Source organism: Colossoma macropomum, unplaced genomic scaffold (assembly GCF_904425465.1).
Source record: "Colossoma macropomum unplaced genomic scaffold, Colossoma_macropomum, whole genome shotgun sequence".
Taxonomy (NCBI): Eukaryota; Metazoa; Chordata; class Actinopteri; order Characiformes; family Serrasalmidae; genus Colossoma; species Colossoma macropomum.
In genome coordinates this window covers 30,537,667-30,600,927 of record NW_023494792.1, presented here as the reverse complement: position 1 = coordinate 30,600,927, position 63,261 = coordinate 30,537,667, and the positions used below count along the sequence as shown (strand labels likewise).

At 40.3% G+C, this 63,261-nt stretch overlaps 1 protein-coding gene across 1 annotated transcript; it reads right to left on the bottom strand.

The window, feature by feature from the left end:
- Positions 1-2,515: 2,515 nt before the first annotated feature.
- si:dkey-206d17.12 (uncharacterized protein LOC563108 homolog) lies at positions 2,516-24,668 on the bottom strand. Its single transcript, XM_036576852.1, has 6 exons — positions 24,486-24,668; positions 18,910-19,456; positions 15,912-16,051; positions 7,514-7,748; positions 6,338-6,438; positions 2,516-5,501 (listed from the first exon to the last, which is right to left on the bottom strand). Exons 2-6 carry the CDS (start codon positions 19,422-19,424, stop codon positions 4,549-4,551), a joined length of 1,944 nt encoding a protein of 647 aa, XP_036432745.1. The 5' UTR covers positions 19,425-19,456; positions 24,486-24,668; the 3' UTR covers positions 2,516-4,548.
- Between the last annotated feature and the right edge of the window lie 38,593 nt (positions 24,669-63,261).

Here is a 63,261-nt window from a genome sequence, read left to right as displayed (position 1 = left end):
ACACACTCACTCAACAAGGGGTAGGGGTTAAAAATAAAGACCTTCCACAGGGGGGAGCAACTGGCACTCTAGTTACTAGAAAGGCAGAAATACATGGTCATTATCCTGCTGCAGTTTAATGTAAAGAGAATGGAGACGATATACATATCTAGACATGTTAGCGATCCACAATGAATGGCTAACTTAATGGCAAACTCTACTTTATTGCTGTAAGTAAATGGATCTAATCAAACTTTATGCAAGTTCACAAACCCAGGGAACATTCAATGCTGCTGCTGAGTACTAAAAACTATTTACTTACCTAATTCTAGGAGCGTTAAACAAATTTCAGCTGTCGTGCAACAGCTGAAATGACCATTGTGGACATGAGAAGTGCATGCTTTCTATGACTTTATAGCAGGGACGGACTGACCGTCAGGAGGGCCAGAAGAATTCCCGTGTGGGGAACTGAGAGAGCGAGAAAATGTGTCTACTCACTGTAACTATGATAGCAGGCTTAGTACCTGGTGGGGTGGGTGTTGTAGTGCTAGTGGGGAGGTCACTGTGGTTGTAGAGGGCAGGTCTAGACAAAGGTCAACTTAGTTCCCAGTACAGACGTCCTTCCTAGATTATATCAAGGCGATTTATAGAACTGCAGTTGAATAAGGATAAAACAGATTATTTTATATGGGAATAGTAATGTTTGGCACAGACTAGCTGCCTATCTGGATTTAAGAACCCTAAAATCTAAAGAACTAGTATGTAACCTTGGTGTACTAATGGACTCTGATCTTAGTTTTAGCAGTCATGTCAAAGCAGTTACTTAAACAGCTTTTTATCATGTTAAGAGCATCAACAAGATCAGAGCTTTTCTGACTAAAGCAGACCTGGAGAAACTCATCCACGCCTTTATTTCTTGCAGGATTGATTACTGTAATGGTCTCCTTACTGGACTCCAAATGCAGCTGCAATAGTTCTCACTGAGTTAGAACTATTACCTGCAAATATGAACATACATCATCTAGAAGATGAAGAATATTTAAATCCTTCATTTTGTCAAGCATGTAGTCAGTTTCAGTGTCGCCCCAAGAATGTTTTGCTGCGTCTTGCGACAACGCTGCTCGCTTATTTCCGGTACCGCCATGTGTTTTCGCGTTATTGTTTTAATTGTTTAAATCATGTTTTTATTTTCTATTCTCCTTCAATTTACATTTTTCTATTCTCTTTTACTTTTTAAATGACTTTGTATTTTCTCATTTGTAAAGCAAATTTATGTATGATGGTGCTATATGAATAAACTTGCCTTGCCTTTCTCAAGAACAAACTTGAAAAAAAACTTAGGAATATACTGGTGAATGAGGCCCATTGTCCATTTTATCAGCTCCACTTACTATATAGGTGCACTTTGTAGTTCCACAATTACAGACTGTAGTCCATCTGTTTCTCTGCATACTTATCTCTCTTTCATCCTGTTTTTTAATGCTTAGGACCCCAAAAGAACCACCACAGAGCATATTATTTGGGTGGTGGGTCATTCTCAGTAATGTCGTAGTAGTGGCACATTAGTGTGTGTTGCGGTGGTTCACGTGGATCAGATACAGCAGTGTTGCTGGTGCCAAATTTTTTCTCTGAACATGACGCTGTCTGTATGACTTTTTCAGCTCATCTACTCAAACGAAAGCCACAGCCACAAAGAAAGGACAAAATGGTATTGTCTCCGACAGTAAAGTACAGAATGTTAAAATCCTACTTTTATTATTGAAAAAATTTATAAATATATTTATTTTTTAAAATACTAATGGGTTACCGCATGCTGGTGCTTTACATTAGTGACACGTTGTGTCCTTATTTTACATTGTTGGCCTAAAATATATCTTTTAAATCAGTTTACGGTGGAGGCGTACAGACAGGGTGTTGTAAGGCAAAATAGTCAAGACAAGGTGTATGGAGTCCAACCTGCACACTCTCAGAAAAAAGGTAGTAAACGGTCAACAGAACATAATTGTATCATAACGATATTTCCTAAGTTGTATTGACTCCACACACCCCGTCTCGTCTCCAGGCTTTTTATGTTATTGTTCTGTTTTAAAACATTAGGATATGAAAACAGTACAAATATGTACTTTTCACCTGGGAAAAAAAAACATTTAAGGTGCAAAATTGGACCTTAAAACCACTGTTGTACCTTTAAGAGAACATTTACATTGTTTGTACCTTAGTGAATAAAAAAACGTACCTGTACAGTACCTTCGTTTTTAACAGTACAACTGGAATATGGTACAATTGTGTTCACTAACTAAAGGAGCTGAAGACATTGAAGGTACCACCCCAATGACATGAGGGGTACCAACGCAGCGACAGTTCAGTACCTTTTTTTCTGAGAGTGAAGGTTACAGGCGAATGAGACGGAGCGATACTTAAAGAGATTCGGTTGGCGAGATACAGGCGTTCACTGAATGTCTCTCTGTCAATCACACAGCGAGGTCAGAACTAACTGTGGTATAACCGTCAAAAACAGAGCAGTCAGAGACAATAATCAAATAACTGGAACATTTTTGTTTTTATTGCATGACATTTTACAAACAGCAGGTAACGCTACACTTAGCTTGAGTTACTGACATCTGATAATCCCCAAACACAACCCCCGCACGCTGTAACACCTCAATGACTTTCTGTACACTCAAACAAATGCTTCATCAACGTTCAAGTCAATCTGGTATTATTTTCTTGACCTTTATTAAAAGGCATACTAAGCAGGGAAGTAATATATGCAGCTTCTTTTTTCCATTGGCTGTTGTTCATGACAACCCTGCTTTGCATAGATGTGTGCTTTGGTTACTTATTAAATTCAGAGTGCCTACTGGGATTTCTGCCAGTGTCATATTAATTACACCTCAAAGTGATTATATGAATATTTATAGTTTTTCAGCAATGGGAAAATACCCAGAACCCACAGGGTGTACACTGACCTACCTCTCTTAGGTAGTTTTGCATGGAGACTGCTGTTTAAGGCACACGGTGCCAACAGACCACATTCGAATAACATCACCATATTAGACACTTAAAAGATATTACTTATTATTACGAATCAATTACCTATATAAATGTACCTAAACATTAAGGGCAAAAAGGATGACAAGTTATTAATAATTACAGTGAAATTCTAAACCTGAAATAAATGCTATGACTACTGCCACCTTAATGTGTCAAAAAATAAAGAAAATAAAAGATACTCTTAATCAATAAATAAAGAATAAAGCATCATTATACCATAGTAATGTATGATGTTCTATGCCGAAGTGCTGACAAAACAATGCAGCAGGAACCGAGAACCAAATCCAGATAAAACACTACAAGTCGTTGGTCAATGCAAACAATATTACATTTACCAATAATACAATGTGTTAAGCCTATAACAACCAAACAGTCAAATGGTGAATGTTGGCAGCTGGCAGCAGAAAACCTGAAAAACTGGCGAGGTGAATGATCTACATTTATAATACGGAATGCTTGGATTTCGTACTAGATTTGGCCAAATGTGCCACAAAATGTGATAATTAGACAAAAGACAGAACAGTGGATCTTCAAAACATCTGAGAAGAAGTGAACTACTGTTCCAATGTGCAGAACGAAAACATCTATCCCTATTTGGACAGGACTAGTGTTCCATGGGGAATTGGGGTAATGCCAGTTTACCTCAGGACGTCTGTAATGTTTATGAGCGATTCACACGAAATAAGAAATCTTGGTGTAAATGACAGAGATGGGAGTGTCTACTCAATTTACTCCAGAAAATAGTAGAAAAGATGTCACAACATTTAATTTAGCCATTATTCCGTTTACCCTAACCATTTACCTTGCGGTCTTAAGTGAACACAGTGCGTCATTAGCATCGCCATTAGCTTGAATTCAGAGCAGATAGTCCACTTCACCTCACAAAATCTTTACCTTTTTCAGAAAAGTTAAAAAATACGTTTTTCTCCTGTAATTTTTACATGTTCTGAGTTGTGCACATAAGACAGGACAGTAACATTACGTATTTGGCTTGATTTCAGCCTCTGAGGACAACAAGGCTGAAGTTGGCCTCTTATTTGTCAGCTTCTTATTTGAATTTTTCCGTTGCACCTTAAATGGTGCAGCAGTTACATTCTGGCACCTCAGGCATTGTAATAATGCACTAATTAAGGTGGGACGGGAATTAAAAATGAAGCTGACTACTTCGTCAGAAGACACAAGTGAACTTCTTTGAGTGTCTCCATACTTAAGAAACGCCTTTTCCACAATATAGCATTTTCACTGACATGCTGATTCATGGATTAATATAATCTGGGATTGTTTTCATGGCTTTATAGAAGGTAAAGCAGTTGGTAAAAATTACTGACATAGCACTTTCAGACGGGACTAAAATCACTGAGAAACCCCAGTAATAATTACTTTACCCCACCTCCTCATGTAAAACCAATCCAGTCCAACTAGGGCTAAGCTCACACACCTCTAGTGTGGAAACCCGTTCCCCCACAGCCCCTTGGTCCTGGACCTGAAATAAAACCAAAAGGCAGTCAGTGAAACTCACAAAATCCCTTCGTATGACTGTAGATTGAGTATCTCCTGAGCCAGTGTCTGAGAGTCCAATAGGTTCGGGAACATGTCCATGGCTCTGTCGACAAGACGGGCATTAAAAATGGCACGCAGTTTCTTTCGCAACTGCTCCCTTTCTGGCATTGGCTGACTAGCTTTTGGAGGTGCCATGCCCCAGGGAGCAATCTCACCCTGCATAGGGCTGGGGGGAGATCGGTTGTAGCTGCCATATGGCTCAGACCAGTAGCTATGTTGATGGGGAGGCAGCCTGTTGTGGTGGTAGTCATGGGGGAGGCTGTACTGGGGCATGTTCATTGGCAGGTAAGAGGGGCCTCCTCCATAGGAGTTATATCGAGGCTGACAGTAGGGCATGGCTCCTGGGTTTTGTGAGGCAGCCATGTCCATGCTGTGGTGCTGGTATCCAGTACTGGAGCTCATGGACTGTAGGGAGCAGCAGCTGCACGGTTGGCTGACAGACGGCAGGGGCCGGTGCTTACTGCCAGGCTGAGGCTTTGCATTCCTGTACTCTCCCCTATGCATGTGGTCACAGTGGCTGCCGTTAAGCTCAGTGTACTCGTATGAGCCCAGGCCCGAATCCAGGAGCTCCTGAGAGGAAATGTGGAAAGAGTCCAGACTTGTTGGAGAGTAGTGACCAGGCCGCTCACGTTTTGATGGGAACTTTCTCTGACTGGACTGTGGCCCACTCTTTAATACTGGCACATTCTCACTTGTATGGGCTTTCTTGAGAGGCCCCTTCAGATCCAGGGTGAGTTTCTGCTCCATTACCTCCTCCAGAGAAGCACCGTGGCCTGCTGACGTCGGTCTTTGTGGTGAGGTCGACATCTTGGCTTTCTCTCGCAACTCATCCGCCAGGGAACGCTGGGACTGCTTGGCTCGTTCTGGGTGGCTGAACTTACACTTGATCCCATAGGTGCATTTTTTACCTGACACCAAAAGCAAGAAAAATAGATTATTATTCGTTTCTGAGCCTGAAAGAGACGTCTCATGTGACGGCTTGTTTACAGTCACAGTTATATGACCTTATTTACAGTTAGTGTAACAGTTAGTGTAATTCTGAACAGATCAACAAAAACAGTGATTCTCAAACAGGTCCCCCTAGATTTTTGCTTCAACGCAACTCACAACACATAGGAATAGAGCAAAGATGTGGACTGTCTGGAGGGGCCTTAAGACCAGTTTGAGAACCGCTGCATAAAATATAATAATCTGCCTTTTATTTAGGCTCTGCATTTCCCATAGAATAAATCCTCACCCACCCAGAGACATTATGCCCCAACTGGACTGTGGGAAGAAAAAAGGACCTCACTACTGAAAATGCAGGATTTCATTAAATCAGATAAAGGTAAAAGCATATGCAGATGCATCAGAATGGATCAAGAATCGCTGTATAAATGCATCTTGGCAACCTGAATCAAAATCAAATTGAATCATAAGGTGTCTAGAAGAAGTACCCCCCCCCCTAGATAAAAGCATATGGCTTTGAAATGCCTGCTGTGTTTGTGTATGTTTTTGGAAGAGTAGTTCTCAGTAACTGATGGACGTTAGGTGCAATGCAAACAAAAATCGTGTAATTTATGATCCACAAGAAACAAACATATCAGATTACATCTCCAAACTCCTTATGGCAATAAACCAACATTACACAGACATCATAAAGGATTATACTCTTACTTGGACTTGTAGGCACATGTTAGGTAGCTATACAATATTTGCATATTCTTGTTATTCTTAGAAGCTAGAGAAGACTTCCCAGAATTACCGTAAGGGCAGGGTAGTCTCTTAGGAGCTCGTGGAGTCTTGCGGAGAAAGTTATCAAGAGTAGGGCCATGTCTCCCAAGGGGATCGTCTGGAGGCATGAACCTTGGAGAGGACAAAGAGCAAGGGGTGAGAAGGAAAATTACCAGCGTCAAATGTGGAGTGCAAGTACTTTTAATAAGACTCACTTCAATAATAATGCCTATTCATGTCATGGACAGGTTCAAAGAGAATTTTACTAGATGTTTTATGATCGCGTTCTGTTTTAGCAGGTGACTTTATAAGGAATTTCAGAATTAATGCATAACGTGCTTCAACTCGTCTGTTCTAACACACTGGGTTCAGCTCACTAGTTAACGTCTATGTAAATTTAAGCTCTTCTTGAGATTAGCCAGGACAATTTAGCGTCCATTTTTGCCTTTTAACCTGCTCTTCTCCACTTACTTCACCTTCTTACATTTATTTTGACATAAAGAACATTTAATAAAGCTGAAATTCATAGGTTTTTATTTTGTGTCACAGACGACACTTTAAAAAATTATGGTTTTCAATGGTCCTTTAGTAAAGATCATGGTTCTATATTTTTACAATGTGAAGCTTGTACCAGTAGAAGAACACTTTTTGGTGCTATATAGAACCCTTTTCAAAAAGGTCTGCATCCAGAGCGAACCCTTTCACAATGGAGAGAACCCTTTAATCCCACAGAGGGTCCTTTGAGTGTTCATGGTTTTATACAGAACCATTTTCTTGACTAAACGATCCTTGAAAAACCTTCTTTTTAGGAATGTAGGGGGTTCGTATTCTTTTTTCAGCCTACACCGTGCACACACTTAGAAATTGAGGTTCTTCAAGGGCTCTTTAGTAAAGAAAAAGGTTCCATGAACACTCAAAGAACCCTTTGCATGAACCCTTGAAGAACCATCTTTTTCAAGTGTGTACTATTTTAAACAAGAACATGTTTGTACACCTTCTCAGTGCCTCCAACAGTAAAGGCAGTATGGAGTTTACATATTATACAGAAAACGCAGGAGCACACAGAAAGCTCCAGTTTCACATGCTGATGATGGGACATTATGTAAGACAGAGTAAAGAAGTCAGCTTTGAACCCTCATACTACCTTCATGCTAACCTGTGGGTTTTCAAGGTAAGCAAATACGCCAGCATGTGGTGCGTGACCTACTTGTCATTGACGAAGGAGTACATGAGGAGCCTCTCCTCAATGAAGCGTTTCCACTCAGGCTTTTCCCCCTGTAGGTCGCGGTAGGTGTCGTTGGACACGATGATACCATCTGACTCATATGCTAGCTTGACGATGAAACGGTCATCATAGCAGACCACGCGCTTTCCTGCCACACGTCTAGATGGCGTAAAAACAAGAATCTTTCTCTTCTCCAGCTCCCGAAGAATATGCTGATCTGTGGCAAATAAACCAACAACACATTTGGTTTTGTCCATATACTTTTTGTCCAGCAATTCATAGCTGTCGAAGCCACTAAAAACAGCATAGGAGCGTCCCTAAACGTTAACACAATGTTAAGATTTATGAACATATGCAATTATACAAATTGAAAACGCCCCACGGCATCGAATTTCCCCACCCCTTCCTCAGTTCACCAGCCAATACGTGTTAAACCATAAACTGAACAAGTGCTAAATGTTGAAATGTGCTAAGGAGTGTACAGTAGAGACTCCACAAACACTTGGTATTACAGCTCATAATAATAAAGGTAAACCAACAATGTGTGAAATGTTGTTTTGATGTTAAATTAACTGAGCTTATCAAGTTCATTTGCATTCAAATCATTTGTTTGTCCAAAAATTGTGCCTTTTTGATGAAGTCACAGTGAGAGGGGATTTTTAATATGGCTCAATCAGCCCTAACAAACTGTGGAAAAGAGGGCAGGATTACTAGAACTTCATATCTTTTTGTCTTATGATCTGACGGGGAAAAAAAAAGTTTTTTCACAAATTTGTATTACTGAAGAAATTTTATCTTTATTTTATGTCATCTTACAGCATCTTATCAACAATCAACCGTCATATCTGTTACCTAGCAACCAAACACACACACACACACACACATAGCTGAAACGTAAACACGTAACCAAAATAATCAAGCTAGTTCAGAGAAGTTGTAGTGAGGAGAATTACCACTCTGTAGTTCTGTAAAGGTTTCTCAAACGCTAGAGGACACTGAATGGGTTAAGACAGAGCATTTGAGCTAAATCATAGTTTATAAATGCTTAAACATTTTTTATATAAAAGAATACATTCACTTCCTGAACTCAGAACAGCATAAAACATTTTAATACTGCCGTTATATTTTTAAGAGCTTTTGAACTCCATTTATAGAAGTTTAAAACGGCGCCTCATGTGAGTTCATGACGTCAGTGCGCACAAGTAGCCAATGAGCTGCTCCGCTCGCCAACCAATCAGCACTCAGTAGCAGTAATGCTAGCATCCTGCTGCCCAAAACCCGTTTGCTGTAGAAAAGAGGAAAGTTTTTTTTTTCTTTGCTTTTTTAATGAAATAGTTATAATAGTAAATAGTTGTTTTTAGCTGTTTGGCTCCATTCACCCTCATTCACTGAGGACTTGCATGCAGACGCCTATGTTTCTGATATAATGGGGGAAACAGGAAGAGTCCAGGCTCCCCTTAAACCGGCTCTGGTTAGTTAGCCAGACAGTCACTGTTACTGATGAAAAAAAGGTCAAAGAACTAAAGCTCGATAAACTTGAAGTCAGGAATATTGTGAGAGCGTCGCCACTCCCCAGTTTCACTTTCAGATTCTCAAATGCTTTAGCCGAGCGCGTCGTTATTCCTCCTAATAGACAGCCACACGTTCAGCTCCGTCTCCTCATTATTCAGCACTGCAATATTCTACCTGACGAGTTTTCATCAACATCAACACACGAAGGTAATAAGAGGGGGCGGTGGAGATCGAGTCTGCAGCGTCTGGGGGGTTTTAAAACGCGGTCAGAAAACAATCCTCATAAGTCAAAGCACCGTTTTCAGTGTGGATAGATGTAATGTCTTTATGCTACACTCTTAGCAAAAAGGGTTCTATATAGCACTAAAAAGGGTTCTTTGGATTGTAACAACAGTGAAACCCCTTATGGTGCTATACAGAACCCTTTTCAAAAAGGTTCTATACAGAACCATCCACAGCACCTTCTCCATCAATCTGAAGAACACTTTCACAATGGAAAGAACCCTTTAATAATGCAAAAGAACCCTTGAAAAACCATCTTTTCTGTGCAGTTATAGTGAACTGTGCTGCCCATCACTGCATAAACGACAAATAGACGGTTAAAACAGAAGTTACGACACCTTTGGGGTGGTCAAAGTTAAGTGATGTTTCTGTAATACTGTTTTCTTATCAGGATAAGATTACGAACTTAAGAACTGGTGTTCTGTAATAGCTTCTGTTATGGTAACTAAACAGATACGTTTTCGGAGTTAAGAAGTTTCTGTAACACAGCTCCAGGACTGTTCACAACCGAGCAGCTATTGGTAACTATAAAACATGCCTGTGGAGTCTGTTTGGCCTGTTCAGAACTTGGCGCCTGATTGAATCCTGTGGGGAACAGCTGCTGCAACGTGTCTTTTCTCCTCACTTTGGTAAAAGACATTTAGTTGACGCCTAAACAAGAGTCTGCACCGTTGAAGTATCAGCACCAGTATCTGTGCAGTGTCCGCACATTGTCACTCTTCAGTCTACCACTCTTACTGCACTCAAATGGGAAACAAAAGTGTTCCCAGAGCAGGAGATGTGAGTTCACGTCATTTGTTTCAGCTCCAGCTTGCTTACTACGCTTACCATTTCAAACAGCTTTGCTAATCAACAATCCAAGGTTGACATTAAAAGTTTCTATGGGCCTGTTTCACACATGCTACCTCAGCGCAGCACGAGTGACGTGGAATGTCTTGCTTTTCATTTCAGCATTTATGTGAACACGTCAGCACTTTCATACAGGCTGTACATGCCGAGCGCCACAGTCGCAGCACTAAAGCAGTGCGATATGTAGAAAATAAACAAGGAACCATAAAATACACTGTAATAAGACATGGACATGAAAGAGAATGAAGCAGAAAAGTGAGTAAAAACTAAAAAACACATTCTTTAGTTCCTGAACGTTATCAAGCGAAATAACATCCAGTGACAGATTTCCCGGTAGGTCTACCAAGCTTGAAACCGTGGTCCAATCACAAATCAGAATGTTATACTGGGTAAACAAGTGTGCCATGGTCTTTTACGAATAATATTTTTATCCAAAGCGACTGACTTGACTATTTATTCACTGAAAACAGGATGCATACAGAACTTTCGTGCTGCACTACTACTACTGTAACAGTCACGCTGCTGCTATGCTCACCCCACGCAGAGGTAAAGTGTTTAAAACAGGCCTCAGGAGCCAGAATGTAATTGCTGCATCATCTAAGGTAGAATGGAAATTTTAAAGCTGGCAAATAATATCAGGGTATCAAGGTAGGCTAACCAATCCCCTTTTTTTCCAGTTCTGGGAGGAGATGAGCAGCATTCAAGAATAAAATTGTTAGGAATATAATGGATTGTGTTAAACCAAACTATAGAAACCATTTCAGATATCATATATTTCATAACGTGACGTCCAAATGTATTAGATTCACAACGCCTATTGTCTTGTAACCCCTGTAGCAAAAAAAAATAATAATAAAGATAATTAACATGCGTATCCTGACGCTCCAATACACACCAGACAAGAATACAGTCTAAGTCTGTGTGACAGACTAAAGAATTACACAAAGTCCTATCTAGTCAAGCAAAGAGTATAATGACAGCACTGTTTCTCCTCGGGTTGCAGGAAGTACTAAAGCACTAAAAAAGCCCCTGGGTAAGTCATGTCAACAGCTCCATTGATGAGAAACATTCAGGCTGGCTTGGAAGGGAAATAAACAGAGTGGGGTTTTTCCTGGCAATTTATGCAATAACATTTCCTAGACTAAAGAGTTGTGTAAGAAAATCTTTTACAGCTGACCTATGTAGTCAATCAGTACTCTGCCACTACAGCTCCACAGCACACTTCACACAATGAGAGACTGAGTCTGTTAATATACAATTACAACCACAGTCCAAAAGTCTGAACTTTAACCCTCTATAAGCCTCTCAAACAAGGAAGTTCACAAAACAACGTTGCAGTGTAAGCCATGTGTCTGTGGGCCCTCAAGAATCACTCACATGGCACTTTCTAGTTCCTCGAATTTCATTTAACAGCATGGTGACTAAAACGCATCACTTTGCTCGAATCCTGCTTCATAACATTGACATAACCGTGCTATAAACATGTCATAGAAGTTGTCATGTGCTGTTATAAGTTGTCATGACTGATTCTGTTTGGCAATACAGGCCACCATTACTGGTAATTGTCACAACAGCTGACATAACGTCTGTTATGACAGCCTATGTCACATGTTAATTTTTGCTCAATAAGCAGACACAACATGAAAAGTTATGCTATGACAATTACCGGTAATAGTAACATGACACTGATATATTACTGGACATAATCTGTCATGGCAACTCATGACAGCTAGGCCTGTCACAATTATTACAAAACCGTCCAACCTCAATTATCTGATATTAGCGCAGTTATTTAGGACTACAATAATTTTCCACATTCGTTAGGTTTTACAAGCTTGTGTTGGGTTGAGGCAAATAAACGTAAATAAATAACTGAGAAATCAAGGGGCTTATGAAGCAAAAAAAAGTTCTACCTTCTAACTGGGTGTTCTGACACGATTAGAGGGCAATGCTAAGTAATGCTGGTGTATTTGCCAGCTAATTCTAATGTTTTTTTTTTTTGTTCTAGTGTTTGTTTTTATTATTTCTTCACTCTTATGTAGCTTTTCTTAACTCTACACATGATTCTTTGTAGCTGTAGATGGTGTAGCGTATTATTTAGATAGTACAAGTATTAGCTACTAGTATGAGCTAGGAAGCAAAATGGCTAATCAGCCATTTTGACCACTTTAGGCTTACATTTTTTAGTAGCTGCATTCAATGAACAATGACACATTGTTAATCGCAATTATTATGTGACAATTCAGCATCAGCTACAATTTCATGATCATGACTAGTGATAGCACAGGACATCTGTCACGGCATGTTTCTAGCATGATTATGTCAACGTTAAAGTAAAGTGATTCCTGTTCAGTTTGCACATTTTCTATGCTCTCTGCTATCAAACACGGAGCTAATCCCAAATACTCTTTTGATCAGGGGTGCAGATTTAATCTAATGTATGGTGGGGACCAATATTGAAAGGTTATAGCCTACATTTTAGTACTAGCACCATATAAAAGTTGCAGATTTAATACATAAAAACAGGTAAGGAAAGTATGCCAAGTTACCATATTCACATGATGTCTAGTACTTTATATGTTAACATAAAAAAAACAAACAATAATATTAAACAGGAAATCCACATGCAGACGCTTTGAAGTATAAGCATAATGATCAATTAACGTTGACACAAATAAAAGGTGGTAAAGTTAGCTGTTAGCTAACTGCTTCCCTAAGAGCTGCTGCACACTGACTGAAGCTCTTTTTGGCACGTTTCAGGGTGCATGCAGTGTCCTTCCACTTGCGCAACAACCCTCTGTTTTATCTTGTAATGACAACGCAATGAGATTGAAGTTGGAGATTTAAAGGGGAATTTTTTTCAAAATTCTCAGCATAATTCAATCTTTAGATGTGAACACAGTTATTCAGATTGGTTTGTCGTGAAATGCTCGGTTCTACAGAAACTTACTGACCCAGTGGTGGTCATAGGAACCAGGGGTCACAACATCCGCAACACAAATACAGCCATTTTATTTATTGTCCAAAACCACCAGTGAACCTACACATGCTTTTATATGTAATATTGATGATGGTAAAATGGTGGTAAATCTGAAAAAAAAAACGTTTTTAATTTAGGAACTGTTTCGCATTAAAGGCCCAGCATGTACCTCTCCACCACAGATGGATTTTTAAAAAATATGTTTTAGGCCAAAATCAGATCTCAAAGCAAACAGAAAGTAATATCTCAGGCATTAGGCAAAGTAGCTAGAATTTTCTGTGAGGCAGCTTTAAGAACTCTTTAAGAGGTCTGCTTCCCATCACCACCACTGTGAACTATTTGGACAGTTTTGGGGTCAGTAAGTTTCTTTAGAACCAAGCATTTTCATATTAAATCACTCTGAATGACTGTTTACATCTTAGCGATTAAATTTTACAGACATTAAAAGGGTGGAATACAACAAACATTTTTTTGGCAACCATCCTGCTACCCTACAAAAATGATCTCACATAATTTCAAAAAGGGGGCATGGAGGAGGCATGTCCCCTCCACCCACTCCTGAACCTGCACCAATGGTTTTGATCGTTCCTGACAACAGATTTCACTGCAATTCAGTTAATCTGTCACACCTAATTTCCAAATGGTACATTCTGAGAGTAGCACTGCACTGGGCGAGTTTTTGCATATCATCATATCATGCCACATAGGCAACTGTAACATCAGCCAACGTGTGTATTTTCCTTAGAAACCCACAAACAAATTTTTTTGATTCAACAGAAGGAAATCACTTTTTTGAGAGAGAATAAATTCATTAATCTTTCTTATGGGTTAACAGCCAGCAATTACTAACTAAAAAAACACAGCATGTGAGATATGAGTGGCAGCTGCAATAATGTTTTTGCAGCTACAGCCATGTATTACGCAATTTTGATATAGATATGTACACAGTGGTGAAATGTTACTCATCCTTTACGCTCAAGAACATTAACCAAGTGGGTTGTTTGTCTTGCAATTAATTTGTAATCTGTGCTACTCTATGTGGTTAACTGAAATTGTTCAGCTTCAAACAACTTTATCAAACAATTTTATTTCCTGGTCATGCACAAGGCAAACAGTATGTGGACATTTAATAAAAACTCTATTTATTTAATCATGCTTAGGAATATGTCCGCTATATTTGACAAATGGGTCAAACTTTCCTTCTCCTACAGCGTCAGCAGGGTCACTAGCTCCCACGCTGACTTACAAAAGCACGAACACACCATCCTTAGTTCTGCAAGTTTCAATGCACAGTTTAGTGTTTCTTGCTCTAAAGCACTGAATTAGAGAAGACTATGAGGGAAGTGAGAATGAGCTGCTAGTTGGAAATATCGTATATTAGAAGTGATTCACTGATCTGATACACTTGATCTGCATCGACACCAGTTCCTCATTAAATGGTTCAGGTATTGACCACACATGACTGACTGACACTGTTTCTTAGACACACTACGGTACTGTAAACTCGACGAGTGGCATTCCAAATTAATTGAGATGACTGCAATTATATAAGTTGACTAGAACTGTTTTCCACAGTCATTAGATTTCAAAATCATGTTACGCTGCAACAAGCAGAATGTGAACTGGGTGCGCTGGGTTGAAAAAAGACGTAAATAAAAGAAAGAGGTAAATGCATTCAGTAGGACACATTGTGGAAGGTGTGAATCATTAACATTTCTAACATGGTAACAGTGGTTTTACTGATGTTTTGAAATAGTTTTAAAAAGTATGGGAAATTTCACGTCATACTACTAAATATGGCACCAAACCTTCATAGTTCATTTCTAAATTCTATTATCAGGGATTGATAAGTTTTGCTTTGCATGATTTAACTAGATCAACTGCACTGTGTAAGATTTTTTGTTGTGATTAAGAGATGCTGCACTACCAAGTCAGGAGAATAAAAACATGCTAAAATATGGGCATATTGTAAAGCCCTGAAAAAATAATTTAAAAGTCTGAGGCGCTTTGTCAGATTTCTGTGGGAATTTTTTAAGACCGCCTCATACGTCTTTATGTATTAACGTCACACTTATGGCTCAAGAAGATGGTCCAGCTCAATGTTTTGGTCTCAAATGCAAAATCAACATCATATATTGATGAAGATATGTTGACAACAGCTGATAATCCACTTCCATCCTCAGAACACACATCCTTCACCAAGTTTTGACTGAGTTCTCTTTGAATACTCTTTTAATGCTCACAACCGATTCATCCACTCAGGGAAGGGGTCCGAAACACAACCCGTGTTATAAAATGTTCTTCCGCACATTGCATTTCCACTAGCGAAGTCTCCCAGTCCCTAAATCCTCTAAATCTTATAATGCAGCTTTAAATGGAGTGACATAACTGAAGTTTGAGGAAAGACCACACCTAAAACTCCTCCTTCTCAATTCTAACTTACTACTATAAATACCAGTCCTTCACTCCTCTTTCTCGCGACAAAATTTCGCACCTCACCTCCTTCCCCTTCTCCTACACCTTGTCCACGCCTGCACACGATCTTTAATACATAGTGGGGGGGTCGGCCTTCTAGTGACCCACAGAAGCCGTACTGAACTCTGGAGTTCCCCTCTTCTCATTATCTCATTTATCTGCATTATAAATTAACTGACTTTGCTTTCAAGGAGGAAATGAAGATTACTGACATACATTAGTAATGTAACCCTGCCAGGTCGAACGGGAAGTCAAGTGTGGTGCAGGTTCCCTCCATCTCACCTGTGATTGGTACATCCGGCCTGGGCTGCTCCCGTCTCCACGAGGGCACAAACACAGTAACGTCCTCATGACCTCGGTCCAGGAAGTACTTCACAGCCAGCTGAATTCCAAGGCAGGAGAAAACTTCCTTGTTGCCGTGGCTGAAAGGGAAGCAAAACATTTTACAGCCAGTCACAGAGGTAAAAAGCATCTCTGTATTGCAACATAATATTAATCAAGGCAAGATTTGATTATGTTGAGGTGAATATGCCCTGTTAGACAAGGAAAAACATGAAACTGTGCATCAGAACCAGTGAAGGGGTTCTGTTAACGTTTCACCAACACAGTCTTCCACCAGACTACGGTTCTGCTGAACAGGAACAGGCCCATGGTTTCTCAAAGCAGTGCAAGTCAGAGAGGAGAGGGTTACTATGCAGTCAGGCCAGTTCTGGCTTCGTCTCTTACGTGTCTGACAGCCCGTCTCTTCAGGGAAGGGCGCAGGCCTCGATTTGCATAGTAGTGGATTTGCATACAGAGGTTTATTAGACATAGTGGAGTGTGCTAGGACAAGTGGGTCATGCGCCTGTGGGCTTCTGGGAATGGCTCTGAGGTCATCGTCTGAACTTAAACTTCAGTCTAAAAAGCAGTCTAAAAATCACACAGCCAACACCCAGACTTCGGCACCTCAATAACAACCGCGTTTCCAAAAAAAGTCGGGACACTACGTAAAACGTAAATTAAAAACATACTGCAGTTATGTGCAAACAATCATTTAAACACTGTATTTAAACGAAATAGTACAAAAACAACATATCAAATGTTGAAACAGAGAAATTTTATTGTATTCTGAAAAATATATGTCCATTCTGAACTTGATGCCAGGGTTGTAACGGGCCTGTAGTGTTTTTTTTATGCTATGGTCACTGTACGATCACAAAAAAAGTGTCAAAAAAAAAAAGAAGAAAAAGACAGAACATGCTGAAATCACTATCAGGAAGTTTCACGCACTGCTTCTTTACCAGTGATTGAACGTGTGACCGAAGAAGAACCCAGATATCTAACAGATCATAAAAACAGTTTCTAGTTTGCCGTTGAAGAGGTTAAGAGGAACTATGTCAAAAATGCATGACTGTAAGACAACCACGGAAAGCCTGCCTACGAAAACAGGAACAAAGGTCACAAGACAGAGCTCATGAATAGAAACATATGGGCACTGAGACTAAACAACCACTTGAAAGCAGCAGAAGTTTCGCAGAAACTGTGTGTTATGACTTTCACGAAGGGGATGTCTGTGATATGAGTACCAATACGAGCGTGTCATTAAAACCCAAAGTGGAAAACACTCTAATAAGCTGCCGTTTTTTTCACCTGGGAAGCTATGTGCCCTCAGGCAGTTAACAACTGCTCAATTCCCCGCTAAACTGTACAAAATGTGTAATTGGAATTCCAAGAACAGGACAAAAGGGCTACGGGCAAAAAGGCTGACTCACCGTTAACATATGTATATACATATATTGTCTGGTATTTCTATTACTTTGCCCTTATCTCAAACAGATATTGTACCTAAATAACAGCACAACCAGCCTTTCATAGTAGTCAGCTTCAAATTAGCAAAACAAAAACACAATACTATTATTTGATTATTGCCCCTGGATCATATTTACCTTCATATTACCAGTCACGCATAGAAAAAAAAATATGGTATCTAACATTTATACTGCACATTAACGCAAATGATGGCAGTTATTTAGTTTTTTTTTCCATTAATTAAAAAACGATTTCATGCAATCTACATCTTAACACGATAACATCTGATTTACACCACAATTCAAATTTTTGGACAAGGTTTTCAATAATATAAAACCAGACAAAAATTTAAAATAATTTTAATGGGCTAGTCCTGTGCAATTTCACAGGTTTCAAGTAATTAGCAGAAAGCTAAAAGAAAGAAAAGAAAGTTTTACATGTCCAGAATGATAAACAGCTTTTTTTCCCCCCAAAATTTAGAGTGCTATGTTACAGTAGATGTTCAATGTCTTGTTGAACAATTATGGTATGCTCTTTCAAATAAAAGCCAGCAATAATCCAAATTAGTTGCATAGGTTAGAGATACACAAACATGAACAACTTAATCACATATATTCACATACATTTATAATGCAAATCATTTTCATATAAATATAAAGAAAGACAACTCTTTTGCAGCATCCTTATTAAAATACGCTGTCAGTGCTATGTAATTAGGTTTACGACTGAAAGCAAAAGGTAATTCTGATTATTTAAGGTAAAATTTCAACACTTTTTCCAAAAATCTCTGCATAATTAAATGGTTAAGATATAAATCAGAGTCATTCAGAGTGGTCTGGTGTGAAACGCTACATTTCAGAGATACTAGAGTCAGAGTTGTTCACAGCGGTGGTGATAGGAACCAGACGTCAGAAAAGTTTAACGGCTCTAAAAGCTCCCTAACAGAAAGTTATTACATGAAAAAGGTATGAATATGTTTTACGCTTGTTTTGAGATGAAGTTGTAGCCCGAAGCATATTTTTATAGCCTTTCATGGCGGAGCAGGCCGTACAGGGTTTTGTAAGGGAAATCAGTCCCCAAAAAGCTTTTTTCTCAGATTTACCATCAATATTACAAATAAAAACTTAGAAAACATGTGATGGTTCACAATCATTAACAAAGTGGCTATATTTTGCTATCATTACCACTGTGAAGAAATCTGAGTAAGTACATGAACAATGAACAACGGACTGTAATTATCTACTTATAGCAATTTTTGATGTGTTATTTATCTTGAGATGTAATCACTTTTCAGGTATAAGGCATTCTAAATATCAATTTTATTATAATCTACAGCTTCCTTAAGTCACTCTAGAGATATCGACTGCTTTGTTCATCACTGAATTATGCAGAATTCCTCCAATGTCCAATACCTGATGCATCAAAAACGATGCACAAATTGTAGTTATTATTATTGCTGTTGTTATCATTATGGGATAGGAGGCACTCTCACCTCATAGCTACATTGCTGCCATCAATCACTATAGGTCTCAGGGCGTCATCATCAGCAGCTTCCTCCTGCTCCACAGGTAAAGACGCACTGCTGTGGCTCTTGCTGCCGTCGCCACGCGAAATGAGTGCCGGGACAAGGTGGGCATCTTCTCTCTCCTCATTCTCAGCTCCTGCCTGTATCAGCTCTCCCAAAACCCTATTTGTGTCCGTGTTGAGCCCCAGTTTCAGCAGGACGGCCCTGACCTGCGACTGGGAGAAGCCCAATTTCCGGAACAGGTCCAACTGTGCCTGGAACTCGGAGCCCAGATTCTCAGGCTCCTCTGGTGTCGGGCTGGGCCTGGTCTGGTCCATTCTACCACTACAGGAAGCAGAAAGTTGGGGCAGAGAAGGCAAAGATCCCCATGCATGCGTGTCTGTGCAGATGGAGGATTGCCACAAGGTGCTACAGGAGTCAGGCCCAACGTACGTATCCAAACCGTAGGGTAGGGCAGGGATGGGGCCAATGCTTGAACTCATTTCCCTAATAAAGGCCTTCTCATCGCACACACCTGTAAATACAAGAAACACATTCATTTTTCATACGCTGACACATTTTTGGGCCAACACTGAAGTATACACACATGTCTTTCAACCTCTTTTTACCCCTTGCAATTAAACAGGCTGTTTTGGTTACTGTTCCTTTAAGACTGATTTATGTAAATGAGCTCTGTTCTGATTGGCTGCCCTGTGTTAAAATACTGTCTAAAAAGCATGTGAATGGGCAGAGCTAACCTGCTGTGGACTGAACAGTAGGATAAACACTAATAATAACTGATTATTATTTTATTCAATAATGGCTTACACAGTGTAGATTGAAATCTATGAAATATCTAGATACCAGACATCATGTTTACATGTGTTGCTGAATATTTATCATTTATAAAAAAAAATCTTTAATTTGAAGTTTTGGGAATTCCAATATATAATTAAATGATGAGCAATGTGCTGTGATCACTTATGTATAATAATCTTATTTTTTTTTACAGCTGCATACAAATTAGTTGAAATCCGTAATCATTTTATACATATAAAAACACACCTGCAACAAAAATGTTACACTTCACTGAAAACAGTGATTTCTTTTCAACACTAATGTATGTAAGTGTATTCTGTTGGTGTTCTAACGTCACAAAATAAGCAAATTCAAAACAATGAAGCAGTGTCTGTGGCTTAATCTTCATATATAGACCGTATGGACTGAGGAGTGAACAGCATATTGTTAATCTTTAACCATGTTTAACATTATATACGTCATAACATTGTAGTTATGATACAGTCCCTTTAAAAACTATGTGGCAACACAGTAGTTTTCAGTATAAACATGTCAAACCAGCCCTCTGATCCGGTATTAAAAGGAATCATCCTATTAAAATGGCAGTTACCATAGCAAAGCTAAGTTAAACTTTTACCACGTTTGCCTCAAATAACAGCCAAGGGTCAATATTGGCCAATTCATGTGTAATTTTGCAGATGAAATGCTAAAGAAAGATATCACTGTTGTCGGAAGAAAACCTTGTATCTCCAAAATGGTAACTTTACAGGAGAAGCAAAAAACATACTTTACTTTTAATGTATGTCAATGGAACCAGACTTTTTTCCAAGTCATTTTGGGCCGTTTCTTTTGGTCCTTTCATCATGAAATTTATAAACAATGTAAAGACATTTTCAAATTATGTCATAAACAGAAAAATGACAATAATGGAGATACGAGGTTTTGTTCAGACAGCAGCAATATAAAAATTGAATATAAGTGTGTCTAAGAAAAATAAAAGTGTATATTTGTAGATCTGGTTTTTAAAATACAGAACTATGTTTGCCTTGTAAATAAATCTATTCTATTTTAAAACCATTAAGAAGAATTAGGCAGAAGAGTTCAAGTGAACAAAAACGCTAGAACAAACTGTGATTCTCATACAGGGTGATTCAAAAAAGATTCATCTGATTTAAAAGCGCAATATTTTTACAACAGTGAGGCGCCTAGGAACCAATCACATACCAATTGAAAGAGGGGGTCATAGAGTGTCTGACTGTCACCAGAAGACGGTGAGCAGAAAGCGTTCTGCATTCTCAACTTCAATAAGAGTGAATCCGTCATAACTGTGCAGCGTGATTTCCGTCAGCAGTGAACCTCCAACAGCTCAGAGCGTTCGTCGTTGGTTCCACATCACTGGATGATATCCGAAAGTCGCACTGAAAGAGCCGTGAGTGCAGTGACACCCGAGTATGGGATGAGTTTGATTATGGCGCTGATGTTGTCCGTACAGCTGGAGGAGGTTCATACTGAGCTCTTGTAGAATTACATAATAAACTTTATGCTCAGTTAAACCATTTACAGTTTACTGCATTGTTCTGTAATGACTTACAAGTGAAATAAGTCATTTTGAAATCAGATGAATCTTTTTGAATCACCCTGTATTTCCTATTTGACAGTCTGACAGAGTCACTAAAAGAAAAATGAAAGAAATACCCTGAATTTCTACAGAAGTGAACGTCTGAGAGTAAATCTGAGTCAGTTTGAAAGTAAAAGCACATATTTTAGCATTTCAGCTTACAGACAGTCTAAGATGCTGCAAGTCAATTGTAGAAGGCATTAATGCATTTTGTCTATGATTTTATAATTTGCATTATTTGCGACAAATGATTCTTAATTTAACATTACCTAAACAGATGGTTCTTCAAGGGTTCTTTAGTGAAGAAAATCTTTCTATATGGAGCCAATAACACTCAAAGAACTCTTTGCATGATAAAAGGGCTCTTTGCATCGTGAAATGGTTCTTCAGATTGATGGAGAATGTGCTGTAGATGGTTCTATATAGAAGAATGCTTTTTGGTGCTATATAGAACCCTTTTCATAAATGTTCTATATAGAACCATCTACAGCACATTCTCCATCAATCTGAAGAACATTTCACTATGCAAAGAACCCTTTAATGCATGCAAAGGATTCTTTGAGTGTTATTGGTTCTATATAGAACCATTTTCTTTACTAAAGAACTCTTGAATAACCATCTGTTTTAAGTGTGTAGAATAAATATAAATAAACATGAACTGAGTAAAACAACTAGAATGTGTTGTTTTCAATTAAAGAGCCGCTATCAAGGAAAACTGAAGTTCTCTTGATTTTTTAAGGAATAAAGTATTTTTTAAAGTAGTTTGAAGTTGTGTACAAATCATTACAGTTACAAAATGTTTCATACACTACCCAGTCTATAAAACCCTTATATGGAAACCAAGCTGTAAAAACAGACTGTTTTGAATCTACGTTTTCTGTGATGTCACCAGAACCAACTCATACACTGCCTACAGCGGTAGGCTCTGCCCATTCATGTCGAAGTTCTAAGGAGTGTTTTATGGTTTTCAGCGCTTTCAGAATGATGCACAATGCGGTACATTCAACCAGAACAGGTATTATTGATCTTTACATCAGTCTTAAAGGCACAGAAACAAAAATAGCCTGTTTAATGCTGAGGAAGGTTGGGAAATATATGAATTAAAACCATTTTTGGTACATAAAACCACACAAATGTTATAAGCAGGCCTCAAGGAAACATAAAATGCAATAAAAAAAAGGATATGGGTCTTTTAAGTTATTAATGTGTGGGTTAGAGGAACACAGGTTTGGGTTCGCTGCATGGATCTCGTCACCTGATTGAATTCAATGGAGGACTGATTAGATAAAGTAGGTGGCTTCACATATCATTTTCTCAGATGGCTTCTTCCCAGTATGGCATGTTCAGAATGAACTGGTTACAATCAGTCTATCAATACAAATATTTGCTCCGTATCTGTAAGATGATTTCTAAAGAAATCTCATTTAAAATAATAACACTTTTCATCTACTTTAGCTTTACTGAACTAGACCACTCTAGTATCAAGTGGGGAAAAAATGGCTAGTCTAACACAAAATGCGCTAAAATTCACAGGCAGAGCAGAAAGATTTCCAAAAGTTCTGCTTCTCTCAGCAGCACCGAGGCCGAAGTGAAAGTGACCAAATAGGAAATCAAGTAAAATACCGGTATGGCCTGAACAGCAAAGACGCTGAAACTCTGTACTTTCCACTGCTTGTGGAGACTCATTAAAAGACACGGTATCAGAAAATATCACTTCTGTCAGAACAAAACCTTCTATCTCCAAAATGGTAACTTTACAGGAGAAGCAAAAAACATACTTTACTTTTAATGTATGTCAATGGAACCAGAATTTTTTTCCAAGTAATTTTGGGCCATTTATTTTGGTCCACTCATCATGAAATGTATACACAGTGTAAACGGCAACAGGCCTTTTCCAATTACGTCAAGAATTGAAAAACGACAAAAATGAGTTACAGGGGTTTTGTTCCGACAGCAGTAATATACATGTTTTGCCTTGTAAAAGTGTAAAATACACCAAAAAGGAGAGAATTAACTTCATCCTCAGGCAAAAAGGCTGGCTTTTTGTACTATAACTGAGTTTTCTAACTACATTTCCAGCTAATAAACAGGCGTCATCCTGAGCAACAGGTTTACTTTCACATTCATTGTCACAAGAAAGTTTCAAGAGAACGTTAGTATCTGTGTTTTTTAAGAGGGACAGTTTGCTCCTAGATCATCTGACGTGCTCACCATAAGGGCAAGTTCAGACAAAGCAGGCCAATATTTAAAATAAACTGCAGTCATCATGACATAACAAAAACAGACAAAACTCAAACAAGCTAAACTCAACTAGGTCAACATTCATTTTTCACCCCAACACTGAAAAGACTTTGTATAACAATCTGGACACTAGAAGTTCTGCCAAATTTGGGGAGTCAGTTCAAATGGGATTGCTTGCCGCTTAGACGTACGTAGAACTGTTTAGGTGGGATTAGCCGCTGCTTAAATCTGTTTAGATCAGTTTTCGTGCTGTATAGTCTTGGTTAGGACAGTTTAGATTGCACTGTTTGCTGTTTAGACCTGTTTAATTAGGACTGTTTTCTGTTTAGACCTATTTTGGAATTGTTTAAATGAGAGTATTTGCTCTTTCCTTCTGTTTACATCAGGTTGTGTGCTGTTTGGACTTGGTTAGAATGGTTCAGATTGCATTACTTGCTGTTTAGACCCGTTTAGGTTGGATATATTTAGACCTATTTGAACTGTTTAGGTGGTATTATCTGCTGCTTACATCTGTTTAGATCAGATTATGTGCTACTTAGAGCTGTTTAGTTCGGATTATTAGCTGTTTAGACCTGTTTATGAGGCATTATTTGCTGTTCAGACCTACTTGGAACTGTTTAGATTGGGGTTTTCTGTGTTTTGAGCCTGTTAAAAAGCGATCACGAGATGTTTAGATACAATAATGTGCTTTAGGCTTTGTTGTATTATAGTACATGCTGTTTAGACCTTAAAGAAAGCGATCAGTCAACACTTTAAGCCACAACGTATAACCGGGAAAAATAAAAACATTAACGCTAGGGTTTTGGTCTTTTACGTAACGCTAACGAGCGACTGAAGTCCTTACGTGTGAAAACGTGCGTTACTCTGAAGTTACTCGAGCTGTAAGCTTGACCAAAATCGGACTCACCTTCGGCTAAGCCGTGCGAAAGTCTTCCCTCAAGTCCAGCGAGAGGGTTACTGAGAGTAACTGTCTCTTTCTAACCGTATCCGTAAAAATTCTCACCCGCCGGGACTTTCCCGGCTCTCTCCCTCTGAGAGCGGGCGTGAACGCCGCTAACGTTACCTGCTGCATTCACGAAACGTCCCTCCCTTTACGTTCTGCGGCACAAGTCCCGCCTCCTGCGACGCGATTGGCCTGGTAGTGTCCGGAGCCCACGGCTACGATTGGCTCGTAGTATCACCTCTCCTGCGCTACGATTGGCTGGTATTGACATGGGCCATAGAGCACGTTCGGCTCGTAGTACCCACGGCTCTGGTAGTACCGACTCTCCTGCGCTACGATTGGCTAATAATCCTGTCCTAATTTGTCCAGAGGTGCTCGTCCTCACGTTTTTTTTTACCTCAAAAACATGTTAATGTATAATTGCAATAATCCAAACACGACTATGAAATACATGATTTAAATGACACAAAGAAAACAAATGCCAATTAAATATTATATAATATATAATGAAAGTTGTTGTCCCCAGGAGTCCAGTCACTGGTGTTACTGCGTAACAGAAAATATTTTATTTTGAAATGAAAATCACACTCATGACATCACTTGTCTCCCTTTTACCACCGTGGAAAAGCACATGGTTCTTCCTGATGTAGAAAGCCAGTTTCAGCTGCTTTCTTAGGCAAAACGAACAAGAACGATGTTAAGGTTTGGGGCACTGTTCACTTGCCTGTGTGATACGCTGATTATTGAGTGCAGCATCAGATCATAACTGATTGCTAACTGCCCTAAGGGTATATATTCACCGTAAACATGAAATTCAAACATGAAGCTGTTGTGTTCACTGATGATATCTGACTGTCTTTGTTTACGTTTTTCTTTGGGCTTCACAGGAGGGTGGCACTGGCCACTTCTGGCCACCTCTTGACTACGGGGCAGGGGACTTGGTCATGGGCGTTGCTAGGCCAATTTTAGAGGGGCTTTAGCCCCTAAAATGTTATTTAGCCCCGCTTCCTAAGTAAATGTACGTTACTACTCCAAATCATCTACGGTTTACACTCACAATATACTGTAATAGCAGGGCGCGGCCTGGGGGAGGCGCTGCTGCTGCGCTAATGCAGCGCCGCCTCTGCTGTGCTCCGAGAGATTGACGTAACGTTCAGCCAATCATATCAGACCTCATACGTTGTAAGCCAATCATATCAGACCTGGGGGAGGGGCTCTGTTTGTGCACGGCAAAGTAACCGTTAGCCGAGCTGAGGACAGGATTTGGGCTAGCAGCTCAGTAAAATGAGCTTTAGACCTCATTCAAAATCTGTAATACACAGAGTGAAACAGTGTTAGAGTGAATATATCCATCTACAATATGGATTTGTGGCAAACTTTTTTCAGAGTAGCTGGATATCTGTTGTTAAGTCTAGCTAGCTGACCTTAGTTAACTGGGTTTAAGTGAGGTAAACAAAAGAGGCTAGGCTAACACTAACATTAGCTAGCTAGCTGACAAGCCTACTAGTTTGAAAGAACAAGAGGGATAGAAATAACGTTATTCACAGGTCTTTATATTCTGTGTTTGTAGATTTTTCTCCAGTATTTGGAAATAATGACACCAGTATTTGCCATTTATTGCCATTTACAGTATGTCGGTGAAAAGGACGAGGCTGAAGTCGCTTTCAGAGGTGCCAGAAAGTCACTGCTGCAGCATTTAAGGTGGAACGGAAAATTCAAACAAGAAGATGATTCAGCCTTGTGTGAAAAGGTCACCGCAACACAGTGTTATAACCCTCAATTCCTCAACCTGTAGATGGAAATTAAGAGACAGCAGCTCAGCTGAAGGCCAGTCAGATGAGATTTTTACTAAAACAAGAAAAAAGTTAAATTGATCATTATTTCCTTGAGTTCTTGTAAATCCGAGTTTAATAAAATGAATGTATTGCTAACCACAGGAAGAGGAAGAGAAAGAAGCTGAAAGAGACTGACAGGACTGAATGAGCAGATCTGATGGAGGTTAGTGCTCAAGAAGAAAGTAAGGGCGAGTAGTATAAGCTTTTTAAGTTAAAATTAATACTGAATTTAATCCAATTTAATTTAATTTCCTTAAGAAAATAAAATAGTTGTCACTAAGACCATAAAATTCTATCACCTTGCTTATTAAACATGCCTACAGAGCCAAATCACACTCTTTCTGATTGCACCAACTGAGACTGAACTGATCAATAATCTGTTTGAATGATTTATTTAGGACCTTTTCTATGTTTATCTAAGACAGAGGAGGTAGCATTGCATGACTTCATTACCTTTGCTTGATCTGTGGTGTTGTAAGTGAATGGATATAGTGTTCGTTATGCTAGCTCTGTGCTTAATACAAACTACAAAGAGACCAAATAACCATTTTTGATATATTTAACATGATGTACTTGACATTTTCTGGTTGTTGCTATTCTGAAAGTGCATTATAAACATTGTGGGACCATTAAAAAATTCTCTCTGGGGACCATGCCTCCAGACCCTCCTAGTACAGGCTTAGCCCCCTATCCATGAAACTCTAATGATTCTCCTAGGCTTGGTTATTATTCAGTTACTCAACCTAAGGCTTATTATTCAGTAACTATTGTGAATTATTCAGCAACTATTATTAATTATTCAGTAATGATGATGGTTATTATTATTATTATTATTATTTATCTATTCATTTATTTATTTTCAATCTTTGCCTGTATATCTTGTTTCTCATCTTCAGCAGGTGAGGAATATAGGGCGAGGGACAAACGGGGTGCAGGACAAAACAATATTTTGCTATACATTCATTGTATTATAATGGTGTTCATGTGTAACAAAAAAAGTGTAAATTACAAAAAAAAGAAACTGGACGTTATGTAGTTATGAAAGTGAGGAACTGAAATGTGGGGTTTAAAGCATTAAAAATGAACTGAAAATGGAAATGGAGTAAAAAGAAGACATATTACCTCACAAATATACACCAGCAGTAAGTAAAAGTACTCAGTAATCTTCAGAAAAAGTACTGAAATCTACTGAAGGTTCTGTTTTGTTGGTCACATGGTACTTGGTCTCTTTCGCTGCTGCTCACACTTCTCACTGTATTTTAGACCAAGAGGATCCCAAAAAGAGAAGAAAAAAAGCCTAACAAGCTTCAGTTCCTATGCTAATAGATGCTGGATATTCTGAGAAATTCCAGTGCAGTTTCTTGTCAGTACTTTTGGAGTTTTTGGACTTTGATTTGTACTTTGACTCATGCTGGTCTGTGATAGTTACTTTTACTTGAGTTATTATTTCCATTGAAGTAGCAGTACTGTTACTTGATGATGGTTTTACGGTGCTGCAGTGGGTGGCGCTCTTGCCTCACAACAAGAAGGGCCTGGATTTGATTCCCTGGCTGAACCACCTGTCCTTTCTGTGTGGAGTTTGTATGCTTTCCCCTGGTCTGCGTGGGTTTCCTCCGGGTACTCCAGTTTCCACCCACAATCCAAAAACATCTGCATTCATGTGAAATGGAAATACTAAATTGGCCCTAGGTTTATCCAGGAGGATAGAAAATGTGTGTGTGTGTACTTGATCAGCATGTATTCATCAACACTACATTCTCATCTTATGATACTTAGAACTAGTTTATCACTATTGTCAGAAGAAAACCTCGTATCTCCATTTTTGCTGTTTTGCAGTTTTTGACATACAGTAATTTGAAAATACCTGTTGCACTTTACATTGTACGTAAATTGATGAATGAATGAACTAAAAGAAATGACCCAAAATGACTTGGAAAAAAGTCTGGTTCCATTGACTTACATTAAAAGTAAAGTATGTTTTTTCCCTCTCCTGTAAAGTTACCATTTTGGAGATGCAAGGTTTCTTCTGAGAACAGCCATATGATGATAGATGACAATGAAATTTAAACTGCACTGAATCACTGTCAGAAGATCACCTGAGAAACTACGAAAAATGTCTATGTCACATATTACTGCTCAGAACTGATGATGGTTTGTCTACTCAGTACAACTGTTTGATTCCAGAAATTTTGGAACTGATTTTTAAAAAAAATCAGTACACCCATAGATTGGAAAAATGGTTCAATATAATACTAAAAAGGGTTCTTCTATTGTTATGATGTCAAGCTTGCAAAAGAGGAACACGTTTTGGTGTGTTATAGAACCTTTTCAAAAAGGTTGGTTTGTCTACTCAGGACAGCTGTTTGATTCCAGAAATTTTGGAGCTGATTTTTCAATTTTTCCAAAAGGTTCTATATAGAACCATCTACAACAAATTCTCCATCAATCTGAAGAACCATTTCATGATGCAAAGAGCCCTTTAATCATGCGAAGGGTTCTTAGAGTGTTCACAGTTTGTCGCTGTCTTTACTGACAGGAGTTTTCAGATTTACCGCTTTTTAATTCAATTTTACCGTAATTTATGTGCGTCAGTAACAATTCATAACACAACATAAAACAGCGCCTGAACCACTCTGACAGTAAATGATATTTTCTACTGTGTTTCCAAACATGTTTGGTCACACATGCACCAAATCACACATACACACACTCAGCTGATTAATCAATACATTTATAAGACACGTTCTGATCAGTTTGGACAGAACATCAGGACAAACCATTTAACTACTGTTGTAGGAGAACATGAGGAGGATTTCAGACTGTCATAAGAAATGCAAATGTACACTCTTTAAAAAGATGGTTCTTCAGGGGTTCTTTAATAAAGAAAATGGTTCTATATAGAACCATGAACACTCAAAGAACCCTCTGCATGATTAAAGGGTTCTTTGCATCATGAAATGTGCTGAGAATGTGCTGTAGATGGTTCTATATAGACCCATTTTAAAAAATGGTTCTGTATAGTGCCCAAAAGCGTTCTTCGATTGTTACGGTGTCAGGCTTGTAACAATAGGAGAACCCTTTTGTGCCCTTTTCAAAATTGTTCTATATAGAACCATCTGTAGCACATTAATGCACATTTTCCATCAATCTGAAGAACCGTATCATGATGCAAAGAACCTTAAATCATGCAGAGGGTTCTTTAAGTGTTCGTGGTTCTGTATAGAACCATTTACTAAAGAACCCTTGAAGCACCATCTGTTTTAAGAGTGTGGGTGTTACAGATGAAGACATTATTCACGACACATTTACACATGTAATCACGACACATTTACAGAACTGTAATGCTTATCCCTGCATACCGACCGCTCATCAGACGCTACACACCAGACCAGAAGCAGGTGAAAACCTGGTCAGCAGGAGCATCTCTGCTCTTCAAGACTGCTTTGAACAGACTGCATGGGATGTGTTTAGGGAGGCTGCCACTGGCAGTGATTCTGTTAACCTGGAAGAGTATACATTATCAGTGATTGGCTGTATCTGCAAGTGCATTGATAATGTTACTGTCTCCAAGACCATTATCACACGGAAAAATCAGAAGCCACAGATGACTGCTGAGGTGCACATTCTGCCGAAGGCCCGTGACTCAGCCTTTAGAGCAGGTGACAAAGCGGGCCTGGGGGTGCCTACACACTAGAGGCTGATGCAGCATCAGAAACACAGCCCTTCAGTATATTTCAGTAAGGACGCTGTGTCAGCTCTGTCAGACTAGAAACGTGTCTGTATGCAGTGAAAAGACGCATCATGCCTCAATGTGGTCTAAATAATTCTAAAATTTCAGCTGGGAGTCCTGTAATTGACTCCCCTGGAAACAGTCAACTATAGCAATCATGAGCTAGAATTAGGCAACATTTTTATAATGTTTAACATTTTATAATTTGCAAATAAATGTTAACAATTGAGTGCATTTTTTAATTTAAGTCTTTGTTATTACTATTTTTATAATAATTATAATAGTTATAATAATGTGAACAGTATAATGTGTTGACTACTGTAAATGTAAATAACAAATTAAATAAACTAATGAAACTTAAGGAGAGTGTTTACGCCTGTGAACATGGTGACATTTCTTCTTTCTTTTTCTAACAGGCTTCGGTGCTGGTTCAGGTTTGGGCTCAGGCTCAGGTGCAGGTGCAGGTTCTGGTTCAGGTTCTGGTACTGGTTCAGGCTCAGGTGCGGGTTCAGGTTCTGGTTCAGGCTCTGGTGCTGGTTCAGGTGCGGGTTCTGGTTCAGGTCCAGGCTCAGGTGCCGGTTCGGGTGCGGGTTCTGGTTCAGGTTCTGGTGCAGGCTCAGGCACTGGTTCTGGTGCGGGTTCTGGTTCAGGCTCAGGAGCTGGTTCAGGTGCGGGTTCTGGTTCTGGTCCAGGCTCAGGTCTGGTGCAGGTTCAGGTGCTGGTTCTGGTGCGGGTTCTGGTTCAGGCTCAGGAGCTGGTTCCGGTGCAGGTTCTGGTTCAGGTGCGGGTTCTGGTCCAGGCTCAGGTTCTGGTGCAGGTTCAGGTACTGGTTCTGGTGCAGGCTCAGGAGCTGGTTCAGGTGCAGGTTCTGGTTCAGGTGCGGGTTCTGGTTCTGGTCCAGGCTCAGGTGCCGGTTCGGGTGCGGGTTCTGGTTCAGGTTCTGGTGCAGGCTCAGGCACTGGTTCTGGTGCAGGTTCTGGTTCAGGCTCAGGAGCTGGTTCAGGTGCAGGTTCTGGTTCAGGTGCGGGTTCTGGTTCTGGTCCAGGCTCTGGTGCAGGTTCAGGCGCTGGTTCTGGTGCGGGTTCTGGTTCAGGCTCAGGAGCTGGTTCAGGTGCAGGTTCTGGTTCAGGTGCGGGTTCTGGTTCTGGTCCAGGCTCAGGTGCGGGTTCTGGTTCAGGTCCAGGCTCAGGTGCGGGTTTTGGTTCAGGCTCAGGAGCTGGTTCTGGTGCAGGCTCAGGGGCCGGTTCAGGTTCTGGTTCAGGCTCGGGTGCTGGTTCTGGTTCTGGTGCAGGCTCAGGTGCTGGTTCTGGTTCAGGCTCAGGAGCCGGTTCAGGTGCGGGTTCTGGTGCAGGCTCAGGTGCTGGTTCTGGTTCAGGCTCAGGAGCCGGTTCAGGTGCGGGTTCTGGCTCTGGTGCAGGCTCAGGTGCTGGTTCTGGTTCAGGCTCAGGAGCCGGTTCAGGTGCGGGTTCTGGTTCAGGCTCAGGTCCAGGCTCTGGTGCGGGTTCAGGTTCAGATCCAGGTCCAGGCTCAGGTGCCAGTTCAGGTTCAGGTGCAGGCTCAGGTGCGGGTTGAGGTTCAGGTCCAGGCTCAGGTGCGGGTTCTGGTTCAGGTCCAGGTTCGGGTGCGGGGTCTGGTTCAGGTTCTGGTGCAGGCTCAGGCGCTGGTTCAGGTTCAGGTTCAGGTGCGGGTTCTGGTTCAGGTTCAGGTTCAGGTGCGGGTTCTGGTTCAGGTCCAGGCTCAGGTGCCGGTTCAGGTTCTGGTGCAGGCTCAGGTGCCGGTTCTGGTGCAGGCTCAGGTGCTGGTTCTGGTGCAGGACCAGATTCACTTCGGCCTGAGCCACTTCCTGAGGAGCAGCTAATGTTGATTATCAGTTCAATGAGTTTTGGACCTGGGAAGTCTACAGCAATTATTCCCAAACAAGACGGTATCTTGTTTTCATTGTAAAGGCTCATGAGGTGGTCACCAAGCTGGTTGTTCAGTTTCTTCTGCAACTTCTCGTGGTTCCTCCCGTTTATCTTGGGCACCAGTGTCAGTAAGCATCATCTCATTTGTGCAGTGCTCTGAAGCCTTTTTGATATTGGCCTTCATCTGGAATTCCTTATTCATTTTATCTGTGCCCAACACCGTGGCGTTGACTGGAAGCCCCCAATCAAAACCTGGACCCTGAATAAGAACTATCTTACGCCTTGTCTCACCCATTGTTGGAATCTTTTTGTCCTTCCAAACTACGGCATCGACACGATCTAACTTTGGCAAGACTGATTGCCTCGCTCTTCCCAGCAAGTCTCAACAACACAGTCTGTGACTTTTCTTGTGTGAGAAAAATCTGTATCTGGCTCAGTGCTTGACTGAATTTCACATTAGGTTCATGTTTGTTTTCAACATACAGTTTGCCAGATAATACCTGAAGAGTCATGTCGACAAACCGCACACCTGCATGCAACTGATTTTGGAAATCCCATGCCTGAAAATTCTTCTCCTCATCCGTCTTGTGTTCTATCTTCAGGCTTTGATGTGTTCCTGGGATGGACACGGAGGAGAGGAGCTTATCATTTGGAATACATTTCATCCACTTCAACTTGAGGTACTCGGGATTCAGGGTTTTGTGGGTGTTGAAATAAGTATGACCCTCACACTGATAGACAGCAGCCCTGTCAGATAAGTGTTAAAGCATGAGTTACAATAAAAAAAGGTCTGGTTCATACAATAATTTCTTACAACAGCAGTCAGGAGAGATAACGTTATATTTACTGTTACGGTTATATCACCTCATTTATCAATCTTTTTATAGAAAGCTTCTAACCTTCTTTTGTAAAATAAGCAGTAATCAGCAGTAGGACTTACAGCACAAGCACAGCGAAATACCCGAAGGATCCCATGATCCTTTGCTTCCTCTGCAACCACAGGAGCTACAAGAAACCAGTGACAAAACTTTTAAACTTATATCTTAAAAACTTGTATCTTAAAAAAGTTAGTGAGCAAACTTTTTTCTTTTTTTCTTTCTCGTACTTTATTCTTCATATATTTGATACATAAAGCATTACTGTAGTATAAAGTATTCATATGTGGGAATTTCTGCCCGTTCATCCAGAAGAGCATTTATGAGGTCAGACCCTGATGTTGGACGAGCGGGTCTGGGTCACAATCTCCATTCTTGTTTATCTGAAAGGTGTTTAATTGGGTTGAGGTCAGTGCTCTGTGTGGGCCAGTCAAGTTCTTCCACACCAGACTCACCCAGTCATGCCTTTATGGACCTTGCTTTGTGCACTGGGGCTCAGTCATGCTGGAACAGGAAAGGGCCTCACCAAACTGTTCAGAAAACAGAATTTGTTTCCACTGCTCCAGAGTCCAGTGGTGGCGCTTTACACCACTCCATCTGACATTGGCAATGTGCTTGGTGATGTAAAACTTGCATGCAACAGCTTGGCCATGGAAACCCTGCCATGAAGCTCCTGGCGCACAGTTTTTGTGCTGGTGTTAATGCCAGAAAAGGTTTGGAGCGCTGCAGTTATTTAAGCACTATGCTCCTCAGCACTCAGTGACCCACTCGGTAACTTTACATGGTCTGGCGTTTCATGGCTGAGTTGCTGTAGATCGTAAACTCTTCAACTGTTGGCAGTGGTGGCATCCTATTACAGCACCACACTCAAATTCAGGGAGCTCTTTAGAACGACCCATTTTTTCACATGTGTTTGTAAAGGCAGACTGCATGACTAGGTGCTTGATTTTATACACCTGCGGCAATGGGACTGAATGAAACACCTGAATTCAGTGATAAAGAGGTGTGTCCCAATACTTTTGTCCATATAGTGTATGTGTTGTTGAGAGACTTCCTTTAACAGCAGCAGCAGACACAGCAGTTAGATGGAAGTATGTCAGTGGGTGGAGTTACGTGCAGTTTGTGTGATCGCCTGTAGTCTTTAAATGTTTGAACTCAAGGCACACATTGCTGTTGCATCAGGGCACGTTTTGGGCTGTGTCTGCACTCATCTGGCCCAGAGTTTGGAAATGATAACACAGACATGCACATGCTACGACCGCAATTATTTTCTCACACGTATTCATCTGATTGTGAGAGTTTTAAGTGATATTCTGATAATAACACTCTTTCAGCGTGTGTATACGAGACATGTTCCTCTTTATAACCACTGTGTGATTTCTGTGCAATTAACCCACATTTTGTGTGATCCCCCCTCAAATTCGTATGCATGAGGAGAAGTTTTTCCATGCATATTGCACATAAAGTGCAAGTTTAGTCTCTTGCAACAGTTTCGTACATATTCTGCAATTTGCTTCTGAAACTGGCACATACAGTTTAGTACATCAGGCACAGAATGTATGATGTTTACTGTTACTTCTAATATTGAAAGTTGCACTATCTAAGATATTTATGTTAAATTAAAAGAAGTCAGGATGAAAAACACACTATAGTATGTTGAGCGTCTGCTGCTTTGAGCCACCCTGTAAGGCCTTAAATAATCATTTAAAAGTCAGGCATGGGGTCGGGAATTTTCAGACTTTACAAATTAACATCACATACACAGGCTGAAAAAGAAGGTGTGGCTCAAATGCAAAATCAACATTATACTGATGAAGATATGATATCAGTAGAAAATATTCATCCACATGTATTGCACAATTACTTATTCCCACCAGAGAGGTCTCCAAACCCCTACGTAATGGAGCTTTAAGTACACTTGAATAAGTGCTGTACTATTTTAATTCCAGTGGATTTTTTTGTTTTTGTCAGAGTAACATTACTTTAAGTCATTTCTACATTTACTAAAGACATCATCCACTACTGCTTATGATTACAGCATAGCTTCATTCTCCACACTCTGGCACAGTACAACACACAGTATGTGATACTGTATGCAGTATGAAATTTACTCAAGCATGCCTCGGTTAATTTGCATAGTACAAGCATATACTTGAAAGAAATAGGTTATACCTACATAATCATACAGAGGGACCAACCCACCATGAAAAACACTTTCTGTACATTCTGTACTGGTTAGTTTGTTTAAAGCGAAACTCACCTTGCAGCAAGATTAGCAATACATCTGCGAAGCCTGTTTTACTTGTTGATATAAACTGGACTTTTCATGCATCCAATGGCAGCAATATGGAATTTTTCAAACCTCATTTTTCTAGAGCTTTGAAAAATGGCAAGCAAAGCATAAACTTTGAATTTGCTAAAAAAAAAATCAAACATGTGGCCAGATTATCTTTAGGTAAATAAAGATTTACCAGGACTGATATCATCCAGTTATAGATCTTCTATAAGCCCAATTATCCAATTTTATTTGAACAATGTGCTCTCATATCAACTACAGTGAGTAAAATGTATGTAAATGGCTGATATTCTTCCTCACCTTGGAAGAGCAGCTCCTCTTCTTTGTTTTCCAATGTTTTCGAAGCACCAGCTGCTACCATACAGTGTGAAGGAAATGCCAAGTGTGCATGGGTCTCTGTCCATCAAGAGCAGCTTTTGCATTGATATCGTGGATCCCCGGATGCAGTGTATGATAATTTATGTGAGTCTCTAAGTTGACTCATGAAAATATGGTATGAGTAGCACTCACGCTTACTCCAAGACACGTTAACTCTCCTTCAGCAGTGGCTTCAGTTCAGTTCAACTTAGCTGAGTAAGGTGCTTTATAGCAAGGAAAATGTGCATACAGACAAAAGGGCTCAATATTTATTATATATTTTTTAACAATTATGTTTTAAAACAAATAATGCACAATAAAGCATAACTGATACACAATCATACAGTGTTTTTTCTGAAATGAAGGACATAATTGGGAGTTTATTGCTCCTGTGCTGCAGTAACAGCCTGTACTCTTCTGGGAAGGCTTTACACGAAATGTTGGAACATTGCTGTGAGGATTTGGTTGCATTCAGCCACAAGAGCATTAATGAGTTCAGGTACTGATGTTGGATGTCGATCCTGGATCACTCAAACTTATCCTGAAGGTATTGGATGGAGTTCCATCACTCAACAGCTCAATGCTGAGGGGCTCTATACCCCTCTAGCTGACGCTTGGCATTGGGCATGGTGACTTTAGGCTCATGTGTGGCTGCTCCAGAGTGTCCCATTGTATTGGTCAGTCCTTTTCGAAGGTGATTACACAAGCTGATACATACAACTGAACAACTGTGTTAGCAATAGGTGCATGTTAAAGTAGCTGAATTCATGATGTGGGGTCGTTTTAGCTATAAGCAGTATAAGCATACAATTATTCCATTATTCCATGGCGGCGTGGCGGGTAGCTGCAGCGGCCACTTCAGGAACAGCAAAACGGTGCATTTTTGCTGTTTTTTGTCTACTATCTGTTGTGTAACCCGACCAAAACTATATATAATGACTGCATCAACCAGCACCAGCATCTACCATTGCCAGAGCCTGCTACAGCTGAGTAATCAGCCGCTATCTCTATTTCCAAACGAACTGCGTGAAGAGCTGCGCGAGCTAGGCCTGCTAAGATCCACGTGCTGCGGAGCCTGCTGGCCAAAAGCAATGCGCGAGAAGGCGGAAGCGAGGCAAGCGAGGCGGTTTGCATGCTATGCTAATGGCTAACCCAGTGTTAATGCTAACGCCACACTGAATGAGCTGTACAACGCTATCAGCAGTCTGCAAAACACGCACCCAGACGGACTGTTTATTGTTGCTGGAGATTTCAACTATGCCGATCTGAAGTCACTGTTCCCCAAATTTTACCAGTATGTGGACTTTGCAAGCCGGGGGGCTAACGTCCTGGATCTTGTTTACACAAATATCCCTGGCGCGTACGGGGCTGAGCCCCGCCCCCACTACGGCTACTCAGACCACATTTCTGTGATACTCATTTCAACATACAGACCACTCATCAGACGTGCCAAACCAGACCAGAAGCAAGTGAGAACCTGGCCGCCAGGAGCTATCTCTGGTCCTCAGGACTGTTTTGAGCACACTGACTGGGAGATGTTCAGAGAAGCAGCAACCTCCGGCGACTTCATCAATCTGGAGGAGTAAACAGAATCAGTGACTGGCTACATCAGCATGTGCATTGATGATGTTACTGTCTCCAAACGTCACAACTCACCCCAACCGGAAACCATGTATGACTGCAGAGGTGCACATGCTGCTGAGAACCCGTGACAAGGCTTTCATGTCAAGGGACAGAGCAAGCCTCAGGATAGAAAGAGCCAAGCTTTCCTGGGTCATCAAAGAGGCTAAGCATGCCTACTCAAAGAAAGTCCATGAACATTTTCAAAACACTGCTGACACACAGCGCATGTGGCAGGGCATCCAGGCCATCAACAATTACAAGTCACCTCCACCTGCTTGTGACAGTGATGCCTCCCTTCCCTTGCAAAGCGTCAAAGGCAGTAAAGCACCGCCACTGTACTCTAGAGCAGTGGAGACGTGTTCTCTGGAGTGACGAATCACGCTTCTCCGTCTGGCAATCCGATGGACGAGTCCGGGTTTGGCGGTTGCCAGGAGAACGGTACTTGACTGACTGCATTGTGCCAAGTGTAAAGTTTTGTGGAGGGGGGATTATGGTGTGGGGTTGATTTTCAGGAGTTGGGCTCGGCCCCTTAGTTCCAGTGAAAGGAACTCTTAATGCTTCAACAGACCAAGAGATTTTGGATAATTTCATGCTGCCAACTTCGTGGGAACAGTTAGGGGATGGCCTCTTCCTGTTCCAACATGACTGCGCTCCAGTGCACAAAGCAAGGTCCATAAAGACATGGATGAGCGAGTTTGGTGTGGAAGAACTTACCTGGCCTGCACAGAGTCCTGACCTGAGCCTGATAGAACACCTTTGGGATGAATTAGAGCGGAGACTGCGAACCAGACCTTCTCGTCCAACATCAGTGTCTGACCTCACAAATGCGCTTCTGGAAGAATGGTCAAAAATTCCCATAAACACGCTCCTAAACCTTGTGGAAAGCCTTCCCAGAAGAGCTGAAGCTGTTATAGCTGCAAAGGGTGCGCCGACATCACATTAAACCCTATGGATTAAGAATGGGATGTCACTCAAACTGGGCATATGCGTGTGAAGGCAGACAAGCGAGTACTTTTGGCAATATAGTGTACTTCAGCTGTCAGCATCTGAATTTGAAAGGTGAGCAATAATGAGATGAAGTTAAACAACTTCAGTAACAGTTAGTTAGACTGGAGCCCTACACTTTTATTATATTTGTGACTCTCTAGCATTAGCGTTAGCATTCGCTAACTTGTCTATGGAAGCCCTGCATTCATCGTGTAGCAACCGCTGTAGCGCAAAGTTTCAGCTTTATAAAGATGTGCTGTCTGTTCTCAGCAGTGCAGGAGACACTCATTTGCTAATGAATGTGTAGTTTCCATGTGTGAGTTTTGGGAGGTTGGAGTAACAGAATGTTTCTCAGTCAATTAGAACATTCTGAAAGATAGAACAAATGAAAGAGAAATTAGCCTAAATGTAAGAATAACCTACATTTTAGTAAACTTTAAACTGGGATGTATCGCAAGGCAGTGTACACTGTGTTTAGATCTGCACTGAATTGAGTTTTTTAACCAGTGGCTTAGCATAAATTATTATTTATTGTTTTGCTGCATTTACCTCCTGTGTGTATTTTGTTTCACAGGGAGATGCCGCTTACCAGAAATTGCTAGAGTTACCGGTGAGACGCAAGCTACCTTTTAATTTTATATATGAAGTAGGGTAGCCTTGCTTTGAACTTTCACCTGAACCAGACCAGAAAAAAATGTAGGACTTCTTGGAGGAGATGTCCTATAATGTCCTAGAGGAGAGCTCTGAAAATGGTTAAGCTAACATCCTTACACATAGTATCACAACGTATTATTTATTGATTTATGTTGATTGCAATGTTAGTATTTCTTTGAACAGACAAATGCTTGCTGTTGAGATAACTAGCTTTACGTATGATTTTCACAAATTCTTAAGACTTCTAAACAGCACTATGTATTTTCCCCTTTCCCATGAATTGGGCTTTCCCCTTTAAAGATGGGCCAGTCACCAGCATCACCACCAAAAACTAGCCAAGACTCGCATTTGCTGGTCACCAGCACAAATCAGCAAAGCATGTGGTAGCCACCAGCAAAAATGTTCAAAACTCTACAAAAGCTGATCACCAGCAAAAACGTGTTGGAAAACACAGCAAACAATGGTCACCAGCAAAAACGTGTTCAAAACACAGCAAATGTTGCTCACCAGCAAATACCAGTGAAATATGTGTTCAAAATGCAACAAATGTTGGTCACCAGCAAAAACCAGTGAAAAATATGTTCAAAACACAGCAACCGCTGGTCACCAGCAAAAGCGTGTTCAAAACACAACAAACGCTTGTCAGCAGCAAAAATGTGTTCAAAACACTGGTCACCAACAAGACCAGCAAGATCAGCAATTGTAAATATAGCTTATACGCCCTTATACCTGAGGCTACCCTTGGCCAATGCTAAGAAACAGTAGGACTGTTACGACCCAGTCTAGGGTCAAGCCGTAACAGAGATTAAGAGTGATCTCTCTCCCCAGACCTGCTGCCAGGCCTGACACCAGACAGCGTATAAACCAGAAAATGACAGGTTAATTTTCTTCAAAAACTCAGACAAGTTGAGGTGATGGCTTCAGGGACAAGAATTGGTAACCTGTGATCCAAGGCTGGGCCATCTACAAGTGAAGCGGCCACTGTGGCTGGGACATCTACAAGTGAAGTGGCCACCATATGTCAGACTGAAAATCAAGAAAACCGAACATAAATAAAAATAATGAAAATACAGCTGTGAATACACAGTGCTAGTCTTCCCATGCGTGGCAACCAGAAACAAGTACCTACCTATGGCTTTTGCTTAGAGTTCATGATGAAGCTGAAGCTTTGAAGCCAAACAATTTACACCACCACTCAGTGACTGAAGATAGTGAATATGTGTCTAAACTTATCTCACTGAGCCAGAACTCCGTTCACAGTGTTCCTCTCATCATCCTGTCATCCAGCACTCGGTAGCTTCCAAACGAGCTGAGATATCTCATTAAAAACGATCTGATTGATTAAATCTTGTGGGTTGCAAAAGCTTTTGTGGTTGTTTGTGTGGAACGTGAGTTGCAAAAGGTTGGGATCCCCTGATGCAGACAGTCTGGGGTTTGACTTTAAACGTAACCAGAACATCTTTGCTAGAACTATGTAAAGCCTGTGCTTCTTGCTCAATCAACAGAGGACATTCTGCTCTGTAAACCTCAAACATAGACTGTTCCCCTTCAAAACAGCTGGAAAAAACAGAACAGACCAGCGTGTATTCCGTTAACCCTTTAAATGACCAAGACCAATCAATGTGTGTCCAAAGTTTTATTGCACACTTCTGTAAGCCAAGAATAACTGAGCCCAGTTTGCACTGTAGCCCCTGTAGAAGGTATGAGCCCTAAATACCTCATTAATGGATCATTATTTGGAGTAACAAGGTGCTAAGTACAATCTTGCACAAAATTTCACCAACATCATCTTTAGGCAAAGTAAATCATAACAAGCTCTAATTAAGCAGAAAGAAAAAGTCAAACTGTGAAAATATTTTGTTTACAGAACAGATTCAGCTTCTTTTATACTCAGACAGATACTATGAGTTTTTGTCCTTGTACCATCTTTTTACCCCTGGCACTTAAACATGTTTAACCAGGAATGTACTTTTTTGCTTAACCGTGTAAAATTACAATGAAATGTAGTTTGCATTTAGTTGTGTTCATACTTAGCATCTTGTTACTCCAGATCATTATTTTTTTATTTCCTTTTTCTTAATAGAAAGAACCTGTTGGATTTTTCAGTGTAAGCTACAGTGTGTGATTATTTACTATCATTTTACCCAAACTTATACCCAGTTGATAGCAAGAACCTGATGAGAATTTCAGTGTAATTTAAATAAACTGTCTTGGACCTTATCAAGTTAACCAAAAGAATTACTTAGGAGTTTTGCACCTCACAATTACCTGGTTAATACCTAGAACTTGGGGGGCTGTAAAAGGAAGCAATACCCATCTTTGGTTGTTGTTTCTGGAGGCTTCTGCCCAACAAATATATTAAATGTAATATATAATTATTCTTTTTTGTTGGAGAAGGAAGATGAATCACGATTCATTATTAAAAATTATTACTAGTCATTTAAAATGTTCAAAGAACAGTCTAAATGGTATATAGTTATGTAATAAATAAAGAGAATTATCATGAGCTATACAGTGAGTTATGAAACTAAGGGAGAGGGTTTACGTCTGTGAACATGGTGACATTTCTTCCTCCTTTGGACAGGTTCAGGTTTTGGTGTTGCTCCAGGTGTAGTAACAGGTTCAGGTTTTGGTGTTGTTCCAGGTGTAGTAACAGGTTCAGGTTTTGGTGTTGTTCCAGGTGTTGTAACAGGTTCAGGTTTTGGTGTTGTTCCAGGTGTAGTAACAGGTTCAGGTTTTGGTGTTGTTCCAGGTGTTGTAACAGGTTCAGGTTTTGGTGTTGTTCCAGGTGTAGTAACAGATTCAGGTTTTGGTGATGTTTCAGGTGTAGTAACAGGTTCAGCTTTTGGTGATGTTCCAGATGTAGTAACAGGTTCAGGTTTTGGTGATGTTCCAGGTGTAGTAACAGGTTCAGGTTTTGGTGATGTTGCCGGTGGAGTTACAGGTTCAGCTTTTGGTGTTGTTGCCGGTGGAGTTACAGGTTCAGATTTTGGTGTTGTTCCAGGTGTAGTAACAGGTTCAGGTTTTGGTGATGTTCCAGGTGTAGTAACAGGTTCAGGTTTTGGTGATGTTGCCGGTGTAGTAACAGGTTCAGGTTTTGGTGTTGTTCCAGGTGTTGTAACAGGTTCAGGTTTTGGTGTTGTTCCAGGTGTAGTAACAGGTTCAGGTTTTGGTGTTGTTCCAGGTGTTGTAACAGGTTCAGGTTTTGGTGTTGTTCCAGGTGTAGTAACAGATTCAGGTTTTGGTGATGTTTCAGGTGTAGTAACAGGTTCAGCTTTTGGTGATGTTCCAGATGTAGTAACAGGTTCAGGTTTTGGTGATGTTCCAGGTGTAGTAACAGGTTCAGGTTTTGGTGATGTTGCCGGTGGAGTTACAGGTTCAGCTTTTGGTGTTGTTGCCGGTGGAGTTACAGGTTCAGATTTTGGTGTTGTTCCAGGTGTAGTAACAGGTTCAGGTTTTGGTGATGTTCCAGGTGTAGTAACAGGTTCAGGTTTTGGTGATGTTGCCGGTGTACTGACAGGTTCAGGTTTTGGTGATGTTGCAGGTGTACTGACAGGTTCAGGTTTTGGTGATGTTGCAGGTGTAGTAGCAGGTTCAGGTTTTGGTGATGTTGCCGGTGTAGGAGCAGGCTCAGATTGGCCTGAGCCACTTCCTGAGGAGCAGCTAATGTTGATTATCAGTTCAATGAGTTTTGGACCTGGGAAGTCTACAGCAATTATTCCCAAACAAGACGGTATCTTGTTTTCATTGTAAAGGCTCATGAGGTGGTCACCAAGCTGGTTGTTCAGTTTTTCTGCAACTTTTCGTGGTTTCTCCCATGTGCCTTTGGCACCAGTGTCTGTAAGCATCATCTCATTTGTGCAGTGCTCTGAAGCCTTTTTGATATTTGTCTTCATCTGGAATTCCTTATTCTTTTTATCTGTGCCCAACACCATGGCGTTGATTGGAAGCCCCCAATCAAAACCTGGACCCTGAATAAGGACTATCTTACCCCTTGCCTCACCTATTGTTGGAATATTTCTGTTCTTCCAAACTTCAACATCAGTGACATGATTTAACTCTTCTTTGGCACGACTGATTGCGTCGCTCTTCCCAGCAAGTCTCAACAACACAGTCTCTGACTTTTTACCTTTGAGATAAATCTGTAACTGGCTCAACGCATGACTGAATTTCTCATAGTAGATCACAGCATTGTTTTCAACATACAGTTTGCCAAACGATATCCAAAGAGTCATGTCGACAAACCGCACACCTGCATGCAACTGATTTAGAAGTTCCCATGCCTGAAAATTCTTGTAATCATTCAAGCCTCCGCTCTTCAGGCTTTGATGTGTTCCTGGGATGGACACGGAGGAGAGGGGCTTATCATTTGGAATACATTTCATCCAGTTCAACTTGAGGTACTTGGGATTCAGGGTTTTGTGGGTGTTGAAATAAGTATCACCCTCACACTGATAGACAGCAGCCCTGTCAGATAAGTGTTAAAGCATGAGTTACAATAAAAAAAGGTCAGGTTTATACAATAACTTCTTACAACAGCAGTCAGGAGAGATAACGTTATATTTACTGTTACGGCTATATTATCTCATTTATCAATCTTTTTATAGAAAGCTTCAAACCTTCTTTTGTAAAGGAACAGTAATCAACAGTAGGACTTACAGCACAAGCACAGCGAAATACCCGAAGGATCCCATGATCCTTTGCTTCCTCTGCAACCACAGGAGCTACAAGAAACCAGTGACAAAACTTTAAACTTTTATCTTAAAAACTTGTATCTTAAAAAAGTTAGTGAGCAAACTTTTTTCTTTTTTTCTTTCTCGTACTTTATTCTTCATATATTTGATACATAAAGCATTACTGTAGTATAAAGTATTCATATGTGGGAATTTCTGCCCGTTCATCCAGAAGAGCATTTGTGAGGTCAGACCCTGATGTTGGACGAGCGGGTCTGGGTCACAATCTCCATTCTTGTTTATCTGAAAGGTGTTTAATTGGGTTGAGGTCAGTGCTCTGTGTGGGCCAGTCAAGTTCTTCCACACCAAACTCACCCAGTCATGCCTTTATGGACCTTGCTTTGTGCACTGGGGCTCATTTATGCTGGAACAGGAAAGGGCCTCACCAAACTGTTCAGAACACAGAATATGTTTTCACTGCTCCAAAGTCCAGTGGTGGCGCTTTACACCACTCCATCTGACATTGGCAATGTGCTTGGTGATGTAAGGCTTGCATGCAACAGCTTGGCCATGGAAACCCTGCCATGAAGCTCGGTAACTTTACGTGGTCTGTCACTTCGTAGCTGAGTTGCTGTGGATCCTAAACACTTCCACTTTTCAATAATAGCACTCACAGTTGATCATGGAATGAGCCCTTTTCACAAGATTCGTGATTACTTCCGGTTTAAGCATTAGCAGGGTAAAACTCACTTCCGCTCCATACAGCTACTGCAGAAGCGATGACAAAATGTTATAGTAGTGAACTGTAATGCTCAAATACTGAGCTACAACAGAAATATTTTAGTTTCCTGCACTGTCGTGACAAACAGCGAGAATAAGAAGTGGATGGAAGCATTAATTTAACTTTAAACACAGCCAAAATGCTGTATGTGTGGGTTAGCCCTGTTTTTACTGCAGTCTACTGCAGCTGCTTACATCAAGCAGTCTCTGTGTCTTTGTACAACATGCCAGCGATTTCTGTAATATTCTTTTTGCAAAATAAAGAAGAACTTTTATATGTAGTATGAATTTTATAGACTCCATTCATATTAAGCTAGCTATGCTGACTAGAAGCTATTGCTAACCAAACTAGATTGCCTGGCTAACATACAGCAGCTTTCTGCTTTTTCAAATGTCACAGCATAACCGCGATGGTAAGATACAAGCTGGGAGTCGCGTTTTTGATTGAGCAGTGAAAGGTGGATGTTATCCGAAGTACTGGTTCAAAAATTGCCATGAAACTATAAGAATAATGCTGATTGGCAGATCGCTAACTCAGCTAGCCAGTTAGCTTTAAAGTTTGCTACTCATATGAAGCTGGTGTTCCTCAAACTGCTAATATTAGGCTAGACAATTAGCGACTGCAGCCTAAAACGAGTTTAAACGATGTCTGTCAAATAGGCTTTACATATAAAAGTTTTGGTTTGCGTTTATGTCACAGAAGTCTGGCATCCTGTAGCTAAATGTGTCACAGAACCTGCTCCACATTAGCCAGTTGGTGCCAGCAGCTAATGAAAGCTAGCTTCCTTGTTTGGGAACACAGTTCAGTTAGAAATGGCTTCTAGCATAGCTAGCTACATCTAAACGTCTACCAAATTCATACTACATAAAAGAACTTTTATTTCTTTTGAAAACAGACATATTACAGAAATCACTGGCATGTTGTACAAAGACACAGAGACTGCTTGATGTGAGCAGCTGCAGCAGCAGTAAGCAGGGCTACATCACATACACAGCATTTTAGCTGTGTTTAAAATTAAATCAGTGCTTCCATTCACTTCCTATTCTCACTGCATGGCTAGGTGCTTGATTTTATACACCTGTGCTAATTAGACTGAATAAAACACCTGAATTCAGTGATAAAGAGGTGTGTCCCAATACTTTTGTCCATATAGTGTATGTGTTGTTGAGAGACTTCCTTTAACAGCAGCAGCAGACACAGCAGTTGGATGGAGGTATGTCAGTGGGCGGAGCCACTGCGTGGTTTCTGTGCAATTAACCCACATTTTATGTGATCCTCCATCAAATTCGTATGCATGAGGAGAAGTTTTTCCATGCATATGGCACATAAACTGTGAGTTTAGTCTCATGCACCAGTTTCATACGTATTATGCAATTTGCACCTGAAACTGGCACATATGGCTTAGTACATCAGGCATAGAAAGTATGATGTTTACTGTTACTTCTAATATTGAAAGCTGCACTATCTAAGATATTTATGTTAAATTAAAAGAAGTCAAGAGAAACAAAGACACTAAAATATTTTGAGTGTGTGCTGCTGCGTGCCGCCTTGTAAAGCCTTAAATAATCATTTAAAGGTCAGAGGTGTGGGGTCGGGAGTTTCTCAGACTTTACACTCTGACTCACATGCACAGGCTAAAAAAAGAAGGTGTGGCTCAAATGCAAAATCAACATTATATTGATGAAGATATGATGACAGTAGAAAATATTCATCCACATGTATTGCACAATTACACATTTCCACCAGAGAGATCTTCAAACCCCTACATAGTGGAGCTTTAAGTACACTTTAATAAGTGCTGTAATATTTTAACTCCAGTGGATTTCTGGACATTATTTTTTCGTTTTTGTCGTTTTGAGTAACTTTACTTTGTTATTTCTACAGTTACTAAAGACATCCTCCACTACTGTTTACAATTACAGCGTAACTTCATTCTCCACACTTCGGCACAGTACCACACACAGTATGTGATTTTCCCACGTATGCAGTATGAAACTTACTCAAGCATGCCTCGTTTAATATGCATAGTGTGAGCATTTACCCAAAAGAAATAGGTTATACCTACATAATTATACAGAAGGACCAACCCACCATGAAAAACACTTTCTGTACTTAGTGTGTTTAAAGCAAAACTAACCCTGCAGCAAGATTAGCAGCAATACATCTGCAAAGCCTGTTTTACTTTTGATATAAACTGGATTTTTCATGCGTCCAATGGCAGCAATATGGAATGTTTCAAACCTCATTTTTCTAGAGCTTTGAAAAATCTGGCCAAATTATCTTTAGGTAAATAAGGATTTCCCAGGACCGATATCATTAATTTATAGATCTTCTATAAGCCCAACTATCTGATTTTAGCTGAACAATGTGTTCTCAAATCAGCTGCGGTGAGTTAAATGTATGTGAATGGCTAATATTGTTTCTCACCTTGGAAGAGCAGCTCCTCTTCTTTGTTTTCCAATGTTCTTGAAGCACCAGCTGCTACGATACAATGCGAAGGAAATGCCAAGTGTGTATGGGTCTCTGTCCATCAAGAGTAGCTTTTGCATTGGTATCATGGATCCCCGGACACGTCAACAGTTTATGACTCATGAAAATACAGTACGAGTAGCGCTCACTCCCTTACTCCAAGACACGTTAACTCCCCTTCAGCAGTGGCTTCAGTTCAGTTCAACTTAGCTGAGTAAGGTGCTTTATAACAAAGAAAATGTGTGTACAGACAATAGGGCTCAATATTTATTATATATATATTTTTAATTATGTTTTAAAACAAATAATGCACGATAAAGCATAACTGACACACAATTGTCTGGATTCCCAGACCCAGATTTAGCGTAATTCTAGACTAGAAAGGCTTTTCAATGGTAAAACACTTGGCTTAATCTCTGTCCAGAAAACTGGCCCTGTACGTCCAAAAGTTTGTAGACACCTGCTCGTGCAGCGTTTTTTTCTGAAATGAAGGATATTAATTGGGAGTTTGTTGCTAAATGTTGGAACGTTGCTGTAAGGATTTGGCTGCATTCAGCCACAAGAGCTTTAATGAGTTCAGGTACTGATGTTGATGCTGGATCACTCAAACTTATCCTAAAGGTATTGGATGGAGTTCTATCACTCCACAGCGCAATGCCCAACAACCCCTCTAGCTGACACTTGGCATTGGGCATGGTGACCTTAGGCTCATGTATGGCTGCTCCACAGTGTCCCATTGTATTGGTCAGTGCTTTTCGAGGAGATTACACAAGCTTATACATACAATTGAACAACTATGTCAGCAATAGGTGCATGATAAAGTAGCTGAATTCATGATGTGGGGTTGTTTTAGCTATAAGCAATATAAGCAGATGCTTATGGCTCCAAGCCCATGGTTACCATAGCTCTGGCAGTTGTATCCTTATGGTATGAAAAGAGCCAAAAATGAAAAGAGTGTCTAAGCAAAGATCAAATACTTGGGTATGTTTACAAAATCATATGATTAGGTGAGGGATGTTCAGAAACAGTCCAGCATTATGCAACATAAAAGAATATAACAGTTAATTATAATGTTGTCTGACAAAAGTACTTGTCCATTGTCCATGTATCAGACGTTTTGCCCATCAGTCCTTGTAGTTTGCTACAGGATATCACTTGAATTGCAATATATGGATCCATGTGTTAAACAGAGGTTGAACAGGATCGAGCCAGGCCTGGAAACAAATTCTTTATTGCAGTGTATGTGGCAAGGAGAAGCCTGCACTCTAGAGCAGAGAGCCTTAGTGAGGAATCATTATTCAAAGTAAATAGGAGGGGGAGATCAGACAGACAGCAATGAACCATAAAATATTCCCTCCTGCTGTGGCAGTTACATCTAACCAAAGCAAAAGTAACTTTTCTCTGCAGCTAAGTTAGCAGCGATAAGTCTGAGAAACCTCACAAAGCTCACAATAAAATGCATTTTAACTGCTTTAAATGGTAGAAATCTGAAATAAAGACCTGAAAATATCAAACAAAGCCTAAACTTTGAATATGCTTTTTAAACACTAAACATTTGGCACTTTGCTTTTCCTATTTCCTAATGGTACTTTGGACCAAATGGAATTTGTTTTTTCTTTGTCTTTATTAACACATGCAGCTGAAGCCATTGACAATTTATCAAATTATTTATTCTTCTAGGTAAAAATAAAGTCACCAGGCACTAAAATGTAGACACTTTTATGACTGTGTGCATGCAGAACAATGCAGTATGTCGGTTTAACGTAGCATACTAGCCACTAAGCCAACTAGTAATTAGCAAAATAATTAGCCAAATGAGGTACTTTATACTTGTAATGGGATAAAATTATCAAGAAGACAGTTAAATTGTTAATCATGCTTATTATTGGTCCCTGTTGTCAAGCAGGTGAAAAATGAACTAGAACTAAATCTAGAACTGCTCCCACTTGTGTCGGTACTTGTTTTTAAAAGCGCCTTGGAAAAACAATCTTAATTTATGTATTCAGTGATGAAAAAAGATTTCTGAGGACTGAAAAAAATAATGTATGCATCCTTCATAAGGTCAGTTATCTAAAAAAAATGTTCTTTATTACTTTTATTACTTTATTACTGCTGTTAATGTTGCTTATAAGCCCCTATATATTGAGACAGAACCGAGGCTACCCTTGGCCAATGCTTAGAAATTCTTATATGTAGCTCTTTGCAAGCCTGTCTTAGTGGCAGTATGAAGAGAGAATTCCTTGTAAAATAATGTGTTTGAATGTTTAAATGCCCAGACTCCAGTGTTTTTGCAGGATCTCCTAATTTATGCAACATTTTTATGTCTGCGCCCTCAAGTCTATGTGCAGTTACACAAACAAAGCAGCAGAGGTTGAGTAGTGCAAATCGATACATTTGTAAAAAATATTGCTATTTCTGTGAAATAATGACTGCAGTAAAAGTAAAAACACTTTTCCAAAAAAAAACAACTTGAGCAGAGGTACAAAAATAGCAGCTCAAAAACTACTTAAATGCTGAGCAACTTATAGAACTGCAGTAGAACATCTTCGTACATCCAACATCTAATCAGCATACGCAAGGCAAGTTTATTTATATGACACCTTTCATGTACTGCTGTCATTTGAAGTGTTTTAAAAAGGAGAAAATACAGAGTTGTTTGAAAAAGTAAATGAGAATAGAAGTTAAAAACATGATTAAAACAATAGATTTAAAAGAGAAAATCATTAAATTAAAAATCAAACTAAAAATTAAATTAGGATAATTAAAAATCAAACAAAATTTTAAAAGTTAAATTAGGATTAAAAAAGTGCCATTGTAGAAGAAAGAGGCTAGAAACGCTGACAGTGTTTGAAATTGCAATTAAAGCTGCTCAAATAGGAATGTTTTGAGCCTGGATTTAAAGGTCTCGGGGCTCTTCTAATGGTTTCTGTCAACTGGTTCCATTTAAGAGCAGCATAGTAGCTAAACACTGCTTCTGCATGTCTAGTCTTCACCTTCGGCAGGACTAACTGAGTAGTTCATAATGATCTGAGAGTTCTGCTCGGCTCATATTGCTGCAACATATAAAATAAATATGCTGAGCAATTTACGGACCAGTAATAGTATCTTAAAGTCTATTCTGTAACAGACTGGTAGCCAGTGGGGGGGTGTTCCCTTCTTTTACTTCTAGTGAGATTCTGCCAGCTGCATTTTGAATCATCTAAAGCTGTTTGATTGTCTTTTTGGGGAGTCCAGTTAGGAGACCATTACAGTGATCAATCCTGCTAGAAATAACGGTGTGGATGAGTTTCTCCAGGTCTGCTTTAGTCAGAAAATATTTGATCTTATTGATGTTCTTAAGGTGATAAAAAGCTGTTTTAGTAACTGCTTTGACATGAATGCTAAAAACTGCCAAGATCAGAATTCATTAGTACATTTGTACATAAGTTCTTCAGATTTTGGGGCTCTTGAATCCAGATAGGCAGCTAGTCTGTGCCTCTGATTGCTATATGCTATTGCTATACAATAACCTCTGTTTTGTCTTTACTCCACTGCAGAAAGTTTTGTCCCATCCAGTTAGTGATGTGCTGAAGGCACTTACAAAGTAAGTCAAGGGAACCATAGGTGTTTGGGTAGAGGGCCAAGTAGTAGTATTATCTGCATAGCTGTGGTGAGATATCCCATAGTCTTGTAGTATTTGGCCAAGAGGCAGCATGTATAAATTAAATAAGAGTGGCCCAAAAATTGAAACATGGAGGACACCACAGGTCACTGGCACTCTCAGAAATATTATTTTCAGTTTCCACAAAGTAGTCCCTTCCTTGCAGGAATGAACTGAGCCATTTTAGGATAGTTCCTGAGAGCCCCACTCAGTTCTCAAGTGTATATATGTATGTAGTCTATCTCAAGTGTATCATGCTTGTTTTCATTTCACATTTCACAAGTAGCAATACTGTTAAAACCCCGTTTCCAAAAAAGTTGGGACGCTGTGCAGAATCTAAAAAAAAACAGGATGCAATGATATGCAAATCATGTAATCCATATTTTTTAAAGGAAAATACTGTAAAGATAACATATCAAATGTTGAAACTAAGACATTTTATTGTTTTTGGAAAAATATATGCCCATTTTGAATTTGATGCCAACAACACAAAAAAGTTGGAACAGGGGCATGTTTACCATCACCTCTTCTTTTAACAACACTCTGTAAGTGTTTGGGAACTGAGGAGTCCAGTTGCTGTAGTTTTGAAGGTGAAATGTTTTCCCATTCTTGTTTGATATAGGATTTCAGCTGCTCAACAGTTTGAGGTCTGGGAACAAGTCACTAGGTTGCAAGTAACAAGTAAGTCCTAAGTTTTGACACTCAAGTCTCAAGTCAAGTCCAAGTCAAAATAGTCAGGTCTTGATTCAAGTCTTGAGTCAGTGGAGTCAAAAGTCCTAATCTTCGAGTCCTAAACAAGTCAGTATGCATTCTTCAGCTAATTTAAGGCCACAACATTGAATAATGGTAACAGTGCCATAGCCTTTTAATGACAGCGTGTTAGTGGTGTATGGCTGTATGTTAATTTAAAATGTTTTTTAAACTAAAATACAAAATCCATGGTACACAGATAACCATGACAGCTACACATGAAAAAAATTTGAAAAGTACAACTGAATTAAAAAAAAAGTTATATTTTTGTCAACATTTGTCGCATAGGAATAAAATTAAAACTAACTCAGCACTAAACTAGTTCAGCCAACTAAAAGAACCACTAGTTTGAATTGAATTTAATCGACAATGGAAACCAAAATGACCAAACTGAACAAAGTATACAGAAAAGACAACAAAATGATGGTGAATGTATGAAGCTGAAGTTGACTTCAGAGTCTTTCCAAGTCTTAAGGCTGATGTCTTTCCGAGTCTGAAGGCTGAAGTCTTTCCGAGTCTTAAAGCTGAAGTCTGAGTCAAAGTCCAAATCATTGGTGTTGAAGTCAAAATCGTGTCGCAAGTCTTTCTTGATTTTCTCAAGTCGAGTCTTAAGTCATCAAATTCATGAGCTGAGGCCAAGTCATATAACTCGAGTCCACACCTCTGATAAACTGTATCTGCAATCCATTTCAAAGGGGTTTGTATAGATCGTGTGAATATCAAAGGGGCTGGAGCTATCGAATGCCCGTGACCTTTGAACTCTCAGAAGGCACTGCATTAAAAACAATATGCTTCTGTAATGTTTATAACCACATGGGCTCGGAAATTACTTCAGTAAACACTTGTCAGTGAACACAGTTTGTCACTTCTGTCTTTACTGACAAGGGTGTTCAGATTTACCGCTTTTTAATGATTTTACCACAATTTATGTACATTGGTATCAATTCATAACACGACATAAAACAGTGCCTGAACCACTCTGATAGTAAATTTCCCAGTAAGAAGCTGATGTGGAGTAAATTATATTTTCTACAGTGTTTCCAAACATGTGTGGTCACACATGCAACAAATTACACATACACACACTCAGCTGATCAATAAATATATTTATAAGACACGTTCTGATCAGTTTGGACGGAACATCAGGACAAACCTTTTAGCTGCTGTTGTAGAAGAACATGAGGAGGATTTCAGACTGCCATAAGAAATGCAAATGTACACTCTTAAAAAAGATGGTTCTTCAAGGGTTCTTTAGTAAAGAAAATGGTTATGTATAGAACCATGAACACTCAAAGAACCTTCTGCATGAGTGATGATCATGTAGATGGTTCTACATAGAACCTTTTTGCATATGGTTCTATATAGCACCCAAAAGTGTTCTTCGATTGTTACAGTGTCAGGCTTCTGACAATAGGAGAACCCTTTTGGGTGCTGCATAGAAACCTTTTCAAAAAGGTTCTATAAAGAACAGTCTATAGCACATTCATGCACATTTTCCATCGATCTGAAGAACCCTATCATGATGCAAAGAACCTTAAATCATGCAGAGGGTTCTTTAGGTGTTCATGGTTCTGTATAAAACCATTTTCTTTACTAAAGAACCCTTGAAGCTCCATCTTTTTTTAAGAGTGTAGGTGTTACAGATGAAGACATTATTCCCAGATTCCAATGCAAAAATTGAATCATGACACATTTACAGAATTGTAATGTAAATAATTCTGAAATTTCATCTTTCTTTTTTGCTCATTGAATAATAGTGATCTTTGCAAGTTGTACAAGCAAATTTTTTCAAAATATATGATGGGGGGGGTGGGGGGGGGGCTTGTGAAGAGTAGTACTTTTGGTTTTGAGAGGCTATTTTCCCCGTATTGACAGTCTAAAGTAAGACCTTTGTGGCAAGATGACCCACCCCGTCATACTGTCCCTGAAATATTATTTCCTTACATACTCATCATAAAGATGCGCAGTTCTGGACTAGCTTGCATTAGCATTACCAGTCAGCTATAGCAATCATAAGCTAGAATTAGACAGTGTTTAATATTTTATGAATTGCAATTAAATGTATACATATGAATGCAACGAAATGGTAAATCATTGTTACTGTTTTTATAATTATAATAGCAGTAATAATAGTGTAATTGGTATAATCACAATTAATTAATCAATAAAATTTCACATTTCAGTTTTACTGCCATTTGTCTTTTGTCACAGTGTATGAAAACAAAATGTAATTATTAAGACAAACTGACCGATGCCTTTTTAAACAATATTTTTTTAAATCACAATTTTTGAAAAAAAAGCAAAGATAGAAATGATTTGACAGACAAATTATACATTCTCTGATATCAAAGTGACAAATCAATGCAAGATTGCTGCTAAATTTTTACCCCAGGTACGAAGCCTCTTGGCTGTTTTCCCATTTATTTCCCTTACCTGTTGTTTATATATTATCCTCCTGTATGTATCCGTGCTAAACTCATATACAGGGGTGGTTTTGTTTTACAGTAAAGGGACATTTAAGAGGAGCATTTCCCTCCATTTTCACCCATAAGAATATGTAAATGTGTTGACAGTAATTTATATTGTAAATAAAAAATATAAAAAAAAATGTATGAAGCTAAGGAGAGTGTTTACGCCTGTGAACCTTGTGACATTTCTTCCTTCTATTTCTGCCATGCTCAGGTTGTGGTGCAGGCTCAGGTGCCGGTTCAGGTTCTGGTGCAGGCTCAGGTGCGGGTTCAGGTCCAGGCTCAGGTGCCGGTTCAGGTGTGGGTGCTGGTTCTGGTTCAGGGCCAGGCTCAGGTGCAGGTTCTGGTTCAGGTCCAGGCTCAGGTGCCGGTTCAGGTGTGGGTTCTGGTGCAGGTCCAGGTGCCGGTTCTGGTTCTGGTTCTGGTTCAGGTCCAGGTCCAGGCCCAGGTGCCGGTTCTGGTTCAGGTTCTGGTTCTGGTCCAGGCTCAGGTGCTGGTTCAGGCATGGGTTCTGGTTCAGGTCCAGGCCTAGGTGCTGGTTCTGGTTCTGGTTCTGGTTCAGGTTCTGGTTCTGGTCCAGGCCCAGGTGCCGGTTCTGTTTCAGGTTCTGGTTCTGGTCCAGGCTCAGGTGCCGGTTCAGGTACGGGTTCTGGTTCAGGTCCAGGCCCAGGTGCCGGTTCAGGTTCAGGTTCTGGTGCAGGTTCATGTGCGGATTCTGGTTCTGGTTCAGGTTCAGGGCCAGGCTCAGGTGCTGGTTCAGGTGCTGGTTCTGGTTCAGGTCCATGCCCAGGTTCCGGTTCTGGTTCAGGTCCAGGTCCAGGCCCAGGTGCCGGTTCTGGTTCAGGTTCTGGTTCTGGTCCAGGCTCAGGTGCTGGTTCAGGCACGGGTTCTGGTTCAGGTCCAGGCCCAGGTTCTGGTTCTGGTTCTGGTCCAGGCCCAGGTGCCGGTTCTGGTTCAGGTGCTGGTTCTGGTTCAGGTTCTGGTTCAGGGCCAGGCTCAGGTGCTGGTTCAGGTGCTGGTTCTGGTTCAGGTCCATGCCCAGGTTCCGGTTCTGGTTCAGGTCCAGGTCCAGGCCCAGGTGCCGGTTCTGGTTCAGGTTCTGGTTCTGGTCCAGGCTCAGGTGCTGGTTCAGGCACGGGTTCTGGTTCAGGTCCAGGCCCAGGTTCTGGTTCTGGTTCTGGTCCAGGCCCAGGTGCCGGTTCTGGTTCAGGTGCTGGTTCTGGTTCAGGTTCTGGTTCAGGTCCAGGCTCAGGTGCTGGTTCAGGCACGGGTTCTGGTTCAGGTCCAGGCCCAGGTGCCGGTTCAGGTTCAGGTTCTGGTTCTGGTGCAGGTTCATGTGCGGGTTCAGGTCCAGGCTCAGGTGCGGGCTCTGGTTCAGATCCAGGCCCAGGTGCTGGTTCTGGTTCAGGTTCTGGTGCAGGCTCAGGTGCTGGTTCTGGTGCTGGTTCAGGTCCAGGACCTGGTGCTGGTTCTGGTGCAGGCTCAGGTGCTGGTTCTGGTGCAGGACCAGGTTCACTTTGGCCTGAGCCGCTTCCTGAGGAGCAGCTAATTTTGATTATCAGTTCAATGAGTTTTGGACCTGGGAAGTCTACAGCAATTATTCCCAAACAAGACGGTATCTTGTTTTCATTGTAAAGGCTCATGAGGTGGTCACCAAGCTGGTTGTTCAGTTTTTTTGCAACTTTTTGTGGTTTCTCCCGTTTACCTTGGGCACCAGTGTCTGTAAGCATCATCTCATTTGTGCAGTGCTCTGAAGCCTTTTTGATATTGGCCTTCATCTGGAATTCCTTATTCTTTTTATCTGTGCCCAACACCATGGCGTTGATTGGAAGCCCCCAATCAAAACCTGGACCCTGAATAAGGACTATCTTACGCCTTGCCTCACCCATTGTTGGAATCTTTTTGTCCTTCCAAACTTCAACGCCTTTGACACGATTTAACTCTTCTTTGGCAAGACTGATTGCCTTGCTCTTCCCAGCAAGTCTCAACAACACAGTCTGTGACTTTTCTTGTGTGAGAAAAATCTGTATCTGGCTCAGTGCTTGACTGAATTTCACATTACGTTTATGTTTGGTTTTAACCTCCAGGTTGCCAGACGATACCTGAAGAGTCATGTCGACAAACCGAACACCTGCATGCAACTGATTTTGGAATTCCCATGCCTGAAAACCCTTATCCTTCTTGTGTTTTATCTTCAGGCTTTGATGTGTTCCTGGGATGGACACGGAGGAGAGGGGCTTATCATCTGGAATACATTTCATCCACTTCGTCTTGACATACTTAGGATTCAGGGTTGGGTGGGAGTTGAAATAAGTATCACCCTCACACTGACAGACAGCAGCCCTGTCAGATAAGTGTTAAAGCATGAGTTACAATAAAAAAAAACAAGTCTGCTGTATACAGTAATTTTTTTAACAGCAGTCAGGAGAGACATGTTATATTTACTGTTACAGTTATATTACCTCATTTATCAGTCTTTTTTCAGAAAGCTTCAAACCTTCTTTTGTAAAATAAACAGTAATCAGCAGTAGGACTTACAGCACAAGCACAGCGAAATACCCAAAGGATCCCATGACCTTCTGCTTCCTCTGCAACCACAGGAGCTACAAGAAACCAGTGAGAAAACTTGTATCTTAAAAAAAAAAATCAGAGAGCAAACTTTTTTCTTGTTTCTCTCTCGTGCTTTTTTATGTGTTTTTTATATATGTTACACAAAGTGCTACTGTAGTATAAAGTATTCAGATGCGCAGGTTATAGGCCGTGTGCAAGGAAAATGCTAAGCTTCTCTTGCTCAGGCATATGCATTTGAGGGAGGGCCGTGCAAAACGTGTGAGAATCATGCAAAAAGTGGGAGGAAATGTGATTCCATATTCTGCTCGATTTACTAAAGCCTGAACAACTTGCAGCATCCTGTTTTATGTTGAATTTTCTCTTAAAACCAGCAATAAATTTGCCTTAGAGTCTCAAAATTCACTATATGGACAAAAGTTTTGAGACACCCACACATTACACCTACAGGAGCTTTTATGAATCCCATTCTAAATCCATAGGCATTAATATGGAGTTGGTCCCCCTTTGCAGTTATAACAGCTTCCACTCTTCTGGAAAGCTTTCTACAAGATTTTGGAGAGTGTCTGTGGGAATTTCCGCCCATTCCTCCAGAGCATTTGTGAGGTCAGACACTGACGTTGGACGAGAAAGCCTGGCTCGCAATCTCCGCTCTAGTTCATCCCAAAGGTGTTTGATGGGGTTGAGGTCAGGGCTCTCTGCGGGCCAGTCAAGTTCTTCCACACCAAACTCACCCAGTCATGCCTTTATGGACCTTGCTTTGTGCACTGGGGCTCAGTCATGCTGGAACAGAAAAGGTTCTTTCCCAAACTGGAAAGAATATGTTTCCAATAGGAGGGAAGAAATTTTGTGAACTGACTTGGACGGTGGCATCGTATTACAGCACAATACTTGAATTCAGTGAGCTCTTTAGGACAGCCCACTCCTTTACAAGTGTTTGTAAAGGCAGGCTGCATGGCTAGGTGCTTGATTTTATACACCTGTGACAATGGGACTGAATGAAACACCTGAATTCAGTGATGAAAAGGTGTGTCCCAATACAGTGTGTGCATGTGTTGTTGAGAGACTTCCTTTTTAGCAGCAGCAGACTGCAGAAGGGGCACATTGCGGTTGCAACAAGGTACGTTTTGGTCTGTGTCTGCACTCATCTGGCCCAGAGTTTGGAAATGATAACACAGACATGCACATGTTGCAGCCGCAACTTCTCACATGCGTACATCTGATTGTGAGAGTTTTAACAGTGATATTCTGATGATAACACTCTTTCAGCATGTGTGTATGAGGCATGTATAACCACTGTATCTGTATAACCACTGTGTGGTTTCTGTACAATCCACCTACCTTTTAATATGATCCTCCCTCAAATGCATATTCATGAGACAATGAAGTTTTTCCATGTGTGTGGCCCATCAACTGCGAGTTTAGGCTCAGGCACCAGTTTTATACATATTATGCATCCAATTGCAGCATCTGGCACAGAATGTATGATGTTTACTGTTACTTCTGATATTTAAAGTTGCTAAAAGAAGTCAAGAGAAAAAAAAAACGCTAAAATATTTTGAGTGTGTGCTGCTGCGAGCCACCCTGTAAAGCCTTAAATAATCATTTATAGGTCAGGGGCATGTGGTTCGGAATTTTTCAGACTTTACATATTAGCATCACATGCACAGGCTGAAAAAGAAGGTGCAGCTCAAATGCAAAATCAACATTATACTGATGAACATATGATGTCAATAGTAGATCATTCACTCACATCCTCAGAAAACACCTTGGAAGAGCAGCTCCTCTTCTTTGTTTTCCAATGTTCTTGAAGCACCAGCTACTACCATACAGTGTGAAAGAAATGCCAAGTGTGTATGGGTCTCTTTCAATCAAGAGTAGCTTTTGCATTGATATCATGGATCCCCGGACACGTCAACAGTTTATGACAATTTATGTGGGTCTCTAAGTTGACTCATGAAAATACGGTACGAGTAGCGCTCACGCCCTTACTCCAAGACACGTTAACTCCCCTTCAGCAATGGCTTCAGTTCAGTTCAACTTAGCTGAGTAAGGTGCTTTATAACAAGGAAAATGTCCATACAGACAGTAGGGGGTAGGTACTTATACAGTGCTCTGAGAATAAAAGAATACCATACAAAACAAATAATGTACAACAAAGCATAGCTGACTCACTATGGGCTGGATTCCCAGACCCAGATTTAGCTTAATCCTAGAATAGAAATGTTTTTCAATGTTAAAACACTTAGACTAGGCTTAATCTCTGTCCAGGAAATCGGCCCTGTGTGTCCAAAAGTTTGTAGACACCTGCTTGTGCAGCGTTTCTTCTGAAATGAAAGATATTAATAGGAAGTTTGTCCCCATTTGCTGCAGTAACAGCCTTTACTCTTCTGTGAAGGCTTTACACTAGATGTTGGAACATTGGTGTGAGAATTTGGTTGCATTCAGTCACAAGAGCATTAGTGAGTTCAGGTACTGATTTTGGACATTGATGCTGGATCACTCAAACTCTTCCTGAAGGTATTGGATGGAGCTCCATCGCTCCACAGCCCAATGCTGAGGGGCTCTATACCCCTCTAGCTGACGCTTGGCATTGAGCATGGTGACCTTAGGCTCATGTGTTGTATTGGTCAGTGCTTTTCGAGATTACACAAGCTGATACATACAGTTGAACAACTGTGTCAGCAACAGGTGCATGTTAAACTAGCTGAATTCATTATGTGGGGTCGTTTTAGCTATAAACAGTATAAGCAGATGCTTAGGGCCCCAAGCCCATGGTTACCATAGCTCAGGCAGTTGTACCCTTATGGTATGAAAAGAGCCAAGAATGAAATTTGAAAGGTATCTGAGGCAAGAATTAAATACTTGAGTATGTGTGCAAAATAACATGATTAGGTGAGGGATGTTCAGAAACAGTCCAGCATTATGCAACATAAAAGGACATAACAGTTAATTATACGTTCTCTGACAAAATCACTTGTCCAGTGTCCATGTACCAGTAATTTTGCACATCAATCCTTGTAGTTTGCTACAGGATATCACTTAAATTGCAATATACAGACCATTACAAATTCATGCATTAAACAGAGGTTGGTTCAGGTGTTTTGTGATGTTGCTTGTGTAGTAATAGGTTCAGGTTTTGGTGTTGTTCTAGGTGTAGTAACAGAAACAGGGTTTGTTGTTGTTCCAGGTGTAGTAACAGGTTCACGTTGTTGTGATGTTGCTTGTGTAGTAACAGGTTCAGGTTTTGGTGTTGTTCCAGCTGTAGTAGTAACAGGTTCAGGTTTTGGTGATGTTCCAGGTGTAGTAACAGGTTCAGCTTTTGGTGATGTTGCCGGTGTACTGACAGGTTCAGGTTTTGGTGATGTTGCAGGTGTACTGACAGGTTCAGGTTTTGGTGATGTTGCAGGTGTAGTAACAGGTTCAGGTTTTGGTGATGTTGCCGGTGTAGTAACAGGTTCAGGTTTTGGTGATGTTGCTGATGCAGGTGCAGGCTCAGATTTTGGCGGTGTTCCAGGCGTAGGACCAGATTGAGGAGGTCCAGGTCTTGCAGTACTTTCATTTAGGGCAACAAGTCCATTGAGGCCTGTGTCTGAACTTCGGTCCGTGCCCGTTCCTAAGTGGCAAGTAATGTTGATTATTAGTTGAATGAGTTTTGGACCTGGGAAATCCATGGCAATTATTCCTAAACAAGATGGCTTCTTATTTGCATTAAGGCTCAAGAGATGTTCATAAAGCTGTTTGTTTACTGTTCCTGCAATATTTTGTGGGATCTCCCATGTACCTTTGGCACCATTGTCAGTAAGCATCGTCTCACGTGTGCAGTATTCTGAAGCCTTTTTAATATTCTCCTTCATCTGGTATTCTTTCTCATCTTTGCCCAACACCATGGCATTGACCCGAAGCCCCCAGTTAAAATCTGAGCTCTGAATCAGGACTATTTTACCTCTCGCCTCACCCATTGTTGGAATCTTTCTGTTCTTCCAAACTTCAATGGCAGTGGCACGATTTAACTCTGCTTTGGAGCGACTGATTGCCTTGCTAGTCCCAGTAATTCTCAACAACACAGTCTCTGACTTTTATTTTTGAGAAAAATCTGTAACTGGCTCAGCACATGACTGAATTCCCTCACGATAAACTATAGCATTGTTGTCAACGTGCAGTGTGCCAAATAATGATTTCGAAAGAGTCATGTCAAGGAACCGCACACCTGCATACAACTGACTTAGAAGTTCCCATGCCTGAAAATTATTGAAAGGATTCCAGCCTTCTCTCTTCAGGCTTTGATGTGTTCCTGGGATGGACACGGAGGAGAGGGACGCCTGGAATCATCTGGAATACATTTCATCCAGTCCAAATTGACATGGTTGGGATGCAGGGTTTTGTAGTCGTTAAAATTAGAGTCACCTTCACACTGATAAACAGCAGCCCTGTCAGAAAAGTGTTAAAGCAACTTAAAAACAGAGCAAGTTTATACAATCACTTCTTACCACAAAGACTAAGAGGCTATGATTGTTTATAGTCTTACTTAATCTTATTTTTTCAGAAAGTTTCAAACCTTCTTTTGTAAAGTAACAGTAATCAGCAGTAGTACTTACAGCACAAGCACAGAGAAATATGCGAAGGCTCCCATGATCCTTTGCTTCCCCTGCAACCACAGGAGCTAGAAGAAGACAGTGACAAAACCTTTAAATATTTGTGTTTAAAATTTGTTTTTTTCACACAGTGCTGTGAAAAAGTATTTGATTTCTTCTATTTTTGCTAATTTAAATATTTCAGATCATCCAACTAATTTTAATATAAGATTGTCACACTTCCGGGTTCTCCTCCCTTGTCTAATACTCTCCAGGACTCCAATTCCCATAATCCCAATCCTGATGATGTCACTCCATCCACCAATCACAGACAGCTTCCTGGTTCTCAGTCACCTGAGTACTAATGCTTTACACCTGTGTTTTAGGCTTTATATAGTTCCTGGTTTGTTCTCCTCACTGCGAGGTATTGCTCTTTTTTGGACTACTGAGCGTTTCTTCGACTGTTTTTCTAATCTTGTGTATCAGACCCTTTGCCTGTTTCTGGATATTGCGTTTTTGTGTTTGCCCTTTTGCTCTGGTTGTTTGTGCATTTTTGTGTCCTCTGGTTTTCGACTTTGGCAAGGCTTTTTGGATTTCGATTTTTGGATTTGCCCTTATACTGTCTGTCATTAAACCATTTCCTTTTTAAGATCCGCGAGCGTCTTTCTGTGTTTGTGCAGCATTACAAAGATAAAGACAACGTGAGTAAACACAAAATGCAGTTTTTAAATGATGATTCCATTTACTGAAGATAAATATTTATTCAAAATCTATATCACCCATGTGAACAAGTAATGGCCACCTAAAGCTAATAACTTGTTGTGCCACCCTTGGCAGTAACAACTGCAATCAAATGTTTGCAATAACTTGCAGTGAGTCTTCTATATCGCTTTGGAGGAATCTTGGCTCAATCTTCTTAGCAGAATTGTTTTCATTCGGCTACATTGGAAGGTTTTTGAGTAAGAACTGCCCGGTCTTGCCACAGCATCTCAATGGGATTCAGGTCAGGACTTTGACTAGACCACTCCAGAATGTTAATTTTGTTTCTTATGAGCCATTCAAAGGTGGCCTTGGTTGTGTGCTTTCAATCATTGTCCTGCTGCAGAACCTAACTGCACTTGAGCTTTAGGTCACACACTGACAAGCATACATTTTCCTTCAGGATTTCCTGATTTCCAAATCATTAACGCTTCACTCTTAAATAACAGGTGCCACAAAAGAGTTATTAGAGCGATGCTTTATAAGATTTTAGACTTTTTTAAAAAAGAGATCTGAAGAACCTTTTCCTCGTCTGTGGGCAGGCCTTGGCAAACAAAGGAGTCTGCGGCTCCATGATTCCTTCACGCTATGTGGGAGATGAGCTGCTGAGAGTGGTGTGGTGATTGTGGGTCTGAGTTACCCTGTATGTGTGATGCATGCTTATAGAGTTTCTATTAGCATAGCCTGGATGGCGTTTTAGAACAGGAAAGCTTGGGCCCGCCTGTACATTCACCACAGGTTCTTTCATGCTGTATAGATACACTAGGTTAGGGGTGGGTGCCACCTTTTGTATTTTGTGGAGGTTTAGCTGTGGTTAGGCAGGTTATCTTTCCTTGGGCACTCAAGTCCACTCTTATGAGTAGCTGTTGGGGTTGTGTTTATGCTCCTTACTCTATAGCTTGTGGATCTGCATTAGTTGTCTTCTCACTTTTGTACTAATCTTTGTACTTTTTTACTATATAAGTAAAGCATTGCATAACTTATCTCGGTTGTGATTTGTGATCTACACAATATGTTGCTGCCTCTTTGCCCCTAGGTTTAAATGTTCCAAGGGGTTCATAAATACATAGAGGTATTTACAGGTAGTTTTTTCACTGGGGTGGTACATTTTCAATACCTTCAGAATGTAATTGTACCATATCTGTGATCAGAGGGTAGCAGCTCAAAACCAGAGGAAAGTGCCTTGGATCAGAAATTATTTTCTCTGCTGTCTGTAGACAACTAGACTTATGTTGCTGCTATTGCACCAAAACCATGTAAACAAAAAAAAGTCATGATGAATGGACCAACAGAAATGCTCCAGAATTACTTGGAAGAAAAACTATTGACTTTCATTACAGAATGTTAATAATGTTTTTTCCTTCTCTTGTAAAGTTATTCTTTTGGAGATATGAGGTTTTGTTCTGACAGTGACTATATATATCTTCCAAACTGGTGATGTGAATGTGGTATTTGCTCACAGTAGTCAAGAATTTTCAGTGGTTTTTTTTTGTTTGTTTTGGTTAACTGCATACACAAAGCATATAATTTTCCATGTCATATATCATCATAGTCTGAAAAAATACTTGTATCTCCAAAATAGTATCTTTGCAGAGCAAGAAAAAACTTATTAACTTCCAATGTAAGTTAATGTAACAGGAGTTTATTCCAAGTCTTTTTGGAGCATTTCTGTTGGTTTGTCAATCATGAAATTTTGATAAGGCATAAACATCAGCTGGCATTTTCAAATCAAGTAATTAACAAATATGACAAAAATAGAGATTCAGTTTTATCCCAACAGCTACAAAAAAATGCCTC

Excerpts from the sequence above, each read along its gene's own strand:
- si:dkey-206d17.12 (XM_036576852.1), bottom strand. The coding sequence starts at position 19,424 with ATGAGTTCAAGCATTGGCCCCATCCCTGCCCTACCCTACGGTTTGGAT. Across the intron at positions 7,749-15,911 it reads GCCGGATGTACCAATCACAG|ATCAGCATATTCTTCGGGAG; the intron begins GTGAGATGGAGG and ends TATTTGCCACAG. Across the intron at positions 5,502-6,337 it reads GAGACTACCCTGCCCTTACG|GTAAAAAATGCACCTATGGG; the intron begins GTAATTCTGGGA and ends TTTTGGTGTCAG.